This window comes from Homo sapiens, chromosome 21 (assembly GCF_000001405.40).
Source record: "Homo sapiens chromosome 21, GRCh38.p14 Primary Assembly".
In the NCBI taxonomy this organism is placed as follows: domain Eukaryota; kingdom Metazoa; phylum Chordata; class Mammalia; order Primates; family Hominidae; genus Homo; species Homo sapiens.
In genome coordinates, this window is record NC_000021.9 from 15,095,945 (window position 1) to 15,168,033 (window position 72,089).

Below are 72,089 nucleotides of genomic sequence, written 5' to 3' on the forward strand. Positions count from 1 at the left end.
GCATTTAGACTGAATATTTATCAGCCACGTTGTTAGTTATGTCAGTAAGAGAGTGGGTATGAAGCCCATCTTGAATGAAATGATGAGAATGAGGCATCTGACGGATAAATGAAAATTCAAGTGTGATTATAGGCACAGGAACAAGCAGTGGTTTTGCCCCAATCTTAACAATAAGAAAAGTAGTAACAAAGACAAAGAGAGAGAGATAAGAAGTGAGCTTCTTCCCCAGAAGAGGAGCTCAACTGTTTTGCTGTTGATAATGAAATTAAATGAAAATTCAAGTGTGATTATAGGCACAGATTGTCATTTATTTCACAGATAAACAAAAATTCAAGTATGATTATAGGCCCAGGTAAAGGCTGGCCACACATTGCTAGGAGCTGAGATAGCCAGATCTGTGATCTGAAGTTTGCCAGTACAAACAGAGCTAAATATACACATATTTCTCTTGCCCGTATAACCCTCAAGCCTTCACCTACTTTGCTGAGAAACTTAATACTTTCAAACAAAGCTATAGACCTGAAGCATAACCCATGTCTACACAAATACTAAACTTTCTACAGAACTAGAATTCATCTAGTTACCAATGACCTGGAATAAATGAAAAGAACTGGGTCATGCAATGTCTTCTACACAGTCTATTTGCAACAAACTGACAGTACCGAAGACCACCAGGCTGGGAATGGATCAAGGAAATATTCACCGCTTATTCTAGGACTTCGAGGAAAGAAATTATTTTTCTGTTGTACTACAAATACATAGTCAGATAAATAAGAAATATAATGTTAAAAACAGCAAATAATCCTTTACTTCCCAAAAGCGTTGTAATCTATTCATGACTACTGGTACAGAGCAAGTCTCCACAGCCAAGGGAAGCGAAAATCATTTTCACCCAAACAAGCTGTCCCAATAGGAGGGTTTGCAGGGCCCTCAGTGAACGAATAAACGTAGTTGAAAAGACAGCAATTGGCCAATGGTGCCATGTGTAAGGAGTGATGAGAACACAAGATAACATCAAGAAAGACAAACATAGGAATCACAGTATCCTTCAGGCTCATCAAATAACCATCACTGTGGGTCTTAATGGTAATGTAAAATTAAGGTGGCCCAGAGAAAACTATGTAAAGGAAATGAGTAGGCATTTTACAGATTAGAAAATCTAAATGACCAACAAATTTGGGAAAATATATTTCATGAACCAAATTAGTAGTAAGGGAGATAACATCATCAAATTATAAAAACAAATGGTTTACGGCCAGTTGCCAGTTGGGTTGTGGGAAAAAGGACACCCTTAGACATTGCTGTAGACATGTGAACTGCTTCGGTTATCTTGGGAAACACTTTGGCACTATCAATTCACATCAAACATATTTGTTTTTAGACCTACGTGTATGAACTTCTCACTCAGTAATCCTACTTTGAGACACTTTGCTGTATGAACTTCTTACTCAATAATCCTACTTTGAGACAGTTTGCTATAAAAATGAAAGCACTGGCCAGGAGTAGTGGCTGATGCCTGTAATCCCAGCACTTTGGGAGGCCGAGGCGAGATCGCTTGAGCCAGGAGTTCGAGACCAGCCTGGCCAATATGGCAAAACCCCGTCTATACTAATAATACAAAAATTAGCTGGGTGTGGTGCTGCCAGCCTGTAATCCCAGCTACTTGGGAGGCTGCAGGGGGACATCACTTGAACCAGGGAGGTAGAGGTTGCAGTGAGTCGAGATTGTGCCACTGCACTGCAGCCTGAGCGACAACGTGAAATTGTGTCTCAAAATAAATAAATAAATACAATAAAATAAAAATGAAATGAAAGCACCAACATATAAAGGTATTGATTGCATCATTGTTTTTGGTAGCAAGTGAGCATGTTTATATACTTGCAAGTATATACATTTGCAAATGTTTAATTAAGAGAAAGATGTGGAAAAAAGGAAGAAGGAAAAGGGAGGGGAGGTAAATAATATCTAAAAATAAAATTTTTCATGAAATTTAAAAAAATCATGTGACTATGATCATATTTAAATAATACCATATAGATAGGTCTATATAAACACAGAAATGTTAGGAGATGGTTACCGAAATGTTCATGGGTTTCCAAGAGGTGCAACCTTAGGTAAATTTTTTTCTTTTTCTCACGTTTTTGTTTTTTGTTTTTTTTTTTACAATCAGCACATTATTTTTACATCAGAAGAACAGAGAAAGGTATGTTTTTGATTAGCTAAAAATTTTAACATAAAATTCTAATATTGTGTCTATAACATGTTTTACATGGATTAGTATGAATTGTGCAAATTACCAATGAAGGCAGTGGAAGAGGGCCTGGGGAGAGGAGTGTTTTAGCCAGAGTTTGCATTCTTTTTATTTCCTGCACTCTGGATCTATTCAAATCTCGTCTCCTGCCGAGGGATTCAGTGCAGAACTAAAATATGATGACTTACTTGGCAACAGCAAAAAAAAGAGCATTTACTCAAATGCAATAAAGATAAGCAATAAGTTTCAGTGATGCATATAGTATGTTCTCTGCTCGCCTGCTTGTTCTTTCTTCTCTCAGCAGAAGTTCAACTGAAAATAAGCTCAAACAGCAATTTGCCAAATTAGCTAGTCACCTCACTTGTGACCAAATCACATCCTACAGAGATGCTGAACCCCAAGTTTTTGCTCTCTGGAATATACATAATTTGAAGAGTCTTTTCACTTAGTAAATGAAGGGGTAACCTGGTAAGTTCAAGTTACTTTGAAATGAGATGTACAAATAATACTTGGGTATAATATCCACAGATAATTCCCAAGTTATTGCTCCCCAATCTACCACCCTTCCAAAAACAGCCATGCAAAAAATATACATTTTTCCCTTTCTCTGTCCTTTCCCAACCTCACAAGGAAGTAAACTGATAAATGCTTATTGAAATCCTAAAAAGCAAATTGCAGGAAAAAAATTTAAAAAGAGAACATAACTTAGATAAAGCAGTGGATAGATAATTAAGAATTTGATATATGATGCCATCAACTTTTACCCAACAGAGACTAAGGATATTTCTCTTTTGTTTACGTGCTTCTTCTCTCTTTCTGATTAATCCCCTGGCTGACAGTGTTTTGCCACTCTAAATAGCTCTGAACCAATCTCCATGCACAGAAGTCACTCTCTGTAGAAGTCTGGGGCATTCTGATTGGCCAGCATGAACCCATGTGTCAACCCTTTGGCAGAAGAGACTGTGCCTGTAAGCTGTGCCATCAGGGAGATGGGCAGCTCCCAAAAAGAAAAAAAAAGCGCTATGCAAATCAAAAGTATTAGCTGTTCCCTGTGTCGAAGTATACTTGAGAAGTAATTTTCTAGGTGTTACCACAAGTGTAATAACTTTCTTATTCTATCTTTTAGCATATTTGACAAGTACAAACAATATATAAATGCAAAAGAATTGATTCTTTTCATAGGGATTCAGAGTGAAGTTTTATCCCATGCCCTTATTTTGAAAAGTGATTTCTAGTGGTAATCCCTATTGTTATTCTTGTTGGCCACTGATAGCACAGCCATCTATCTTCAGAAGGGTTGACACTTGATTTTTATAATAAATGGTCTTTGTATTATGCTGTTAGGAAAATCAAAATATTGCCCTTTAGTACTCCTATTTATGGATTAAAATTCTCCTATAAGATTTCTGTCCATGTGAACACAAAAATGTCCTTTCTTTTTGAAAATCCATCCCAGCAATTAGAACAGTCATCCTTTCCAGATATCAAGCCACCCATCAGACGGCCTGTATTAGTTACTACTGCTGTGTAACAAATTATCATAATCGTAACAGCTTAAAACAATTCCTATCTATTATCTCACATTTATAAAGCTCAGTAGTCCAGGTAGACTCTGTTAGGTTCTCTGTTTGGTTGGTTTCCAAAGCTGAAATCAAGGTGTTGACTGGCTTGGCTGTTACGTGGAGCTTTTGGGCAAGAATCCACTTCCAAGCTCATGCAGGTTGCTGACAAAATCTAGTTCTTGTGGTTGTGGGACTCAGGTCTCCATTTCTCCAGTTCTCTTTTCAGCTGGGAGCTACTCTAGTTCCTTGAGACTGTTCCAGATTTTTTCTCATGTGCTTCCCTCCATCACAGAGCCAGCAATGCTGCAATGAGTTAGTTCTCGTGTTTTGAATCTCTCTGACCTTTTTAAGTGCCACTTCTTGGAGAAAGTGCTTTAGTTTTAAGGGCTCATGTGGTTAGATCAAGCCTACCCAGATCATCTCCCTTCCTTGTCAACTGTGCCATATAATATAGCATAATCATGGGAGTGAATACTCATTGCCTTTCTAGAGATGAAGACAGGGTATCTTTGGGGACCATTTTAGATATTCTGCTTATCACCTGCCTACTACTACTACTACTACTACTACTACTACAAGCCAGCATTGATTCAGTGCTTGTTAAGTGCTTGCTAGGTGCTTTGTATGGATTATCTTATTTAACATCTATAGTATTTTTAAAGTGGGTGCTGTTGTGAGTTCCATGTTTGGATAAGGAATCAGGCTTAGGGCAATTAAGTCCTTGTCCAAGATGACAAGCCAGCAGGAAGTGGTACCAGGATATGAACCCAGGCCTGGCTCTCAGGATTTTACTCTTAATTGCCTCCCTTGTTGGTCATTGTATCTTTGATCTCCCAAGAGTAACCTTTAAAATTATCAAATTATAAACTTACATAAAAATGTCAATTACATTTTGTTAATATGTAATGTTATTATTATTAGTTATATTATCTCATATGGACAAATATAATAGATTTAAATAGTTGTAAACCCCAAAATTTATTTTGTCATTTTCAATAATAAGTAAAATTTGCCATATTTTCAATGCAAAGGAGAAGGTGTTGTTATCTTTATGACATGCATTTTTGAACTGTGTTTCTATTAGAAATGATTATTTGCATCCATCCAAGGCCATGATTGGCAAAATATCTTTGTGTATGCATTATTAAAGGCACCACATTTGACCTATGGACAGATCATTCAGAGCAAGAGGGCCTCTCTGGGTGGATGAATTAGAAAAAGGCAACTTGCCTTCTGGGCTGACACTTGGATAGTAAAATGTGGATGGCTTTCACCACCTGCTACATACCTTTGGTAGGCTGCCTCATGCATGCAAAGACACTCTGAGCTGTGCATATTCTCCAAACTTCACCTTGCAAACAACAGCACTCATTTACAAAACTTAGATACATGATGCAGTGTCTTGCCGTGAGCCTAAAAGTTTTGGTCATTGCAGGATCCAATGTCCACTTACTTCCATTAGATCAAATACTAAGAAGACTGGCCCAAGATACCAACGAAAATGTTTCACAAATTAAACTGTAGCTAATGAAATGAATTTTATGGCTATCAGTTTAGGAAGACTTTTGTGCTGTATCTTTGATTAGACTTCACATTAATATTTTCCATTTTATTATATAAATATAGAAAAACAGAGATGGGAAAAAACAAAACTACTCCTTTGAGGACTTCTAAATTGCCCAGTTTACATTTTCATAACCAAGACTAAGAATTAAAACCCAAAAGACAGGAATAAAAGATTTACTGTTATACAAGTCCAGTATTATAAACACTGTCATTCAAAAGTTGGGCTGCTTTTTTTGCATTTAATGAGGAATTTATGAATTCTCATACACCATTCATCTTTCACTAAGCACTCTTTTGAGTACTAAAACATTTGTTTGAATGTGGCGTATTGACATATGAGGCAGTAATAACAAAACAAACACATAAACAAATCCTCGAACTTGAAAAAGTCATTGCCTCCAAAAACACATCTCTTTTCTTCAACACCCTCAGTTTGTGACTTTCATTTATGGTGTTTTTCTTTTAATCTCAAACTTCACTATTAACAGTTATACATATGGTGTATGAGTCCTCTGGGGCCTAGGTCAACATCCAGGCCAACAGATTGGTCCACCTGTCCCGTGGGCCACAACAAAAACTCAGTGCTTTCTCACAACATTCAGTGCTTACACCTACTTTTAAATAGATGCTTTAATTTGAGTTCAAGCTCTTTCCACGCTAACCTTTTAGTGACATGAAAATTTCTGATTTGATTTTTAAATTTTGTTTATTTTATAGTTACTCTTTAGAGGCATGTGATTCATTATTTCTTATTGATTACATTTTAAAATACCATAACAGGCTGGGCGCGGTGGCTCATGCCTGTAATCCCAGCGCTTTGGGAGGCCGAGGTGGGCGGATCACGAGGTCAGGAGATCGAGACCATCCTGGCTAACACGGTGAAACCCCGTCTCTACTAAAAATACAAAAAATTAACCAGGCGTGGTGGTGGGCACCTGTAGTCCCAGCTACTTGGGAGGCTGAGGCAGGAGAATGGTGTGAACCCGGGAGGTGGAGCTTGCAGTGAGCTGAGATGGCACCACTGCACTCCAGCCTGGGCGACAGAGCGAGACTCCGCCTCAAAAACAAAAACAAAAACAAAAACAAAAAAAACCCACAGATGACACTATCAGCCAAAGCTATTTCACTGCTTACTCATTAAACAGACCCAACACTGAAACAATGCCAAGGATTCATCCATTCAAATAGAAGGCACCCAACATATCATTTTAGGGTTAAAAAGCACACAATTGATTAATTAGAAATCTTAGTTAGGAGGAGTTTGTATCCTAGACTTGACAGGTAAAACAAGCTGTTATCAACAATTTATTTTTTAAGCCCCTCCAGTGAGGCCATTTCAGTCATATACTGTGATCAGTCCATAGTTAGATTAATCTTCCGCACCTTCATTTGTTGCGGTAGGTGTTCAATACATATTGTTGCTCAGAATAGTGATGCAAAAGTGCTGCCAACTAAGCACAATCAAAGAAAGGCTCAAGGATCCATGAGTCCAGAGAGTAAACAAAGTGGAATAACCCATTATATGAGCATCTCACTTGATGAAGAGGTCAAATTCGTTGATTGTTTTCCTTTAGACCAGGTGAAGTGAAAATTTTGCAGATTTCCAAGCAATAAACATCTTAGCCAAGAGCCACTGGACTCATTTAGATTATGTATCTACGCTGATTTAATTCATCAACTAAATGCCAGTTATCCACATTGTACTATATGTGGTTGTGAGCTCGATCTTCAGTGTATAAGGTGCATTCCTTATGTCATTCATCGGCCTTTAAGAGACAGAAGGTAGTGGAAACAGGGTATAATACAATTTTCCTTTCTCCTTTTCTTAGCATGGGTTTTCCTGTCTTTTTTTTTATCCTAGAAAACACTTCAGGAAACTTTCTCCAGATTATACATTACATTTTCTAAGGCTGTAAAGGGGAAAACTGGTGAAAACGAAATCAATTTGTTATAGCTTTTGGTTTTCATACTAAACTGGCAAAAAGAGAAATGAGAGACATCACTGTACAACCTAAATTGAAGATCACACTAATATTTGGATAACTCAAGAGTGATTACTGGTAGGCCAATGTTTCTAAATCCAGTGAGAAATTATGCAATTTCTTGCTTTCTTATTTTAAAGCTCTGTGAACTCAGGTTTATGAAATTATGCTAGGTCATCATTGCGCTTATGAATACGTTGTTTTTGTTTATTGTTGCATTTAGGATTCTTTTTAAAAGTCCACAAGTTGATTTATTATATGTCATAAAAAATTAAACTCTAAAAAGAAAATCGGCAAACTGATATGAATCTCTCAGGATAGAAAAAGTGTGATGTGGAATTGAGCTGTGACTTGAAAAAGTATCAGGTAGGAAGCACTGAAGCTAATTATTAAGCCAACAGGTAAGACCAGGTTCCAAAATGAATAGACAGTGTTTTTTAAATAGCAAAAAAAAAAAAAAGTATGTTGAATATAATTGTTTGGGCTTGAGTGGATAGTTATTTTTCTTTCATACAGAGAGAAAGTAGAACACCAAAATTAAAAAAGGAAAAGATATACTGACAGTAAGAGGGTTACGGATGCTACCAAAAGATTATTGAAAAGTTGACTTAGATGGTATGTAGTGAGGTAAATAACATAAAGGAATTTGTTGCAGAAAAAATATATAGCATTTGTGGTTTCTGGGTTTTGTCACCAAATCATTTTATTTTCAAGAAAGATTCCACTAAACGATTATTCTATTTCATTATGTAGCCTGCAAGTGACCAGGGATTAAAACAAAAGAAAAAAAAATACGTGTTGAAAAATATGTAGTAATGTCAGGTGCAAGTTTAGATTTGGTTTTGACAGTCAAGTCCAAAGCTAATCAGTTATCTCAATATTAGACCAAGCATGCAGATATAACCGGTATGGAAAAAAATTAACTACAGTCATGATTCCAAGCAGCTTACTTTGATGACACATAAGTGGGCAATATTAAAAAAAAAATCACTTCAAAGGAAATTTTCCTATATTAATTATCAATTGTAAAGGTGAGAAAATTTTAATTCTGTCTGGTGTTTAGAAAAATGTTAAGAAATTTAAAAAGCATGACAGCAATCGTTTTTGCACACGACTCTACCACTTTCTTTTTTCTTATTGTTAGTTTATTTATTTATTTACTTCTCTTATTGTTTGGGGATTGTCAAAATTACAGTGGTTACACCACCGCCGCTTCTGACAGATGGAACACAGCTTGTTTGTCTGACATAATGGTCACTGGGAAAGGATCACCCTAAAGATAGCAGAGAAACCTGGAGCTCAGGCTTGAGTCTGACTGCTAGACATCATAGCTGTGTGAATTCTGGGAAAGTCTGAAAAATCTTCTGTGCCTCAGTTTGCTCATCTCTAAAATGGGAATAGTAATTGTACATACACTTAGGGTTAATGAGATGATTAAATAAATTAAGATATAAAAAGCACTTAAAGAGCTTGGTACCTAGAAAGTGATATATGTGTTGTTACCTATTATTACGGTTATTAATATGACAAAAGAATTTGAGAAAGCCACTAAATTTCCACTTTAAAATGTGGATAATATAATATTAATAGCTTTGTATACGAGCTCCCTACAATGCAACGAAAGCAAAATTAATTATGGATGAATTCCAATGAAGCTAAGAACTCCAAACCAATGCAAATGTAGGTTCCCCCTAATTTAGAAATTCCTCTTTCACATGGACTTACCAGCGATCTCTCACTCATTTACTCACTCAACAAATATCTATTGACCACCTAATATATGCCAGGGGATATAATAGTGAATAAACATTACCTGAAAGAACGGGTCTTTTAATCAATCGGTAGGTAATATTTTTCCATGGAGCATGTGGTTCTTGAGGACAAATCTGTCCAGCTTTCGTTAATGTGGGTCTCATGAAACTGCGAGGGTGCAAGTGCCTGAAAACCGAAAACTAAAGTTATCAATGTGCAGGCAAAGGCTGCCCCAAGGGCAGTGGGAGGAGGTCAAAGGTGAACTTGCTTAAAATGTGCTCAGGCCTGTAATATATTAATAGATGGGAATACACTTTTCCTTTTTCACCCCCTCTTCTTCCTCTTCCCTCTTCATCCCGGAACCCAAACCACATTTATGTAAAATGATTCCCGTGATTCTGTTCGAGGTGGACTAAATAGGCATCCACAGACTGCGTGAGGGCCCTAACGATGACATAGAACATTATCTCTATTATAAGTGTTAATACTCTAAACAAACCTACTGGCAAATAAAATTTTAGAGCACAATCCATTTGTTGGAGTCTGTATTTTTATTATTGCTGTGATAATTTTCTGGCTCTGATAATGAGTGCCATGAATGCAGTAGAGCAGATGTTGAAATTTCGTTTTCTTTTTGTATCCGACGCTTACTTTTTCCTGGGTAGTTATTACATAGGTTAAAGCTAGTAACTTTGTTTTCCATAGTAAGTTCCAAAACAACTTAAAGGAGAGCAAAAGGGACAGATGGGTGGTTTATATTTGAAAATAGATTAATTTGCTTGAATAGTATGTGCCTTCAAATTGGAGTGATGAGGTTTGCATATAATCGAAAGCAGAGAATAAAACAGAGGAATATAGTCTATTCCTTTCTCCTTAATTTGCTACCACAGTGGGTCAGTACATGGCAATACTTTCAAATGTAATCTTTGTCACATTCAGAAGAAAAATGCCAAGGAACAATGAAACATAAAGGGATATTTTTTATTCCAGGAGGAAAAAGAATTTTCTGGAAAATCTTAATTGGCAAATTTTTATTTTTATTATTATTTTTTGTTGATAGAGACGGGGTTTCACCATCTTGCGCAGGCTGGTCTTGAACTCCTGGTCTAAAGTAATCCACCCACCTTGGCCCTCCAAAGTGCTGGGATTATAGGCCTGAGCCACGGCGCCTGGCCAGCAAATTTGTTTTGATTCAACAATGTTGTAACTCTAACTTTAGCCTTTACCAGGTTCTACTACTGTCTGAAATGACTATGCAAGTAGTTGGAAATAAAAATATTGTACAATTCTCATAAACAAAACAAATATATATCACAAAATGCTCAGTTGATGATGTTAAAATAATGATATCTGAGAAAGCAGTAGTATGTAATGGCCATTGTTATCTAATTACTCTAAACCACCAATAAAGTAAAATAAAATCTTCCTATTTAAGAACTTACTTTAAAAATATTTTGATGCCCTCCTTGACTTCGGCTTCCTATAGAATTTCCCCAGGTCTGTTTGGCATTTGGTTTCTGCTACTAGCCTTATCCTCACTATGTATCTTTGAACTAATTTCGTGAAAGAGACTGAGATCACATACTGGTCTTTTTGTGTGCCTGCTTCCAGAACATGCACATTAGCATTGCAAAACTTTGCATGTCCAGATGTCTCCTAGACTTCTCATTTGATTTGTGGCTGAAGGGTCGGAAAAATTGCAGAAATGAGCTGCCATGTTCCCACGTTTCCTGTTCTTCTGGTGTCTGATGGGGGAGTGTGGACAGTGAGATGGATTAGATAACCACCACCTCTATTCAAAAATATCTTCTCTGCCCTGTTTTAGGGAATTATGCTTTTCACTACTTTAATCAGTGTAGTCAGATTCTTCCTGCTATAGGTTTACTTGAACACGGAGGAATTGGAGATGGGAGAAAAGGAAGGAGGGAGAAGTGTGTGTGTGTGTGTGTGTGTGTGTGTGTGTGTGTGTGTGTGAAGGGAGAGAGAACATGAATGCATGGCACAGTGAAGGTATTTAACAGCCAGAGGAAAGTATTAAAGAATAAAATATTTTGAGTTGATAGATGTAGGTTCCACAAGAAGATAGGAGAGAAGTTGAAAAGAAAAAGGAAACCATTAGACTATCAATGATCACTTGTTTCTTTGATGCTTTATCTAGGCCTCCGTGGCAGTAACAGCCACTGAAAACCAGACTCCCAAGTAGCTTTACATGAAATGTCCTCATGATCAAACTTGTTCTAATGTGTGTTATTGGGGAAATACCCCAGAGAACAGAGAAGATGGATGTAGACTGCATTTTACCAGTGCCAAATAAAGCAGTCAAAATGTTCTTGACAAGATGGAAATAATCAAATAACCACCTTTGATTGATTTTAAATGAACTGACTGTCTTGCATGGTGCGCATTAATATTTATACTCTGTGGTTCCAGACATCTGTATAAATGTGATGAACTACTTATTAGCTATGTGCTGACTTTCTCCATGATCTCATCTTCATATTCCAACTAAAATTTCTCCACCTATGACTTACAGAAATGCTTGCTCATGTGCTCTGTCATTCTTGGTCTTTATTTCAACAAAAATTGACTGGGCACCTACTGTGTTTTAGAGAATTCACCAGGCGCTAATGACACAGTGGTGAACACAAAGGTGTGCCTTTTAAAATTTAGTCTGGGGAGGGCAGGTTAAATCTTATGTTACACCAGTGGAATTATGTAATAGCCATTGTGATGGACCAGAAGAAGAAATGTGAAGTACCTTGAGAACATACAGCAGTGGCAAACAAAGTTAATTTGGGGAGACAAGGAATACTTTTCTGGCAAGGGTCAAAGGGTGAGGCAAGGGACTGATGGTCCGAGCAGAGGGGAAAACATGGGTGAAGACCCTGATGCATTAAGATAAAAACAGTTAATTTTGAAATAAGTATCAACTTATAGGGAATGACAAAAATAGCACATAGAGTGCTGTAAACTCTTCACCAGTTTCTCCAAATGGTGGCATCTTCTATGACTATGGTATAATATCAAAACCAGAAAGTTGACATTGATACAATACTAGTAACTAGACCACAGTCTTACACAGTTTTGATCAGCTTTTACATGCAATGTGCTTGTGTGTGTGTGTGTGTGTGTGTGTGTGTGTGTGCATGTGCGTGTGTTTTTATAGTTCTATACAGTTTGACCTCTTGTAGAGGTTCATATAACCACCACTACAATCAGGGTACAGAACTGTTTCATCACTACAAAAGATCTCCCTTGTGCTTTTTTTTTTTTTGGAGAAGCACCAACCCCTCATTCTTGTCCCTATCCCCCAGTAACCACGAATCTGTTCTCTATCATAGAGATGGATTCTTGTCATTTGGAGAATGTTATATCAATGGAATCACACAGTATGCCACCTTTTGAGACTGGCTTTTTTCACTAAGCATAATGTCCTTGAGACCCATCCAAGTTGTTGTGTATTATCAATAGTTTGTTCCTTTTTTATTGCTGAGTGGTATTCCATTGCATGGGTGCCTTCGTGTTTAACTCATTTCTGGACACTTGGGCTACTTTTGGTTTAGGGCTATTACAGTTAAAGCTGACATTAACACTTTTGTACCCTAATGCATTTTAAGGAATGGGAAAAAAGACACACAAAATGAGGCTTGCTGGGGGCCAAATTATGCAAAGCCACAAATCCTTTCTGGGTGTACACTATAAAAGTACAAAAATGAATGAATAAATAAGAGGAAACTGAATGTAAACACGGAGTGTTTTAAGGACTCTGACTTTTGGTGTTATATCAGTATCCAGATGGCTGCCTTTTATTTTCCATTTTTTAATCTAACTGTTTGCACATAATGAGGTGGTCAGATTTGAATACTAGTTTGCAGATGGATTGGGGGTACTCTATACTTGAGACAGCTAATTAAAACATAATTCTAAAAACAGGCTTGTAAAAACTTTCTTCCCTCTGTTCACTCAGAAAAGACTTATATTTAGCATAAGAATGTTATTGGAAGCACCAAATTGAAAACTGTCAGCTCAGATTCTGCAATCTAAGGAAGATTCTGCCTACTGGTGTGTTGATGAAGAACGTAGAAAAACAAATCAAGAAAAACAGCATGAGTGTACTGGGTTTTCTTTAAATCAGCAGACATATAGCATAACGGGCTGTGAGAATTCTGATCCAAGTCACAGGTCTGCCACCCAATGCAAGGTGTGAGTTCCACGTTACGTGAAGTGAAAGGGGGAAACCACCAAGGCGATTTTAGAATAAAATCAGCCCTATCCGATTTAACCCAGCTTATCAATACAGTTTTTCCTACAGGATATTATACTCATTTGAACCTCTGGGCCTCTGCCTATGTTTTCCTGTTCCTAGTTTGCTGTCTCAGTTCCTTTTTGCCAATCAGAATCCTATAAATCCTTCAAGGTATAATCTAGAGCTTATTCTTCTTTGAAACTTGCCCTCACGCTGATACATTTCTTGACTGATTTCCTGTCATAGAGCTAGGGTAGTACAGCTAAGGGTACCCTAGGTAGTACAGTACCCTTAATACTTATTGGCTGTGCAATTATTGCATTCCTTAATCATAGATGTCCAAGCAAATTTCTTCCACTTAAATGTAAAAGTAAAATAACAAAATATAAAGCTTGAAAAGTGGGGGGTGGTGGTGGGGTGGAAAAACACATAATATCATTACCCATATATTTTCTTCCAAAAACTCTTCAATGTAATAAATATGCTCAATCCTTAGAGGGTTCAGGTGAAATAAACATGGCAATACAGTCTTGATAGGTATTTTAATTGAGACTAATCTTTGAAGAAAGCCATTCGGACTCTTAAAAGAAAGATTTTTTTTTTTTTTTTTTTTTTTTTGAGATGGTGTGTTACTGTGTCACCCAGGCTGGAGTGCAGTGGCGCAATCTCTGCTCACTGGAGCCCCCATCTCCTGGGCTCAAATGATTCTCCTGCCTCAGCCTCCTGAGTAGCTGGGACCACAGGTGTGTGCCACCACACCTGGCTAATTTTTGAATTTTCAGTAGAGATGGGGTTTTACCATATTGGCCAGGCTGGTCTCGAACTCCTGACCTTGAGCGATCTGCCTGCCTTGGTCATCCAAAGTGCTGGGCTTACAGGTGTGAGCCACCGCACCCAGCCTCTTAAAAGTTTTATATATCCTTGGAACCAATAAGCCCACTTCTAGGGATCTCTGCTAAAATATTCACTAGAGATGTAGACAAAAAGTTACATACAGGATTATTCTTTGCTGCATTATTTATGAGATAGAAAAATGGAAATGATCTGAAGAGGAATTTAATAAATTAATAAATTTCTTTGCAGGCATTAAAATTAAATATTGAGGGAATATTTAACAACATCAGAAAATACTCATGTTGTAATAAAAAATGGGAATGCAGAAGACCCGCAACAGTTCTTACCCTGTTTAAATCAGACTGTCGAATCCTGGCTTTTTTCTGTTCCTTCTCCCTTCCTGCATCTGTTAGTATTTTTGCAATAAACTGTTTGCATGTGGGAAAATGGGGGATTGTTTTGGAAATTTACATCCTGGGCTCCAAATCTAATGGAGACTTATGATTAATTTCTAATAATTAGAACAAAATACATTGAATACCAAATACCTGTAAATCTAAAAACTAGAAAGAACAGCAGTTAATGTTTTATCAGCTATATAACCCAATTATTACTGTGCTAGTTAGAAGAGATTTCCACTGGTAAAGTAATAAATTAGCCAGTTTTATTGTACTAGGGTCAACATCATATTGTATATAAAGCTGCATTATTCCTGCATTTCCTGCATGTTGCCTTGAAAATCATGGTGTATCTGTAATTGTTATAGCTCACGTACTTCCTGGACACAGTTTTCTCACATTAGAAAGTCTTTTTAGCTTTCTGGATCTCTGTCTTCTTAACTGTGAAATGAACATAAGTGGCTTGTCATCCTCCAATGGCTATTTATGTGTTTGTTGAGTTCATAAGATGTAAGTTTTTAATAATATATTAAAAATTTGAAGCATATGACCTCTAAGGACCTTTCAAGATATATTTTTTGACTGTGAGACTTCATGGCATATAATTTGTCTCCTGCTGTATTGCATATCCTTTTGTAATTGGTGACATGTCTTCTGCTGAACTCCCTCCAGGTTGTTTTAGTGAGCAAAAATGCTTGTGGATAAAATGAGATCCTATCAGGCTGGCAAAGTTTTAAGAGTTTGAGAGCGTTCAGTGTTGCAAAGCATGTGAGGAAACAGGCATTGTCAAATACTGTTGGTGGGAATGGAAATTGGTTCAACTCTTTTGGAAGGCAATTAGGTAATAATATACCGAAATTTAAAATGCATATAGCCTCTCTTTAGCCATTCTACTGCTGAAAATATCCCACAATTATACTTGTAATGTGAACAGATTTATGTATAAGGATGTTCTTTGTAACATTCTTTATAATAGAGAAAAATAATTGCAACTTAAAATGGATACTAGATGCATAAACTGTGGTGTGGCCATGTAATGGAAAACTATTTAGTCATTCAAAAGAAATAATTAGGTCTGTATGTACTGAAATGGAAAGATGTCTAAGATATTATGGTAAGTGAAAATAACAAATTGAAGAACAATTTGTACGGAGTGAGCTTGAGTGAAAAGCAATGCGTGTTCACCTAGATCCGAATAGAAAAAGATGGACTCCTTTTACATCTTTCTTACACTGTTTTCTCAGTCTATGTCTGAGAGAATCATGGAGCCTCAGATGATAATTCTACACACTGCTATGATGAAATACAATACAAAACAAAAACGTTTCTCCAGAGACCATTAAAAAATGTAAGGTAGAGTCTACATTGCTCTAGAAAACCGTGAAGGTATGAATAAGTTTTCGTTGACAGTTGGGAAGCAAAGCAGTGATATGAATACCTACTATATAGGTATTTCTGTATAGTATACCTATATTTCTACCTACATTTCTATATAGGTATACCTACTATATAGGTATTTCTATATAACATAGAAAGAATTGGAGGTATAGCCCATCTGAATATATACAGATTCCATTTGTTAGGAAGTCGATATAGAAAAATCCAGAATTTCTTACTATAATTTAAGAGATGATTGACCTCCAAAAAGCTTCACCACAGTATCAACTCTATGCTTCATATATTTTCTTTAATTCATAAGCAGTACATTTTATTCGTGGCATAATCACTTCTTCCTATATTCCAAATGCTTTCTTTTCTTTGTTTCCTATCATTTTACATATAATATGCAAATACTCTAAAATTGAAATATAGCTTGGCAGTTTGTAATACTGTAAAACCATAAAGTGTAATATATGACTACAAAATATTTTGGTTTAATGGGCCTGGTGTTCTACTATATATTTATTTTAAGTCACTCTTAAAATGTCAAATAAAACTCAAAAATCTGTTTTAGTTCCAAATGTAGAGCTATTAATTTTATGGCTTAATATCTGATTAAATTTAACTATGCTTCTAAGAGCATATAGGTTCCACTCATTAGATGGGCTGACTGTTTAATCCCATCATTTTAAGTGGAATTGAACCCCATCTTGCCAAATATGCTAATATCCTGAGGGAGGGAGAGAGGGAAGAATGGAACAACAGAAGATGTTTGAAGGCACTGTGAATTTATGTTCTTCACTTGGGAGGCTAACCAAAACATTTCAATACCTCCAGTATTCACATTCTGGAGTAGAGAATATAAAAGTCAAAAGAGAAATGTTTTCAGTGATTTCTGTGGTATCAATAAACCTATATAAATGTGAATAGACTTAAATAAATAGTTAAAACAGAATGTCTGGGTACCCAGGTATATAGGCTGCCAGCTGGGCCCTGAGGCTGTATCACTTCTATTTCCCAATTGCTAGCTTTTGAGGTAACAGCACTCTTCATCTGAGAAGAAGGGCACTGACAACCGTACTCTCATGATTCTCAAGAATCCTGCTGACTTGTTCATTAAACAGAACTGGCAACTGACTCCTAAGATAAAAATTCTTGACAGCTTTCCAAGCAGAAGGAAGGATGCTGAGTGACACATATAAATATATAAGTGAGAAGGAAGGGTGAGCTCCAATGGCAGTGACGTTTTCCGGAGCAGTTTATGGAAGAGGTAATCGTTGTAAGACACTACATTGCATTCTGGAGAATTTGTTCACCACTGAGCAACAGGTGAGACCTCCCTACCAGAATATCCAAAATGAATTTTAGATATCATTTAAAACTTTTGAAAATAGTGTGGTCTTAGAAATGGCTCACTCTACTGGACTACTTGCATATGTTCTTTTTTTTAGTTCAACTACTAGCTTCATCTGTACTACAGAGACTTTGGGAAAATTTCTTGAAGACCCTTTTTTAATGGGAATAACCACTTCCATTATTTTATCTCTGGGTATTCTGTGAGTATCTGTTGTCTCAATAAGTATTTCTATATCGTGTATGTTATGTATATTAAAAAAAACCCTTGAGTTCTTCAGATGAAATCTATAATGCAAATAAATGACATTCAAAATTTAGCTATTCTAAAGATATTAACTTCTAAGGTAATGGTAACTTTAACTAAGGTTAAACGTAACTTCTAAGCAGTGACTACCATTTTTCTATTTTTTTCAGAATAAATTCATCTCAAAATCTACATTACAATAAATTATCTCAATAATCCATTTTCCTATTTTTGATTCAATTACATAATTAAAAAACATTTTAGTTAGACATTTGAAGAGAGAAAAAATATTGTAATAAACCCTATGTCTTCTCAGGTTTTAAAAAATCAATATGAATTGTTAGTATTAAAAATGTTTGGAATGCGTACTTTGAAATAAAATTTTTGAAAAAAGTATTGACATGTAATGTTTAAAAGTCAAACTTTCTGTGGAAGTAACATTAACATCCATAATCAATCATTAATACTATGATAGTGAGCCTTATTTTTATTTAACAACATTTAATCGTTGTTGTCTGCCACCAAATTCTGCATTTTAGCTCTTTTCACTAAACATTACTATGTTTTTAATAAAAGCATTATAGTTTGGTTACTAGTAATTGTCATAATTTTATTATCTTTCCAATAGGTATATATCATATGTAAAAAAAAACATGTCTTTGAAATAATCTCATTTCTGAAAGATAATTTAAAATGATTTCTAATTGCTTTTGCAAATTCAAATGTTTTCAATAAAAGTTTTCATTAAAATACGTTAATAAAAGATTTTTCTTGTATAACTTAAAAAAGGAGCAATAATTATGTTGTATGTTTCAACTCCTTTTGACAATGGTTCTCATAAACTCTTCCATGTTTCTCTAAGTATAGAAAATAACTGGCTTAATAAATTAAATTTTAAATGATCCTAATGGAGCATTTACATAACCTTAAAATGACTATAACAGAGCCAAAAAGTAATTAAAACTTCATAAATGCAGAGTGACATCATCCAATCGGCAATTTACATTTGTGTAGTTCAAAGTAAGAGGACCTGGGAAAGCCCTAATTCACATGGGGAGAGCAAATAGAATAGAAAAAAAAGAAGACAGCTTTAGGGAAAAAAATAACATCAGTGGATAAGGTTAGAGGAATAGCTTTAAGAATAATTTCTCCTTAAGACAGAAAGAATATGAGAAATATGATGTTTATAAAATATTTATGACAGAAGTAATTTTCTTTTAATATTAACAATAAAAATTATAAACTGAGACAGATATCACCATATCAAAACTGTAACAACTCATTTAATATACATGAGAGCAAATTGTTTTCATCAAGTCTCACATTAAGGTGTAAAATATTTTTCTAAAAATATATTTTACTCTTTGGGTGGCCAAGATTGGTGGCACTTGATGTCAGGAGTTCAAAACCAGCCTGGCCAACAAGGTGAAACCCTGTCTCTATTAAAAACACAAAAATTAGCTGGGCATGGTGGTGCACACCTGTAATCCTAGCTACTTGGGAGGCTGAGGTGGGAGAATCACTGGAACCCAGGAGGTAGAAGTTGCAGTGAGCCGAGATGATGCCACTACACTCTAGCCTGGGCGACAGAGTGAGTGAGACTCCATCTCAAATATATATATATATTTATGTGTGTGTGTGTGTGTGTGTACGAAATAATAAAATATATATTTTAGAAAAAGTTGCAAACAGTGGAACATTTTTACTTTCTTTAATAACTGATTGCCAAAAAAGAAGGGATAGAAAGGGAAGTAGGAAAAAGATCAAGGGAGGAAGGGAGGGAGGAAGGAAGCGGGGAAGCAGGAAGAAAGGGAGGGAGGAAAGGTGGAAGGAGAGTGGAAGAGAACCACATAACTCAATAAAAGGCAATATGTGTACTGTCTATGTTTTTGTCTTACTAAATCTCATACTGTTGATGACAAACCATCTTTAGCCATATACACAATCTCCTAGCGGGCTCCAGCTCAATGACTTCAAAGTCAGCATACTCCTAAACCAGCTCCTCACCCCTCCTGCTCCCTCCTTGCCCTTCTCTATTGTCTATTGCAAGCATCATTTTCCAGATCTAGTAACCCAAATACGTAGGTGCACTTCCTGACACCCATCTTCGCTTCAAACAATACTTTCTATAGGTTCAAAGTGATGATGGCCTCATCACCCCCCAGTGTCAAATGTCATGCTGCTAAGTTCTCTGTCGAAAAGTAATTTGGTCATGCCAATGTCTGATTTAGAAAACTTACTATAAGCAGAGATTAGGTGTCTCCTTTCACACACTTGACTTGGAGAAATTGGCAAAAACTCTTCCTCTCCCTCAATTCCATGGCTTGCTCATGACCAAAACCTTCCCCCAGGCTTTTAAATATACCTGTAGGAGCAGAGAGATAATTACTCTTAAAATAGCCTTGCTTTTCCCTTACACCGTGGACATTCACTATTCTTGTTTATGAACCTACTTCTTGCTTCTCTTTATCTTGTTGGGTCTTCCCTGTGTTTCATTTCTCTGTTTCTGATCTCCTTCCTAAATAAGAACTCCCAATTCTTCTCCTATATTTCAGAGTAATTCAGCTAAACCTCTCTCCTGTCTCTTGTACAACAAAGCCCATGCAATGTGTGCAATAAAGCCCATCAAGGCACAAAGTGGCTCTCCATTTGATTTGCTCCTCTGTCTATAGAAAGCAGATGTAGTCATAAAGAAGAGAACATTCATGAACTTAAAAATAAATACTATAAAAATAAACAATGGCAATGATTCCTATCAGATAAAACCCAGACTCCTTAGTTTGTTCTGTAAAAATATACTTTTTGGCCGGGCACAGTGGCTCATGCCTGTAATCCTAGCACTTTGAGAGGCCAAGACGGGCGGATCACCTGAGGTCGGGAGTTCGAGACCAGCCTGACCAACATGGTAAAACTCTGTCTCTACTAAAAATACAAAATTAGCTGGGCATGGTGGCACATGCCTGTAATCTCAGCTACTTGGGAGGCTGAGGCAGGAGAATCGTTTGAAGCTGGGAGGTGAAGATTGCGGTAAGCCGAGATCGTGACACTGCACTCCAGCCTGGGCAACAAGAGCGAAACTCTGTCTAAAAAAAAAAAAAAGACTCCTCACCACTTTTGCCATGTGTGGTTACAGCAAAAAGATGGTTGTTTCACCAGACACGGAATCTGCTGGTGTCTTGAGCTTGGACTCTCCAGTCTCCTGAATTGTGATCAATGAATTTCTGTTGTTTGTAAGCTGTCCAGTGTATTGTATTTTGCTATAGCAGTGTAAACAGGCTTACAGACCAAGATATGTGACATAACCCCAGATTTAGTTTCTAGAATCTCAGTCTCTTGAAAAAAAACATTCAATTTTTTATTCAAATGTTTTATTCTTTCTGTGGAAGAATTATATGCTATCTTGGAGGTCATCTTCTTCAGAGCTTCTCAACCTCTTTATATCTTGTAACACACCTGAAGGTTGACACGTTTGTGCCACATACGTTCTCTGGCTGTTGCAGCTCATGATAAAAGATATAACCTAGGGGTCTGGCGATGCACTTTGTGCCAGAATTGGAATGCCATACTCTGCCCTGAGTCATGCCAGATGGAACTGACGGTTGCTGCTCTGGTCTAATCCCCCAATTTTACTGAAAGAGAACTGAGACAAAAGAGGTTAGCTGACTTGGCTTCTGTCATCCAGCTCATTAGAAAGTAGCAAAACTTGATATAGAACTGAAGTGTTTTGAGATGTAAGCTTCTAGATAAGGCAGTGAGACCTGTGATGGGTGTCAAGAAAACCCTTGCCTCCACTGTTTTAGGTGATTGCACTTAGTCACTTACACGTTCTGAATTAAAACCTCTCTACTTCTGTGGTGCTGTCTTCACATGAAAACTGTCTTGGGTGAATTTAGCCTATAAAAAGTAGAATTCATGAAAACATATTTTTCCCAGACATGATGTGAAATTAAGGCTTTGATACTTTTTTTATTTTTACTTTGTAATTAGTTGTTTCAGATTTACATAGACTTAAGGCAAGACGCTGTGAACCAGAAACTTCAAAGAACATAGGAGAATATTAGCTATCTTTGGTGTTAAGGCAGCTGTGTTTGTGGCAGTGACTTTCAGCTGAGAGGATAGATACTAGGCTAGTGCCCTGAAATAAACACGGAAAATAGGCTGGGCACAGTGGCTCACACCTGTAATCCCAGCACTTTGGGAGGCTGAGGCAGGAGGACCACTTGAGGCCTAGACTTTGAGACCATCCTGGACAACATAGAGAGACCCTGTCTCTACACAGGGTCTAATTTAAAAATTAGCCAGGTTTGGTGTTACGCACCTGTGGTCCTAGGTATTTGGGAGGCTGAGGCGGGAAGATCGCTTAATCCTGGGAGGTTGAGGCTACAATGAGCCATGATTGCACTATTGTGCTCCAGCCTGGGCAACAGACTGAGATCCTGTCTCTAAAATAATAATAATAATAATATACAAACAAAAAACAAAAACTAACAAACTGCATAGAAAGTAGTTGGGGCTCCAGCTATAAAGGCAAACTTGTGGATCACAAATAATTATTTAAAGGAGATCTGTTTGTTCACAAAAGAAGTATAGTAATGCTATAATAGCTCAGGAACAGTTGAGTGTCTCTGCACTACTCCCTGTAGACAGTGGGGATGTTGTACAAAACAAAGGTTTATAATCAGACTTTTTGCAGATCAATCAACCTAGCACTAGGGTATCTTCTCCTAGCTAGAAGATGAAAGCAGGAACAAGCCATAAGCATGGTGAAAATTTACTCATTTATTTCAACAAAACACTGTAATATTTTAATGAGACATTGAAAATAAGACATACAACCTTAAAAATAAAGGCAGAAAAATATTTTTAGTTGATGCTCATGGGTTGAATTTTTAGGTCACAATAGACGAGCTGGTAGAAAGAATTGCTTGCTTTAAACGGAATAGTTTAACAAAAAATGGCTAGGCACAGTGGCTCATGCCTATAATTCCAGCACTTTGGGAGGCCAAGGTGGGCAAATCCATTGAGCCCAGGAGTTTAACCCCATCTCTACAAAAAATATGAAAATTAGCCAGCATGGTGGCGTGTGCCTATAGCCCCAGTTACTCGGGAGGCTAAGATGGGAGGATTACTTGAGCCTGGGAAGTAAAGCCTGGAGCGAGCCATGATTGCGCCACTGCACTCCAGCCTGGGTGAAAGAGCAAGACCCTGTCTAAAAAAAAAATGAATGCTTGGGAGGCCGACGTGGGTGGATCATGGGGTCAGGAGTTTGAGACCAGCCTGAGCAACATGGTGAAATCCTGTCTCTACTAAAAATACAAAAATCAGCTGGGCATGGTGGTGCGCACCTGTAATCCCAGCTACTCAGGAGGCTGAGGCAGGAGAATCACTTGAACTCAGGAGGCGGAGGTTGAAGTTAGCCGAGATTGCACCACTGCACTCCAGCCTGGGCAACAGAGCGAGACTCCGTCTCAAAAAAAAAAAAAAAAAAAAATGGATGCACACCTTTGTATCAGCACCAACTTGCAAATATGATTAAAACAAAACAAAACACTGTTAGAAATCACTGGCTCGGTTGAGAAATAGATTTCTGAGTTGTCATAGGCATGAAACCAATACTGTGCCAGTGAATAGATCTACCCCCAAACAACCTTGGTGAACTGAGCAAGATCAAGGCCAGACTGTAGTCTCTTGAAGCATTGATGATAAGCACACTACGGTTAAAGGGCACGATTACCCTCGGAATCATAATGCAGGTACATACACTGAATGTAAGAATAATGTGATTGAAACTAATTTAGGACTGTGCCAAGCAGGAAGAGAAAGTCCTTTGGGCATTCAAAAAGAACATTTAGACAAAGCAAAACAAGAAGGAGAATTTGTGGTTTGCAGGAAGCTGTTGCTCATTTATATTTTATCAAAGATTTAAAATGTTGGGCAAAAGAGTGTGGCTGTAGCAAGCAGAAAGAAATTTGGAATGTATGTGGTTTATAACTGAAATAATCAACTAGAAGAAACAATAAGCATCAGGAGGATTTTTTTTTAAAGTGTTCTCTTTCGTTTCCTAAAATTATGTATTTTGGAAACTCAGATGGGTTAGAAATATCAACAGAGATTTCTCGGGTATCTCATTATGATGTCTCACATGACTTACACTCTTCTATGTTAATCAAGTGAATCTCTTCCAATTATACAGATTGCTATGAAAAATCATGAGACATCACATTTTACTAAGTGGGAAATACTATTGATCTAACAAGATCCGTTGAATAATGAAAGGGGTCCATTTTTATATGTTACTCCCTCTAGCAAGGTTGAATAAATATGCCAGTGAAACATGGAAGAATGGATTTTTATAGTTTCAGATACTTACATAGTTTTAGATATATACATAGTTTTAGACAATTTGTTAGTAGGCTCAGAAATAATGTTTTAATTGCCTATATCCCCATAGTACAGTGCTAGACAATGTTTAGGATATGTTTAACAAATTATTAATTCTTTTTAGGAGCTTAAAATAAGGGGCTAATGACAATGATACAGACAAATGCATGAAAATGTTGTAAACCACAAATAAAATAATGTTCAAATATAAGTACTTTTGGTCCATTACAAATGTGGAAGATATATACTTATAATGAGAGGATAGAAAGAAAATACCTTAACTCTTATTATGAAGTAAGTTCTCGATGCTAACATAATATATTGAAAAATTCTTAAATATATATGACAAGTGAATCTATCTATCTATCTGTCTATCTATCTATCTATCTATCTATCTATCATCTATCTATCTATCCATCCATCCAATGGGAGAAGATGTAAAGTGAAATAGCCATAGGAAGAGGGGAGTAAGCATAAATGGAATTGTTGTACATCAGCAGACATGACTGTGATTCATTCAGAGGGTATTCAAGAAGAAGGGAGAAAATGGTTATAGTATGGCATTAAAAATATTATAATGGAATACTTTGCAATTGAGTGAGAGAATCTAACATATGAATTATAGGGCAAATTAAAAAAATTATATGGCCTCAAAAAAATCTGGCATACACAAAATGACAGGTGAAAAAGATAACTTTGGCAGAAGAACTGAACACTTACAGGAAATAAATGCTGTAACTTGGGATTCTAGGGAGATTCATATCCAAACAGGGAATGAGGATTACACATAAACCATCATAAGACAAAATTCACAGTTTAACAAGTCAAATTGTAATGTTACATTGAAATAATACATTGCAATAATACATTGCCTTACTTCCAATTATATCCTCCAAGTTAGTATGATTTGGTCATGAAAATGACAAAAAATAAACAGACAATGAAACAACAAATTCACTTGTTGGACCACCTTAATGATCAAATTAAGCAATAATACACAAATTCTTTTGTACAGCTATCACTCAACAAATATTAATTGGCTACTCTTTGCTATACATCAGAACAAATAGTTACCATACAAAATACCAGTTGAACACAGAGTACTTTAAAAAATTATTCTGCACAAATATTGCAAAAATCCATCGAAGTGTTGAAAGGAAGGCAAGTCAGATTCAAAAAATGTCATGAGTGAAAAAAACAGATTTAATTGGGAACTGTAAATAGAAATTGAAAAACAACCAAGCGTCATGAGGAGTTTTATTTGGGAGCTTCATTATTTATGTGTTCTTTGCCGACATGTAGAATTTGGAGGTGGTAAAAGTTAAAGACAGAGGAAAAATTTCTGTGTAATAGGAGTTGGTCATGCAACTTGTCTCACAGCCAGATGCAAGTGCAGGTCTGAGGTGAATAGAGAAATTGACCTATGGGATATGTGCATTCATTCAACTTTTTTTTTGAGTCCATGCTATTTTGCAAACACTCTCTAGGCAATGGGGTTCTAACATGAGTGAAGCATGGCCTCTGCAGTCAGTGAGGCAGCCATGCAGTAAACAGCTAAGTGGCAAGGCAATGGGGGTAGCCCCATGGAAAGCGGAAGCCCAATGGAATGAGGGGTGGAAGGGCCTCGAAAGCACATGAGATGAGAGGCAGAGACTAAATGAGGAAAGAGGCTCAGAAGCCAAGAAGAGAGAGTTGTATAATTGGTTATCAGCCGTGTCAAATTCTGTACATAGGTCAAGGAGCATCAAGATGGAGAAGTGCCATTGCGTTTTGGCAGTGAGTATGTTACTGGAGACCTTGGCAAGGCTGGCTTCTGGGAAGTGGCGTGGGTTAGAGCAGGACTGGATCAGGTTCAGGAGCGTTTTCACTGAGGAACTGAATGCATCTGGTGCACTCTAGGAGTTGGGAGAGGAATGGTGGGGAAACAGTTGTTAGAGGGTGTAGGGATTTCTTGAGACCCAGGGATATCTGAGACTCAGCAGGATCCAAATACAGACTTTTTAGCTCTATTTTGTGAAAAACAGAGCTTTTCCCAGCAGCAAGGAAACAGCATTTACATCTTGAAGCAGGCTTTGTTGAGCTTGTTTGTTCTATCTGGCAATGAGTCACTGTAACACTGACCCTGCCATTGAAGTCAGCAGATTCTATTTGGAGAGCTTTGTGATTGTGGGGGGAAGTTGTTTAAAAAGTTAACAAAAACATCTACTCTCCCTGATCTGCTAAACACCTGTGTGCATTAGTTTTGATGACTATTAGCTCAAGAGCATGGGAATGCTATTTTTGAGTAAAAAAAGGGAAGCCTCATCAGAAGAAGTTAAATGTACATGACACAGGAAAAAGTTATAATATTTTCTATTTTGGTTTCTACTCATTTGAAAAGAGTTTTAAAGAGAAAAGTGTAATAGTTCTGCCGACCGCCAACCTCAATTAAAATGCTAAGTACAAGTTGCAGTTTCCCTACCTCTGCCAGAGGGAATATGTCCAAAGTGACCAGCCACCTGTTTCCTTTTGTAAGAGCTCAAGACTGCGGCCCCGTCCAGCATACTCCTCACTGACACTAAATATCAGTGTGATGATGAATCAAAAGTCAACAGCAGCAGAGCTTTATTTACCAAGAAATGACACTTAGTAAGGTCATCTCTTTTGGAGAGGACATTGCAATCATTTAAGTTGATAAAGATATTGGTGATTTATCAACCTCAAATAAGGCATGAGGAACATGCCTGTTAAGGGGTACCCAACTTGGCTGTTTCCAACTTGCTTAAATATATATGCCCACAGGCTGGCTGATGTTTGAGATGTTTGAGGGATAGTAATAGCACATGGTCTGTGATGGCTTAGCTAGGCACAGTGAAGGTCATAGAACTAGAAACTTAAGAATCAATTATGAAACAGGTTAAAGTTGCAGTCTATAAGAGAGTGGCTTTGGAGGCAGTAAGACTTGGGTTTTAATGATAGCTGTGCCATTTACTAGCTGTGGGACATCAGTCAAATAACTTAAATTTCAAAGGCTCTGTTTTCTCATCTATAATATAAAATAGAAATAATAGTAGTGCCTCAGGGCTGTTTTAAGGATTAAATGATAGCACGTGGAGCATAACCCAGGACCAGGCATACAGTAAACGCTTCATAAAATGATAGCTATTATATATCTTAAATCAAGCATCCTCAATTCCTTGTTGATAAGAAAAATAACAAACCACTAGCATTTGGTTAAAACCATGAGAGCTAATGTGAAAATGGATGTATTAAACAGCTTGCCATAAAAATGCTACATTTTTTCAAACAATTGAGATATGTCTAAAAGAAAAGAAGTGAGCACCATAAAATTGAACCTAATCTAAAGGGATTGAAGCAACAGCATTTTAAACAGCAAATAGAACCCACAAAGAAAATCCAAAAGTTATAAAAGTTTTATTCACTTTTACAATTTAATAAGATTCTGATTTTACTAACATTAAAAAATAAAATCATCTCTATTAAATGTAAAATTAGCTTTATTATACATATAAAGAGTCTCACTGCTGTTGTTCAAATTAATAGTAAAAAATTATTCCAAATAAGTTCTATGGGACATATTAGCAATAGTCAGATAATAATCAGTGCCCTTCTCTCCACATATAAAATGCCCTACTTCATTTTTAGAATAACTTGATGGCTGAAGCTCTTCACCACATTATCTCTTTTATAGTTCCTAGTTCACCATTTAGTATGGAGGCCCTAGAGCCCTCTCTTCCATCAGTTCCAGGCTTTCTGCCAGTTCTCAGATTCCATGTTTAATCAGAATCCCGGGCTCTCCAACCCCAGTCCGTATTATCCATTTTTCCAATTCTTAGGGGAAATTTGCCACTTTGAAACATGTTATCTGCAAATAGAACCCAGAAACAAAGACCTTAAAGTTATAAAGAAAACATTGGTAATGTTTCAAGGAATGAATGACAAATAACGAAAGCCCTTTGAATCTCAGCAAACACTGGGCTTCAGTTACACCCTTAAGGAGAACCCATAAATTCATCCTGCTGTCCCCCAAATGGACTTGCTGAGGAAAAAATGGACTTTTTTTTTTTTTTAACCACATATAAGCTCTATTTTTCTAGATAAGAAAGAAAACTGCAAAGGCAAGGTAGCGTGGTGAACTTCCCACTCACTGGCGCAGCTTGATGGAAATTCAATTTGACAAAGCCTTTCTTAGCCAAACCACCCCAAAGTGGCCTCTCCCTCCACTCGTTTGTTACTTACCATTGTTTTGCCATTTGTGTTCATGCATCCTCAGATGCATGAACGGAGGGTAAGCTGGGTAAACAGAGGTAAGACGGTAACAGAGGGTAAGCCTCCACTAGAGCTACATCTTATGAAGACTTTCTCTCCCTTTCTCCCTTACCTCAGAGTCTAAGCCAGATCTCACTCTTCCTAAAAGTCCAGAAGTTCAGGAGACAGGGAAGAAGGAGGGGGAAGGGAATTTGGGGTTCTTCTTCTTGCCTTTGTCAACCTCCTGTAAGTCACTCAGCCTCACTTGCAGTTATTCTTTTGTATAATGGAGATAATTATAGATACCGGTTTGAGAAGTACTTTGATATCCTCAGATAAAAGAGGCTCTAAAAGGGCAGAGGATAATTATTATTAGCAGCTCAATGGTTCATAGGTTTTTCCATATGCAGCTTTCTCCAGGGAAGCTAAATCCGTCAAAATAAAACCAGTTTGAGAGAAAAGGTACAATAGAAACTATTTAAACAAGGAAAATGACTTCAAAAAGATGAGCCAGATGAAACATAAAAGTGAAATAAAAAATTAAAGTGATGACATGCTTCTAAAAAAATCTCTGCAGTCTTGTCATGAATGAACCTAACATCACACAAAAGTGGTGCTGGTAATAACGGCATCTTGCATTTGTATAATGTCTTTCCCAATAACTTTACAACTCTTTTGTGACATAAAGTGATACTTAGTAAATCTTCAAATTGCTATCACGCTCGTTTTTAGGTGAGATCATTGAAGGCTGAGCCACCCCACTCTTCTGCAATGAACAGTGAGAATTGGAATCCAGTTTTCCCAGTTCTTCAACACAGAAGAAAGACATTGGAGTATCTTCCACCTCATGGAAACTATAGAGAATTTCCTTGTTGGAATCTGGTCAGCTAAAGCATGCAGCTGGGGTTTTCAGCATTTGTTCTGATTTTTGTCTTACTAAGTAAGATACTTGTCTTTAGCAAGTATTGAAAAAACAATTATGTATGAAGGGCCTCCCAGGCAGCTAATCCTTGCTAAGAGAATAAAAGATAGGGAATAGAAACACAAGTATTATATCAGTCTCCAACCACAAGAAGATTATGGTGTAGTTGAGAAGATAAGACATACACACAAAATAATTAGTGGTCAAAATATTATTTTATGCTTTAGTATTAAATGCTATCTTCTCTGAAGAGCTTTCCATAATTATGCTAATGAAAAGTAATCTTTCTTTTTTTTTTTTAATTCCTGTAGTACTACTAGAACTATGTTTCTTATAGAATTTATAAGAGGCATATATCATGTCACATCTTCTCTTTGGTATCAGAGTTTGAGCTCATCAAAAGTAGAAATCATGTTTTATTTTATCTTGGATTTCATTCGGTGCTTTACATTGTTTTGGACATAAAGGAAGGGCTCAGCAATATTTGTTGAAATGACATAGTGATATAATAATTTCAAAATACAGGCAATTAACATATAAGGACAATATGTGCAATAACATTATTGAGCATGTTTTCACTGATAATTCAAACCCATTAGGCTCTAAACAATTAGGAAATAATCACTCCAATCCTGATATTCTTTTAGTGCCCTGGTAGCGTTTACAAATTAGATTATAGTTGAAAAGTTCTTTACAATTATTTTTTGCTATTCTTCAAAACCATTTGAGTGGCTGGGCACAGTGGCTCACGCCTGTAATCCCAGCACTTTGGGAGGCAGAGGTGGGCGGATCACCCGAGGTCTGGAGTTCGAGACCAGCCTGGGCAACATGGTGAACTCCATCTCTACTAAACATGTGAATATTAACAGGGCGTGGTATCTCATGGCTGTAGTCCCAGCTACTCGGGAGGCTGAGGCAGGAGAATTGCTTGAACCTAGGAGGCGGAAGTTGTAGCGAGCTGAGATCGTACCACTGCACTCTCGCCTGGGTGATAGAGAGAGACTCTGTCTCAAACAATAATAACAACCACCACCCACAATTTTGTTTTCCTTCCTCAAGAAACATAAAAAATAAAGTAAGAAACTTGCATGACCATCCTACCCTCAGGAATTTCTTGTCATCTTTGCAGCCCCTAACTTCTTACTTTAGGTTTTCTTTGGGGCTCCAGGTAAAGAAAACAGTTAATCTAGAAGTGCTGAGACCTGGATAATGGAGCCAGCTGCCACAGAGGTAAGGGGAGAGAGAGGAGACGCTAGGAGAGGGGATTTAGGAATTCCAGAATGTACTTGGGAAGGACAGCCTTGTATCCCACTTAATTTCTTCTGCAGACACAAATGGAAAGGCTGGCTGTCTATGTGCCCCTGAAATAAGGCCAGGGTCAAAAGTGGGGCTGTGGCCTGGAGCAGAATTGCAGGACGGCTTTTCCTCCCCACCAAAAGAAAGAAAAGGAAATAATTGGGTGATAGCTTACTGCTCCCTTTCATCATTTCTTTCCTCTAATAGTCTGTCCTTCATGGAAAAATAGCACATACTTTCCATTCATGGAAATATCACATGTTTATATAAAATGATTCAAAATTAAATTTAATTTTCTTTTTACTCATTGGGTACAAAATAATTTATATTCACATACTGAATACTGACCTAGTTAGAGAGGTATCCATACACAGTTAGGTATATAATTCTCTTCTTTTAAGATGCTCTCCATCTCAGAAAGATTATTTAACAGGGACACCCGGGCCTTTCCCAGAGAACTACACCAGTAATTAAACTGATTTTTAAAAGGATCAGGATGTTTTCTTCACATTATGCATCAGCTTAGGAGCAACTTTGCCACCTCACTTATCTCACCAACCTCTTTCACTTTTGAGAAAGGGAGAAAAAAAGAAAAAAAGAAGTAAAGAGTTTTCGTCCTAACAGGATATGAAGATACTTTTCTTGAGAGGTTCCAGATGTATTTTGGCTATCCAATGCCATGCCCTTTGCAGGCAACACTCCACGTTGTTTTTTGATAACTTCCTAAGAGAAGTCACCATGCCCAGGCTACCAGGGGTCAGACAAGGTCAGCTCCTGTTCCCACTGTAGGGAGGGAGACACAGGAGTTGGCTTTGCCCAAAAATAGCCTGTGTCCATGCTGCGGAATTAGCTTAGTATCACCAAGTCCAAAACTTGGAGCCAGAAGTCCTGCTTTCAGAAAGGACTTCCAGCCCTTGAACATTGCTGCTACTCAAGTTTTTAATTAGTTGTGAGGTCACTGGTAGCCAGCACACTGGGACAGTACCATGATGAACAGGGTGGGTGCCTCAGGAGGAAGCCAAAAGGATGAAGACACTACCTTTATGAGAATATTTTCTTTCTACCAGTCCTGAAGGGAGTCTAAGTAACAAGATCTTGGATTTCTACTGGTAAAGGGTCATTTGCCCTAAATCCCTATAGTTTACCATAATTTGTTCTGTCATTTCCACCTTCCTTATTTTACAAAAAGCTGATCATTTCAACAACTTAATCCAAGTCATGACAAATTTGATTGATAGACAAAACCTCCATTAGGCAGATGGACTTTATACTTTGAGCCTTTTCTGGCACTGAGTACATGGATCAAAATTGAGTAGATGAAATTTTATCTGTAGGAGAAGAGATAAAATTCAGTCTACTATGGACAGAATGCTTATTATTCTCCTGAATTTGTATTCAGTAAATATCTTATTTTTAAAAAATACATTTGCTAAACTATTAGTGTGCCATAAATAATGATTTATAAATGTTGTCTAATAAATCACTTCCCTGGCTCACAGCTAAATATTCGTATCTCTTTTGTTTTTACAGATGGACAAAATGAAAGTCATAGATTAAATTAATGGAAGGAAAGTGAACTACAAACCATGCTTACTTCTACTTTGGCAAAGTGAATTATTCATGAAAACGCTGTTGCAAGCATACAGTGCCAAAGGTAGCCCTCAGGATGATTTTTCTCAGCCTCTGGGCTCAGAGAGTAATTGCAAAGTGGGTAGCAATTACTTTTGGCATCTTTCCACTTCATGTCCAGTGTTCTTCTCCCACCTACTTTTCTGGAACCAAGTATGTGGTAACCCTATCAAAGGCTTATGGCTTTCCAAACTCTTCTCAGAGTAATCCTACTCATCTCTCTGCACTGAATGACCTGGGGTTGTTATAATTGGTATATAGGTCTATAGTTGTTATATTCAGCTGCATAAATACATACACACACACACACACACATACACACAAACACACACAATGGAAGGAAAGCTTTCTTATTATAGGCCCAAGATCATTTATGCTAAAATTTCTGGATGTTAAGAGAAGTTTGTTCATTAAAATGAACTTTAAATGGGTGTGACATGTGGAGGAGACAGTTTCACTTCCTTGTCCCCTTGTTTGTGCCCTACTGTCCCCATGTCTAACTCACCTTCCAAACAATACTAAGAAGAATTAGTTGGCAATGGGTATTCTACTTCTGAATGCTTTCTTTATCCCTATTCATGAGAATATAGACCTTAACAAGACTCTGCCGACCTCAGACATTCTTAAAACAATCTCCTAAAATATGGTGTGAAGAAGTGCTAAGAATTTAACTCCCTGCTCCCTGACTCTTGGTAGGCAATAAAGTATAGGAATTTAGAACAAAGACCTTTGGGTCCAACTTCTGGAGTATGAATTCTGGTTCTGCTACTTGCCAGCTGTATGACCCTAGACAATTTCCTTAACCTCTTTGTAAAATGGGGATATGGTTTAATAGATTCACAGTTCCTCATGTCTGGGGAGGTCTCACAATCATGGCAGAAGGTGAAAGACATGTCACAAGGTGGCAGACAAGATAGAATGAGAGCCAAGTGAAAGGGGTTTTCCCTTATAAAACCCTCAGATCTTGTGAGACTTCTTCACTACCACAAGAATAGTATGGGGGAAACCACTCCCATGATTCAATTATCTCCCACTGGGTCCCTCCCACAACACATGGGAATTATGAGAGCTATAATTCAAGATAAGATTTGGGTGGGGACACAGCCAAACCATATCAGGACCCTCATGCTATTACCTCATCACATGGTTTTAAGGATTCATTGACCTAATAAGTATACAGTGCAGGACCTGGCATAAATTATTTGTTATTACTGCAGGTGTAGCCATTACTGTGCACTATATCAACATCCAATGGAGAATCCCCATGTGGGTAGCTTCAGTGCTTACCCGTGGTCACATCTCTCTCTGAGTATCCTGGCTTTAGTACGTCATCTCATTTTTCTGTCTGTAGTTACTTATGTGGAAATATTGTGCATCAGGCACTATGCTAGGAGCTAGAAACTGCCGCAAGCTACACAAATAAGACTCCTATCCTGAAAAAGCTTTCTGTGCAGAAGGGATAACAGACAGAACTAATTACAAAAGAAATTTCAATGATGATAAATGATGATAAGTTCTGTAGAAAAACAGGTGTTATGGAAGCATGCATGGTTTAGGGGGAGGAAGACTACAAGAATTAGGAAAAAAATTCACCTTGAAAGATGAGTAGGAATGAGATAGTGCGGGGTTGGGGATGTGGAGTAGAAGACAAGTAGATGTAAAAATGGTAGAAGAATCCATGTGAATAGATGGAAGGAAGCCAGTGTGGTTGAAGAACAAGAGAGCAGTGGATGTGATTGGGGCATATTGGGGGAGTGGTGCAGAATTCGGCTGGAGGCAGGGCAGGGTCCAGTTAGATCAATTATTCTCAACCAGGGCAGACATTTGGCAATGCTTGGTTGAGATTTTTGGTTGTCACAACTGGGAGTGGAGGGTTCTACTAGCATCTAGTGGGTCAAGACCAGGAATGCTGCTAAGCATCCTGCAATGGAGAGGACAGCCCCCACAACAAAGAATTATCACACTAAAAATGCCAATAGAGCTGAGGTTGAGAAGCCCTGGGATGGATAGATCATGCAGGATCTTGAAGGGCTGATTAAACGTGTTTTGCTTTACTATAAGAACAAGGGCAATCCAGGGGATGGTTGTAAGAACAGCTGTGATGTGATTACATTTGCAGCTGGTAGATCTTTGCAAAAGTCAGGTGAGAGACGAGGTTGGCTTGGACCAGGCTTGCATTAAAATGTATACCCCAACAATTCCTAAACTTTGAGCTGAGAAGGGAATTAAATAGATGTGGAGAGGAAGCAGAAAAAATAATTGAACTCCAGAGAAAGACAGTTGTGTTTTTTCAGGATTCTCTGGCTCTTGTAAATGCACCTCCTTTCTTTCCTGGTATGCAGGAGTCACCGCTGACTCTGTGTTGGTTGGTAGTTACCAGACAGGCCTCAACACCTCTTCCACCTTCTCCACCCACCTTTCTACCTCCATTCTGCACTTGGTATTGAGAATCGGCCCTTGTGGGCTCCTCCGCTCAGTGACACTCACGTTGGAAACATGTGCTAATCACTGCTCAATGGATCCGCAGAGCCCTTCCCCCACCCAGAGTGAAATCTTACGTCTGTCAATTGTGTCAAATGCTTTGAAAATGGAACATCTGTTTCCTCCTTCAAAACTGGATGTCTAACAAATTCCACAAAACAGCAGTCCCCTGTGCCTGACTTCTGCCATGCACCTGGTACCAATATGGCCAGGATTTTTTGAAGATGATCCAGATTTATATATCATTTGATGGTTTTAAATGAAACTAATTCATCATCAATTTTATAACTTCATCTAATAGCCATCTTCAATCCTTTCTGGAAAAAAAAAAAAAGACAAGGTGGAAGTACATCTAATTGTGATTTGAATTTTAAATTTGTAAAGTTTTCTTCCAGTACATAAATATATAAATCAGAAGTACTGATTGGGGAGTGAGAAACAGGGTAGCTGCACTGGTGAGTCATATTCTTCCTCCAGGGGAACAACAGAACAAACAGTGTGGCATCCATATATGGAGACTTCTAGAGTTGGATGTACCAAGTTGCCCATATCAACCAGGTATAAATCAGACCAGAGTCTATCACATTCAGGGCCAAAAAGAATGGAAAAAGTAAACGTGTAAAGCAGCCAGATTAAGAGAATAGAAAGTGCTGGAATCTACTGGGAAACAGATATGTCCACCTAAAAGTGTTCCAGTTAAAAACATTTTTTTAAAGCAATGAGCAGCCAAACAAAACAGGTCTACAAGCGTCAGTTGGCCAATAGCTGCCAGTTTGCAAGTTCTAGTTAAGGAAAAAATAAAATCAAAGGCCTAAAGAGCTCCACTGGAAAATTTAAATGCAGTTAAAGAGAAAAATTGCTAAAATATTAAAAGATGAAACTAATGAATGTATGGTTCAGACCATAGCAGACAAATTTTAAAACTCTTTCTTCTTTTTCCCCTTTCGATGTTGTATTATTTATAGGGATCATATAAGTACAAAATAATTTATCTTGCCCTCTTTCCCTCACCATCTCTTTACCATCTCTCTCTTTATACCTCATACACAACACATCACCACAACAGCAGGGGTGTGAGGGTCAAATCAACGCAAGCAAGGGAATTCACAACCCTTGCCGAACTGCTGTCCTTAATTGTGTGCAGCAGCATCTATAAGCTCTGCAAAGCAGGTCATCAGAATCTGAAGGGACATATTATCTGTAATTCCTGGTGCATAATAGGGCACATTAAAGACAAACTTTCAGCCTTAATTCTTAATCTCTTTTCCAGCTTTGGTAGATTTAAAAATCTGATATTCTGAGCACAGCATTATTCTTCCCAGGGCTACAGCTGTGCATTGCTTTCTATCTTGGGAGGAGATGTTTTTGCACAGGTCTAAGGAAATGCAACACAAGGGAAATGCCATTTTAACAAATTTCAAGGGAGGGGAAAGATTGCTCTTCTTTTTGCTGCAACAGAATTTTGCTGGTGGAAACGTTGTAAAGGTGGAATCTTCAATATGAGGAAACTTGTAGTTTAACATTTATAAAGTGCCATTTATTCCTGAAGAACTCAAAGACCTTTACATATGTTAGGCACTGTCCTGATCCCATAGTTCACATTTTGGGGATGTCCAGACCACATTCTCTTACATTTTCTCAGCCTTGCTCTGTGAGTTAGGTAAAGACAGTGAAAGAGGGTCAAAATGGAGGGAACAGACTTTTATTGTTTTTGTTTGTTCATTTGTTTGGTGGTGATATTGTTTGGATATTTGTCCCCTTCCAATCTCACGTTGAAATTTGATCCCCAATGTTAGAGGTGGGGCCTATTGGAAGGTGTTTTGTTCATGGGGGCATATTTCTCATGAATGTCTTAGTTCCCTCCCAGCAGTAATGCGTGAGTTCTCACTCTATTAGTTTATGTGAGAACTGATTGTTATCACATCAAGAGAGAGGGGAGAAGCTGGCACTTCCTCCCCTCTCTCTTGCTCTCTCTTTTTCACCATGTGACATGCAAGTTTTCCTTGTCTTTTGCCGTGAGTAAAAGCTCCCTGAGCCCCTCACCAGAAGCCGATGCTGGTGCCATGCTTCTTGTACAACCTGCAGAACTGTGAACTAAATAAACCTCTTTTCTTGATAAATCACCCAATCTCAGGTAATCCTTTATAGCAATACAAAACTGACTAATACAGGTGGCAACAAATGACTTTTGCAATGACTAAAAGATGATGTAAGTGTATATAGTGTATATATGTTGCGGCCCCTTTCTATAAGATTCAGATCCACTGAATGTTTCTTGGGTTCCCTAAATCCTCTATTCAATACCTGTTGGTTAGGCCAGGCACTATTCTAACTACTGAAAGTGGAGTAGTGGTTATGAAAGACAAGGTTCTTGTTCTCATGAAGCTGACCTGATAGAGAAGAAGACAGTCAAGAAGCAAATAAACTGGAAATATGACACGTACGCTATGCAGAGAATTAGCTGAAAGTCTAGATGGCTCTGTAGATTACATGGTCAGAGAAGATGACATCTAGAGACAAGAATGACAAAGAGGAGCTAAAGATTCCAGGGAAAGGGCATTCTAGGTACTAGAAACAGCTAGTGGAAAGGCCCTAAGGTGAAAAAAGACCCTGTTCGCTAACTACGGCTGCTGTAACAAATTCCTACAAACTTGACGGCTTAAAACGACACAACTTTATTATATTGGAATCGTGAAGACCAGCAGTACAAAATCAAGTTTCACTGGGCTAAGATTAAAGCGTTGGCAGGGCTACCTTCCTTTCAGATGCTATAGGGCAGAGTCTGTTTCCTTGCTTTTCCAGGTTCTAGAGGCCACCTGCAACCTGCATTCCTTTGGCTCATGGCCCCTTCCTGAATCTTCAAAGCTACAGTAAAGCATTTTCAGTTCTCTCTCTGAACCTGACACTCCCGTTTCTCTCTCTAACCTATAAGAACCCTTATGATTACACATTTGCCCCACCCGGATAATCCAGAATAATCTCCCTGTTTAATAACCTTAACTTAATTATACCTGCAAAGACTCTTTTGCCATGGAAGATAACATATTCACAGGTTCTGAGGATGAGGGAGTGAACAGCTAAGGAGCTATTGTTTTGTCTACCGTGGTGGAAATGAGGTTTTCTATTTGAGGGACAGAAAGAGCCAGTGTGGTAGCAATGTAGTAGTGAAATAGAGTATGTTGGGATAAGTTCTGACTTTCCAGTGGCAGTAGTAAATGCTATCGCCATCATCACGCCATTCACTGTTCAGTTGGACTTCCCCAAACTTCTGATACTGGCACAGGATGGGTGAGGACATTCAACCTTTGGGGTTTCTGAGCTCCTTTGATTAATAGTAAATCGGTGTTGCCATTCCTTAGTCTAATTTTCTAGTTTTAAGTACAGCAAAGTTTTAGCATTTATTATAAACACTTTTATATTCTGATTCACCAAATCATAGAAATTCAAACCTCAAGAAAATGTACAAAATTACCTATTTGGGCTTTTAGTTTTTACAAAAAACAAAACAAACAAACAGACAAAAACAAAAAACAACAACAAAAAAACGGACATTGAGACAAGAGAAGTTACATGTCTTTCTTAGGAAGATGAACTTAAGGCCAAAACCTCACCGTGCAGTGTCCCCATCCATTTCTCTTGTGCATTACTACATTTTAGGTGTGTGTTATTTTTCCTAATTGCAGCTGCCTCGTGTGGGCATAGGGTGTTACAATGGTCTGGATGTTCCCCAGGCCAAGCGTGCGTTGTTTTGCTTGCACAGAAGAGTATATGGTAAATAATACATGTTGATTGATGGGCTGATTCAGTCCATTGCCCTTTCCTGCCCCCCTCCCCCAGAACAGATATGGTAAAATAGAAACTTCTGATTTACAGGATGTCCGAAAGGTATGCAATATTTTTTATCAATTGCAAAATACTCTAAAGGCTATCCTGTCATTTGATAAGTCCATCATTTGTGGACGTACTTGGGACTTTGCCAAGAACAATCAGGTGAGGGTACTAACCATAACTTGCTACCAAAACATTATCCATCTGGAATCTATGAGCCATTCAGATTAATTTATTTTGGGGTTTTTCTTACCTCTGTAATAGATTTTTGATGTAAATATTTTTGTATTTCAGAGAAGTTTCAGACTTTCTAATCCTATCAATCATCTCCACCACCCTCTAAATTTGCCCAATAGCAGAGGATATGTAGATAAAAACAGCAAAAGAAACTCAAAACACTGTGAAATAAAGGAAATTGCCTCGATGACTAATAGAAATTTGGTTATATAGATTAGAAAGATTGACACTAGCGGGTAAATTTTACACTTTACTTTTTGGCTCTGGGCTCTGTAGATAACTACCAGCTACTTCCAACTTGTTCCTAAAAATAATCTATTGAAATAACTTCTGAAAAATACAGGAAGTGGCGAGACAAATTAATCCTTATAAAGAGGAACAAAAGAGTTTCCTACAGCCTGTCCTGGGTGAGAAAGCTGGTTGGGGCAGGTCCCAGAGGCAGAGCTGGGTGTGTCTCTTGGGTGCAGAACAAGTCTATAAAGTTCAGGCAGGAAAGTTTGCTAATCTCTAAGCAGGTGGGTCAAGACTCATCTACATTCTGGACTTTCCATGCCACTGCCCTGCGCTTTTCCCAAGATTCCCACAGCAGAAATAAAAATATTTCTAGATACTTCTTTAAAGGGTGTAAGATAGCCCACACTTTAAATCGTTAATGTATATCTCACCAAATGTAATTTATTATCTTGCGTGTGCTGTGTAAATCACTATATTGGACCAAAAGCAAACCACAAGTTGTTTATATACGAGACCAGCTCCCAGAACATTCAGTTAGTTCATTTCACTTCAGTGACAGGAGGGAAACATGCATGGGGAGCATTTTTTATGATAATCATAGGGCTTTTTGCATTGGTCAAAGGAATGGAAAAGTGTGTTTCCAGTGTTTTTTAATTCTAGGCTTAGAAAGTTTTTATAAGATATAAATTCATATTTTTGGCATTTAAAAAACAGTTTATTAGAGTTGCCATATTACAATGTTCTATTTTCTGTGGTAACTGCACTACACACAATTTTAGCTTCTTTAAAATTAAGAGCTTGTAGCAAGTTGAATGTGGCTTAACTTTAGAAAATAAGGTCCCAGAGTCCAGGAAGTTCAATAAGCGCAAATGCTCTGGACAGGTTAAAATCCTACAGCGATTTACTGTTCATTACACATGATCGTAGCCAAAAGGCTGAGAAATGATTATTTTAGTGCTCATTTATTGTAGCCTGAGAGCTGTGTTTTAGCAGAGACCTATGCATTCAAATAACTTAAGATCAGGTTTGTGGTACACGAACTAGTATACGATCAAGTATGAAATCATATGAAGAAAATAAATCTGTAGTTTTGAACTAGGAGTGCAAAGATAGTTTTAAAGAGAACTTAGATATTAAACTGTTGGTTGATGAGTGACATTGAGGAGAGGGTGGATGTGGAGGAAATATTCAATGCTGATCATAATGACATAATAATAGTTCACTGCATGCCTTCTGCGTGCCAGCTACGAGGCTATGTCCTTCATGGGTATTATATCTAAGACACATTTATTCTGCATTCCCATTTTAAAGATGAAGCAACTGAGGCTTAAAATGTCACAGTTAACTAATGACAAAGCTGAAATTCAAACACAGACCACAGCCAGCTCCAAAGACTACATTTTTCCACCATAAAATAGCAATAAGCACAGGAATAAAAATTTTCTGATGAGCTGGCTTCAGAAGAAGATACCTTAGGCATACTAATGGACAGTCAATTTGGATGGGTCATAGGGAGCTAAATTGTGGAGGCATTTGAATGCCAGGACAAAAAGCTTAGATAGCCTCCATGAAGAAGTAAGGAACCACAAGAGGTTGTTGGCTAAATCTATAATTCTGGTCGACATCATATGCTCTGTGCAGATTTCTGACTCAGCTTTCTGTCTCCAGGGCAAAAGAGAAATATAAACTCCTTTAGTCTAGCACAGGGCCTGGTATTTACAATGTGCTTATTAAATGCCACATTTCCTTTCATTCTGGGGACTGAATTCCTCCTTTTGTGCCTCCCTTTAGAGGCCTTTGCAGAGCAAGTTGGTCAATGGTCCATCTTTTCTCTTCACCAGACACAACAGCCTAAAACTCGGATTTTTTTTTTTCTCTGCATTCTTACTGGGAGCAACAGAGGAAGCCTGAGCCAAGGGACTTTTACTACTGCAACCTGGACCCATGAATCTCAGGTAAATCAATGTCTACCAGCATGGAGTGGAAGAGTTCAACCTACATTTGGAAGTAGGATAAAACTATTCCAAGAATTACATCAGCAAGTAAATGTTTTGAGGGCTTGAGGTGAGGAAAGGAGGCACTGAAGGGACCAGAGCTATGACCTACCTTTACAGAACTTAGAAATGGAAGAAACATCTGGGAAAGAGAATAGACAGCTCAAGAATGAGGATGGGGAAAACAACATAAATAGATAAGGTGTGAATAGTTAAAGAGATGACTACACATACATCAGTTCTGGACCTTTTAGATCAAATAGTTCTGGAGTGCTATTTTAGGAGTAGGATAAGAAATATAAAAGGTGATAACTGGCCAGGTGCCATGGCTCATGCCTGTAATCCCAACACTTTGGGAGGGCAAGGCAGAGGATGTCTTGAGTCCAGGAGTTAGAGAACAGCATAGGCAACATAGTGAGACCTCATCTCTACGGAAAATAAAAGAAATTAGCCAGGTATGGTCACACACACCTATAGTCCCAGCTACTCAGAAGGCTGAGGTGAGAGGATTGTTTGAGCCAGGGAAGTGTGAGGGTGCAGTGAGCCATGATTGTGCCACAGCACTCCAGCCTGTGCAACAGAGCGAGACCCTGTCTCAAAAAAAAAAAAAAAAAACCCCAAATGTGATAACCAGTAACTAGACATTCATGCAAGCATCAGTACTGTGAACCAGCAACTAGATGACATTAAAAGAGTCATGTTACTCTTTTCATCCAGAGCAATTCGTCTTAGATAATCAAAGGCAGTTAACCTTAATTTGTGCCAAAGATAAATGCAAAATTATCACCAAGAAGAAGTTGTGGGTGGAAATTAGAAGGTTTTGCAGTTGATTGATTATATCGAGCAATAATTCGTTGATCTGACACTGAACTCTATCTAAATATTTTAATATTAGGCCATATTTACCACTATTCTCCATTCCTGTTTTTTTTAAATAGTAATACTATAAATAAGAAATCAAAAGTGATTAGAGGAAAGGACTTTTGACCAGAAATTGCAGGAGAGATTGGTGTGATGGTCCAGAGAAAGCTAATCAACAGCAACTTTCTTAAAGAGTCTTTCTGCCCCTCTTTATCACCTCCCTACTTTCAGTGTGGCAATGCCTCTGTCCTTGCTATTTTCCTTTTCTTCACTTCTTTTCTTCAATTTTTCACTCTGGGAATTAATGACTATTTCTTCCAAAGCATAAAAGATAAAAATATTGGTCCCGGGAAGTCTAAGGGAAAGTCTCTGTCACTCAGGTTGTTGGTACATATCTTTCTGCAGACATTTGTGTTTGCTGATCCTGTCCTGTGCTCCTTCTATTCTACAGCAAGATTACTGTCTGGTTTCCCCATCTCTTCTCTCCTGTTCCTCTGTGTGTGTGTGTGTGTGTGTGTGTGTGTGTATACAGGGAGAAGAGACCAAAAAAATATGGAAAATTAGAAGGAATTGTTGTTAGGATGTCCATGAAACACTGAACTCATATTTATACATTTTCACTCATTGGTCAGGAATTAAGAATCAAATGGGGTAATCATGTTTGTTTCATCGAATTCATCTTATTCGAAAAAAGAAATTCAACAAACCCTGCATTTCTCATCTGTAAGCTTAGATTATTATAGTAGATATGACATAGTTTTATTCTTGTATCTTATAGCAATTAGCTATGTAAGCTACAGTCACCTTTGCTTGCACTTTGTTAAACCTACCTGGAGCAGGTGGCAAGATTCTGGGATCGAGAGGCAGGTGGAGGAGTTGGAAGGGTCAATTCCCGTGTTCTGCCTGGGGTAACTGAGACTGAATTTGGAGGCCATGTCTGCAGCCCTGGCTGTCCTGAGTGTGCTGCCAAAGCATCCGACTGCATTGCTTTCAGGGCAAAGGTAATTATGTGTTCTGGAGAAGCCCTACTACTTTTCAGATTGAGCAAATCCTGAACAGGTGCAGCCCTAATCCAAGGCTTTGGGAGGAGCTGCTGGAGACCCAGCTGCGGGTGCTGGCACGCTTCCAGAGGAAAGCAGGAAGCAAGAAGACTGTTGCGGGAAGAGCCAAAAGTGCAACGTTTCAGTACCAAAAAGATCGTTGGCACAGAAACAATGAAATGCATGGCCTGGCCTTTTTTGTCTCCCTGCCATCTTGCTGTAAAATGAGGTGGTCCCTGGAAAGCCCAGCACAGGAAAGCTAGATATATAGAGTCTGTGGATCATCCAGTGATGACGCTGAACATAAAAGCTGGAGATGTGATGTTTCCAAATAATTTATATTTGTTTTAAATTTCCCTCCTTTTCTTATAAATAACCCAAATCCAGATACTAGGATAAATGACTGGATCACATCCCCTTGTCACGGCAGGCTTGCAAAAATATATTAGGAACGAGGGAGGGCAATGTGCACAGAGAAGACAGACCTGCTCCTGTACCTTGTCATTTGTACTCCAGTGATGAATTTCTAAACTACGTATTTGAGCATGTTAATGAAAAAGAAAAGAGCAAAGGAAAGAAAAGAGAAGGGGAGAGAGAAAATGACAAAAGAACAGAGGAAAAAAAAACACTAGGCAAAAACCAGAGGAAAATGAGGCAGGAATATTAGGTTGGCTAACAAAGTACGTTTTGGTCAACCGGCTTTGGCATAAACGGACTTGGTGCCTGGGAAATAAAGCAGATAGGTGAGTGGGGGGCTGAACCACTCTGGAAGATCTAGATGTGGTTGGGGAATGAGGAATTGTCAGAGAGAATTAGGGGTATTTATTGCATGGTACCCTAGACTGGGCTCCAGGACTGACCCCTTGCTGAATGAGAAGCTAGACACACAGGCGTTTTTTAAGATTAAAAGAAAAATGAGAAGAGGGTGACTTGGTGTCTGAACTAAGCTCAACTACTAAAATAGACAAAATAGCCCAGTGGCGAAAGGTTAATTTGTTGGCCCCCAGACCCTGAAGCAAAGCTTCAGAGGGGGCCCCTTTGATCTTTGCTGGTTACTAAATGAATAGCCTGTAGTCACCACCTCCTGGGTCCCAGAAACCAAAGACTACTTATTGATCAGTATTGAACAAAATTTGGCAATTGAAATAGTAGCAATATATTATCTGGTTTTGGGGAGGGGGATGGAAGTCTGAGTATTTTCACTAGGACTAGTATGGATTTTGCAGGTGGTCCCTAATGCTTAGCTCACTAACAATCTCACTCTCCCTTTTCTAGAGCTCAGACCCTCTCTTTAAATAGCTAACCCTTCAGGCTTACTGAGTATCAGTTACTGATTTGTTGAAGTTAACTACAGTGTGTTTATTTGGGAAGGAGGTTACTTGAACGTGCCCTTAAATTGCTTTGACTTCCAACTGCAACAAAACACGTCTTGGCTTCTTTGGCTGAGGGGATGATGTGTGTGACAGGGGGCACCATCAGTTAACTCCAGTGCCACTGTGAGGCTGAACGTGCAGAAAAAAAATAAGGAGAGAAGGAAAAAAATGGTAAAGGAAAAGCAGTAAGTGAAAAGGAAGATAAAAAATAGAAGAGTTGACATGGTGGGGAGAGGTGAAGTGACACCAGTCGCTGCCTGGTGTGACATTTAATGGCATCAGGATCACGGTTACCTTCTCTGAGGGTAAACCAGAGAGCACTGTGCCACCTCTGGAGTCACAATTACAAAGTGACATCTCTGCAAGGGCCAATTTTGAACAGGAGAAAGCCCTCCCCCAGGGACGATGAGCCCATGGTAGCGGCAGATAGTGCAAACAAGCACAAATGCCCATCCCCATGGCAGGCATAAGGGGGAGAGGGATCATATTTTAAAGCTCCATTAACAAAGAACTTTACTCAAGGAGGAACTGTTAATAAGTAATGAAACAAAGTGCCTGTTATGGAGATTAAATGCTCCTGTGTCGAGGTACAAAGTTCAGGCTGCAAAGTGCAGCTGTCACCCTGTCTATAACCCCACGGCAGCCTTAGAACCCCTGGTTCAAAGTGTGTCTTGCTGCCTTCCTGTTACTAGGCTGCCTAGTGCAAGGTCCAGCCAGGGTTCACAGTTCAGCGTCTGAGGCTCTGCTGACTGCCTTCTTTGTTTAACTTGGGCAAGCTTTTGATAAGCCAGGGACTGCTTATTTAAGGCGATTATTACAAACAACTGACAGATTATTTTCCCAGATTCTTGCACTTATTCTTCATATGCAAGTTTAAACGAGTCCCAAACTATAATTTCTTGAGGATTTGTGTGTGTACAAAAGTAATCGAGATAAGGATGTGTGAAAGACTAGGTAAAAAAATCTATTTCTAAGGAATAACTATGCTCCAAGCAGACATAGAAAACCAAGGTCCTTTGAAGTAAGGACTCGTGAGGGCAATTTCAAGACAGGTCAAAGAATTCTCGTCTCTAATGATCAAAGATCAAATAAATACCAGATTTACCCTTTAAAATCAAGCGAACCCTTTCCTTGTTTAACAGTAGATCAGTGTTAATTCATTTCTGAATAGAGTCTCCCTCTGTAATTGTTCTTTTTATTTGTCTACTAAAAATTCAGAGGGAAACTCACTTTTTTCAAATAGTTTGCTTTGCTCGACCTAATCCTAGCAAAAGCCACAGGAAGGTGGAAAACCGATAATTAGTATTCCCATTATGCAGATGAGGAAACAGACTCAAAGAGAGTGGCAATTTGCCCAGGGTCTTCGAGTTAGTTAATCTTACAAAACCAAGACCACAATCCATCTCTTCAGCCTTTCCTCTCAGCACTTGTTTCAGAAGCCCACTGCTTCCTCTTAAGTCCTGACACCAATTCTATTTGAATGGCAGTAGTTCTTTTTCATTTCTCACTTTTATGGAAGTGAACGGAGTCTAAGTAAAACACTAGAGGCAGGCAGTTTGGGAAATGTGATATGAAAAAGCACTCCAGGTAAGGTTTAGGGAAACAGGGCTTGACTTTGTGATGGCCTCGTGCCAGGCACCTGTTATTCATGCTGCTTCTCCTGGCCACAAGTGCCAAGGGGGCAGGATTTTCAGCTAGTTGCCCAGTGGGTCGTTCAGGGTGCTGCTCCTTCTGGAGATAGCATAGATTAATATTTTACCTCAGAAAGGAGTATAGCTCATTGGTGATACATGAGTGCCCTACGGGCTTAGAATTTAGAATAATACTTGCTTATGACGCATAAAAGCAAACTAAGATTTCCTTGTCTCATATTTTCTCTACATTGGCATAGAGTTGAAAAATCATCAGCAGTTTTTTTTTTTTTTGTTGCTGTTGTTGTTTCGTTTTTGAGACAGGGTCACGCTATGTTGCCCAGGCTGGAATGTACTGGTGTGATGATGGTTCACTGCAACCAACCTCAACCTCCCAGGTTCAAGCTGGGCTCAATCGAGCCTCCCACCTCAGCCTTCTGAGTAGCTGGGACTATAGGCGCACACCACTGTGACTGGCTAATTTTTAATATTTTTTTGTAGAGTACGGGGTCTCACTATGTTGCCCAGCCTGGCCTTGAACTCCTGGACTCAGGTGATCCTCCCGCCTTGGCCCCCTAAAGTGCTGTGATTATAGGCATGAGCCACCACACCTGGCTGCAGGTTTGACTCCATTGGCAGATACATATTAAGGCCTACAATGTCCCAGATATTTACTATTAATTTGTAGATGTTTACATACGTAAATATTTTCATAGTTATTGAGCCCACACTGTATGCCATGAAGAAGGCATAGATAGAAATTCAGATACATCCTACTTCTGTCCTCAAAGAGCTTGAACTGTAGTAGGAAGGAAAATGCAAAAATGTACATAGCAGGTGACAACAAAGAGATACAAGCAAAACACTAAGAGATAGAAAAAAGCAGTGAGAGTAGGAAGTGAGTCTTTATTTACTGAGCACCTACTTAGGGCCAGTCTCAAGAATGAATGTTTGACCTATTTTAGGCTTTTAATCCACACAACCACAGCAGGGAGTAAATATTATCTCCATTTTACAGATAACTATATTGAAACTCAGAGGGGTTAAGACACTTGTCCAAAGCCATAGAACCTATAATGAACAAAAGTGGGTTTGAACCTATTTCTCCAACTGAGCTTCATGTAGACAAGCAGATGTTGGAAAAAGAGTCAGAAAAGAAGAGAAAACAAATTATTAGAAAGGAAGGAAGACAATAGAGATTTTATTGTATCCTGAATGGCAAGATAGAAGGGATTCTCTGGGTGATGGTAGGTGTGATAGAAGCATGGGGGCCAGAAACTAAAAAGTGAGGCCTAGACGGGTGGTGAAGTAGAGGAAGCATGGTGGAAGCTCTGAATGTGAACTCCTAATTCTTTTAATACATGGCAATAGGGAGAAGGGGTCGAACAAGATGCATTATTAAGGTCATCTTTTATGGGCTCCCTGTTCTTTGGACCCATCTACAAAAAAGACTGTACTTTTCTCATGCTATGTATATGTTCTTATATTCTTGGAGGATGGCAGCTATCACCTTACTTAAGACACACCCTAACCTAGATCTCTTGCTACAATCTCTCTCTTCAGATATTGATTTGTGTTTCCAGGTGCCCATGCAGTGTGTCCAACTGGTCAATTCAGAGACACCAATATCTGCTCCTGCAAACCTGTTCCTTCCCTACATCCCCTACCTCAGACCATGTCATCCTACCACTTTAGTCTCCCATGTTATCAACCCTGACATTATCTTTGATGCCTTTCTTACCCCCACTCTGTAAATTCAACACATCTCCAGTCTTCATAGTTTTAACCCTGAAATGTCTCCAAATACATCACCTCCTCTTAATGCCCCTGCTCATACTATGTATTTTTATACCATAGTCTTATGTCATCGCATATGTGTAAGAGACATACTTTCATATGAGACTTTGGGTCAAGTCTTCATTATCTCTTGTAGTGATAAAAGCATGGTTGATCTAATCTCTGTCCTTCACAGTTATACTCCGCTCTGTCTTTCCATTACTACTGTTACTAGAAATGATTTGTAAAGTGTAAAGCAAGTGGAGTCAAATCTGGCAATGCCTCTCTCTTGCTTTGAAAACATTAATAAAGGCAGAGGCCAGGTTCAGTGGCTCACTCCTATAATCCCAACATTTTGGGAGACGGAGGCAAGAGGACTGTCTAGTCTCTACAAAAAATTTAAAAATTAGCCAGGTGTGGTGGTGCACACCTGTAGTCCCAGCTATTCAGGAGGCTGAGGCAGGAGGACCTCTTGAGCCCAGTAGTTCAAGGCTGTAGTGCACTATGATTGCACTTGTGAATAGCCACGATGCTCCATCCTGCACAACTTAGCGAGACTCCATCTCTAAAAAGCAAAAAAACAAGCTCTAGTAATTCCTATATCTTTACAAAAAAAGTTAGCAAACTAGTGACCATAGACCAACATTGGCCCACAGATTTATTTTATTTGGCTGACACAAGTATGGAATCGTTGTGTTTTAAATTTGTGTTAGTTGTCAATATTTAAAAGTTGAATATTTCACATAAACATTGAGATTTCTGGCTCTGTTGAGAAATCAAGATCAGTCAGCACTGGGCAGGACTCCCGCAGAGCAGCCACCAGAATTCCATAGCAGCTGCCTGTTACAGAGGGGCATTCCCTCTCCGGTTTAACCCAGTCCTTACAATCATGTCATGCTATAATGGGATGTGAGTGGCACTTTACCTCCATAATGTTTCTCCCCAAAGCCATAAAACCCTCGTCTAATCATGAGAACAACATTAGAAAAACTCCAAGTAAGGGGCATTGTACAAAATTCTTACCAGCATCCCTCAAAATTGTCAATGTCCTCAAAAACAAAAAAAGTCTAAGAAACTGCCACAGCCAGGAGGAAACTTAGTCAATAAATGTAATGTGGTATCCTGGATGAGATCATGGAACAGAAAAAGGACTCTGGGTAAAAGCTAAGAAACTCCAAGTAAAGTATGGACTTTATTTAATAATAATGCATCATTAAGTGTTTATTTATTCATTTATTTTGAGTGAGAGTCTCACTCTGTCACCCAGGCTGGAATGTAGTGGCACAATCTCAGCTCACTGAAACCTCCACTTCCCAGGCTGAGCAATTCTCCGGTCTCAGCCTCCCGAGTAGCTGGAATTACAGGCACGTACCACCGCGCCTGGCTAATTTTTGTATTTTTAGCAGAGATGGAGTTTCACCATGTTGGCCAGGCTGGTCTCAAACTCCTGACCTCAAGTGATCTGCCTGCCTTGGTCTCCCAAAATGCTGGGATTGCAGATGTGAACTACCTACCATGCCTAGCCTATTTGTTTATTCATTGTAACAAATATACTATGCTACTATAAGACGTTAGGGGAAACTGGATATATAGAAATTCTCTGTACTATATTCACAACTTTTCTGTACGTCTAAATCATTAAAATGTTATTTTTCAAAATAAACTAATGGCAAAAGTAAAATGTAGGCAAGCTATTTGTTGACCTCTTTCCATTGTTCTAATGCCTTTGTTTCTCTAGTCTGTGTGTTTTAGTGACTCAGTGATACTACATAAAGTATTATCTTGCACATATATGCACACACACATATCATTTCATATATCAATTATCTTTCTTTCATGTGTATAAGTACATACATACATATATGAAAGATGACACTTTATGTGTTTTCACTGAGTCATCGTCTGTATAGGTATATATTTGGAGATTACTAAAGAGCCAAACGCTTCTGATACCTAAATGAATAAATTTCTACTGGTAAAAATTTAAGTCGTTGTCGTATCTGAATGTGGAAGATAACTATGGTTGGAGTAGAAACTTCCTAATCATAACAGCAGCCCTGACTTTTATTAAAACATTGAAAAAGGGAAAAGACACATGGAAACAGCTGGTTTTGTAGGATGTTGAAGATCCAAAGCAAGAGATACTGCAATTAATCTGTGAGGAAGGAAAAATATTTCTATGATTCTCACAAATGCTCACAAATCACTTTCACTTTATTAATTTTATTTTGTAAATCATTCCCTATGGTCACCTCAAGGGGTGCATTGTTCTTCTCTCATTTTTTTCAAGGTGAAGAAATTTTGGCTGAAAGAGACTCACTGACTTTCCAGAGGTTATCTAGGGATTCATTAACAGAATAAAAATTAGGCTCCAGCTAATGTCACTAAGCCATTGCTATCCTCTGCATCTTCTTGCTTCCCTCAATCCAAAGAGGTTCTAAATAAGGAGATAACATAATTACATAACTTTAGGGAAAATGCAAATGAACCAAATCTGGAGAAAAGATGAAGATAAATTAATCAGAACGAATGAGATAGCTTAGGATTGCATGGTGTTCAGGAGACAGCAAATTAAATTGCCATTTGTAAGGAATAAGATAGGGCAATAAGAAAGGCCAGAGATATTCTGTTCTGTACTCAAAGAGGGATAGCATAACCCGAAGACAAAGTAAGGGCACGGTGCTAGTATTAGGATGGTGCCATTACTTTTTTTTTCTTTTTGAGACGGAGTCTCGCTCTGTCGCCCAGGCTGGAGCGCAGTGGCTCGATCTCCGCTCACTAACCTCCGCCTTCCGGGTTCACGCCGTTCTCCTGCCTCAGCCTCCCGAGTAGCTGGGACTACTGGCGCCCGCCACCACGCCTGGCTAATTTTTGTATTTTTAGTAGAGACGGGGTTTCACCGTGTTAGCCAGGATGGTCTCGATCTCCTGACCTCATGATCTGCCCACCTCGGCCTCCCAAAGTGCTGGGATTACAGGCATGAGCGACTGTGCCCGGCCGGTGCCATTACTTTTAATGGCAAAAACAGCAACTGCTTTTGCAGCAACCTAATAGTAAACGTGCTGAGGCCGCATCTATTCTGGGGGACTCATTTTGGGGTCCATGAACACAAAACGTGCAGACTTTTTGGAAGAACGCCAAGAAATAACATATGCAGATAATATGTGAAGGACTCGGGCTGCTTTCCTCACTGTCCGTCAAGTTCTGAAGACAAAATTATGCCAGATGGAATTGGTTTAGCCAGCTGAATAACTCAGGTGGGAGGTCTGTGTAGACATGTTTTGTTCAGTTTTTGTTGCCTTCAATTTTTGATATGGAAGGTTCTGTTTGGATGGGGATAACCATACATGTGTGTGAAATAAGTGACTTACTGTCTACAAGGTATAGCCCCAAAATTTCTATCTTGGACCCACAGTGATATCATTTTCTCTGTGGCCTGATAGTCCCAGCATGAGAGAAGGAACGACTTGGGAATTAAAAAAAAAAAAAAACAAAAATCACTGCAGAAAGTGTGATTTCCGAAAAGGCATAGGTAAAACTCTCTTTACATTATTGGAGCAAGACCTTCTGGTGCTCTTCCTCAGAGCATCTTCACAAGGTTGTTTATGAACGGATCCCACTGACATCCTGGGATTCACAGAAGAGTGCTTGGTGTAAAGAGATGCCATTTGCATTATGCTCGGGTGATCTTTAATCAATGTTTTTTTCTATCTGACAGAAGGGGCAATATCCATCTACCTCTAAAGGCAGGCAGAGCTGAGTGATGTCATCATGAACTGATGGCAGTAGGTAGGAGAAATCTCTCCCAGGCACAGGTGATACCTAAGAAAGTGAGTAAATTCTACTTTTGTAGACAATGGCTGCTGAGTGGAGACAAGGGAAGTTTGTATTGAGCAGGGTAGGAGAACTGAGAAGAATCTAACTTTACCTACTTTACTCTGCCTTCACCCTGATGACCAGGGAGGTGAGAGCCATGTTTTGCCCTTCTTATCTCCCCTTCCACCTTTTAGTATCAACATGATCTCCCCTCAAAGCCAATGCCCTCTGAGGGGAATGACTCAGCCCCTACTCTGCTATAACAATATGAACATTTGTCAATACAATTAATATTCTAAATGGATGGATCCATGCTTTTTCTCTTCCCCTAGCACTGTTGGAATAACAGTATCTGGAAAAAGTAATGTAAACACTCAAAAGAATGATTTCAAAAAAGAAATACAGAAATTGCCACAATCTAAGACACTTTCATTTCAACCAGAAAGGAGACCAAGGACATTAAAAAAAAATTTGAGGCTGAATTGAATGATTAAGTCTTGGCAAATGTCTTTTGACACCAAGAAGGATGTGGGGAAAGGGAGTTTTAAAGAAAACTTGCAGTTAGAGAGTCTAGAGTGAGAATTAGAGGTTCTGGGATGAAAAAGGGCATGAAGGATTTGTCAAAGCCAAAGGATAAATGAGCTGATTTGGGAAGGGAGAGGAAACTCTCTATTTCTTTCTTTGTTCTTTGCTTTGGGCCTGGAAAGAGGCAGAAACCCATTCTCAAAGAATGTGAATGTAGTTCTTTCATGTTTCTATCACATTTTTTGTCCTTTTTTTGGATGAACCATTTGAATGCTTACAAAAATCTACTTCTGCATTGCATAACTCAAGACTTGAAACCAAAGATGTCTGGAAGCCAAGAACTCATTTTCTTATTTAGGACATGAAAGCCCCAGGTACACAAGATCTTACATTTATGATATGGAGAAAAATCTATAATGCTTATGTTTATTATTTGATTTCTACCATTTCCTAATTTTTCAATTTTAATTGACATTGGTATGACTTGACATGGCAAGAACAAGGGACTAAGTATACCAAACTAGCACTTCGTTTAGTATTGGTATGTATAACCACAGCGGCTGTAATAGCACATTGCCTCAGATTTAGTTGAGAGCTGAAGAAATTCTCTGCAGCCTCAGAACAAGAATTTATTAAATCTTTTTTAGAGGGGTATTACCAGACACAAATGTCAAGTCAAGGAACAAAGGGACTAATCCAAATTCACAAAGAATTTGACTGGCTGTGTCTCCTGAACCCGTGACTTCCTCCAGCACTTCAGATGTGGCATAAAGCAGGAGGGATTTCCTAACGATGCAGATGCACTAGAAGCCAGAGGGTCAGGGAGACCTCTTCTCTCACTGGTGCTTGGAAGATTTCCATAAGTAACTCCCAGTGCTACTCATGAGAACTACATAAATTAAGCCTTCAGTTCAGGATAGAACCCAGACTTGTAGCTGAGGGCATACTCAGGACAAAGTGGCCTCTGAGTATGCTTAGAACTCAGAATTCAAGGGCAGTCAGAAGAAGGCTAGACACATCTTCAAAATGTGTTGGAATCCATTTGTGATAGCTGTCAATAGCTTTATGTAACTAATTTACACAGCTCATGATTAACTAGTAGCTAAAATGTTACAGAAATGCCCTCATAAATATATTTCCAAAATCAATTTGGGAGCATTGATTATGTCTCGTTTATTGAAAGAATGTAGTGAGTTGTAAGGGTCAAAGGCAAGATGACATTAGTGAGAAAGTGAGTAAGCATTCAAAAAGGAGGGCAGATATCTAGAACTGGACTGTCCAATAGAGTAGCCACAAGCCACATGTAATAATGTAAATGTAAATGTAAATTAATTAAAATTAAATGACATGTAAAGTCCGGTCTTTAGTCACACTAGCACATGTCAAGTGTTCAATAGCCACATTTGCAGAGTGCAGAGAAGAACATGTCCATTGTTCCTTTCCTTTTGAAAGTTCTACCACACTATGCAGATCCAGACCCTTCTGCCTCTGTCCCCCAACCCTACAGCTTATGTAATTTCCAAATCCCCATCAGTGCAATTTTAAGATTCAGAATGACTCTAGAAGAAACCAAAAAATAAAAGTCAAAAAACTAGAACAAGGCTGTTGCCACTATCAGCTGACTACGTAGCTAATGAGCTCATGGCCATGGGGGTAGGAACTACTTTGGAGCCTAATTTTTTCCGTACATGTGAGAAGCTCTGAATTGACCCCAAGGCGTTCTAGCTAAAGTCATCTTCCTTTAGGTTGTGGTCATGTGTTTATAGGGTCTGTCTACATTTGATATCTGCTCCTGGCTGTTCCTCTAACTACACAGCCTCCCAACACAATCAGATGATGGTTTAAGAGAAACAGTCTTTGACGGACTAAGCCCATGCCTTGCCCAAGTCCACCCATATCACTGTGGTTTCCTCATTCATGTGAATATTATAGGTTAAAGTCAGGGTTCAGGGTCTAGAAGCAGGACATGAAGTATAAAAAGAGACATCAGAATTACTGGAACACTAACATATGAATGAGTATGCGCAAATGCTATTACATGGTGAGCAAACATAAGATAATTCATTTCATGAAATAAGCTTAGTTGCCAAAACCATGTTTAGTCGGAATCTTTTTTTTTTTTTGCAGCCATGTGATTTTTCAAATTATCTTCTGTGTGAGTATCAATAATTGTAAAAACCAGTCAAACATTCCTTCCTTTGGACTTTACCCTCCTGTAACTGAAGTGCTTGATCTAACCTTTGACATAAAATCAGGCTAGTGTCACAGAGTGGGGCTGCACCTACTGTTCTCAAAAACATCTATGGAGAAGAGTGGCAGAGTGCTGTTATTTCTAAAAAGGAGAGACTAAATAAATGGTTTTAAAATAAGCACAAGTTACTACTACTTTGCTTATTTTTGTTACAATTGCTCAATAATAGATGTGATTGATAATATGATAATATAGATAAATCAGGAGCATTCTACTTAAATGGGTCTCTTCCCCAGGAATAATTATTTTCTAGAAGGTTGTGCCTGAAAAGGTTGGTGTAGTTGGGTGCTGTATTTCTTTCTTTCTTTTTTGGAGATGGAGTCTCGCTCTGTCAACCATGCTGGAGTTCAGTGGTGCGATCTTGGTTCACTGCAGCCTCCCACTCCCGGGTTCTAGCAATTCTCCTGCCTCAGCCTCCTGGGTAGCTAGGTTTACAGGCATATGCCACCACGCCTGGCTAATTTCTGTATTTTTAGTACAGACGGGGTTTCACCATGTTGACCAGGTTGGTCTCGAACTCCTGACCTCAGGTGATCCACTTTGGTCTCCCAAAGTGTTAGGATTACAGGCGTGAGCCATAGGTGCTGTATTTCATCTTAACTTCTGTTTCTGATGACCAGGTAAAGACGACATAATAAAAGAACTAGGGACTACATTGACAATAGGGCATGAAGAAAATTCTTATACTCTAGCCTTGCTCATTTTGTTGCAATAAAAACAAACAAACTGAACAATGTGATATGTTTCTGGAATAGGTGGAGGAAAGACAATGGCTTTTTTCAGAGAGAGGTGTTGCATTTATTTGAGTTAATCCTGAAGTTCTCTGAAATTTGGCAATGGTAGTTTTATGTTTCAATTCAGTGACTGCTGTTTAAACTGCAGGATTGATGCACAAATGATCCATAACACATTTTGGCATATTAAATCATCTTCACAGTTCTAATACATCATGAAACCCAATTTACATATAACGTAGGCACAGAAGATGAAAAGCTGAGAACAGACCCCTGTTTCAAAAGGCATCAGGCACACTACTTTATTTTCTTGAAGCTCCAGTAACTTCTATAAATCCATCGCTGGAAAAGGTTATTAAACTGCCAGGCCCTTCTTCTTTCTTCTCAATCTTTAATTCCCCTCCTCTTCTCACATGCCATATGGAAACTCTTCTCTCCCCCTCCCATTTTTTTTTCATTTTTATTCCACAGCTCCTTTCCCTTGAGCTGAATCTCTCAAAGTCATGGACCATGATAAACATAATTTTTCTCTTTCTGTTTAAACTTGTAATGTATTTGGATTTTACAATTTTATTTATTTATTTTTGTCTATGGTAGCTGTGACATAGCAATAGATGTAGTGGACAAGAAGGCAGCTTCATCAGATTCTGGATCTGATCTTAGAAATGTAGCACCTGGATAATAACACAAGGTCAAAGTGTGACCAGTAGGCACGATGTGCCATTATGTCATAATATCAATTTCTACTGTCATTATAGACAATAGACTTTCAGCCTACCATCCAGGTATTATGAGCTATATGGTATACAGCCAAAGACATCACAGGATGGACAGAGTGCAAAAACTGGCTTCCACCACATCTCAGAATAAATAATTCCTTTGAATTAGATCAGTAAATATTAAAATATTACTTAATCATGTCTCTTAGAAAAAATAATGAGAATGTTTTATGTTCTATTAGAATTAAAATCAATGTCCTCTACCATCATTGTCAGTTGCTTGGCACTAGATAAAAAAGGCATTGTGTCTGCCAAAATTTTCCTTTCCTCCAGGGTCCTTAGATCAGGGTTTCTCAACTTTGGCACTATGTGCGTTTTGGGGTAGATCATTATTTGTTTTGGAGGTTTGTTTGGAGGTTGCAAAATAGTTAGCATTATGCTTGGCCTATGCTCCCTATGTGCCAGGAGCATCCACTGTAGTTGTGACACCACAAAAGTCTCTAGACATTGTCAAATATCTCCTGAGGCGCAAAATCTCTCCCAGTTGAGCACCACCGTCCTAGATCTATAAGGCATGGATCTTTCATCTCCTATTTCTTTTTCTCCTCTTGTTTTATGCTCCAGGCTAATCCCTGCCCCAAGCGATATCTACCTGTCCCCACCTCCCCACATCCTCTTGGTTTTCTGAAATAGATTAATAACAGACCCTCTCCACATCCTCTTGGTTCTCTGAAATAGATTATTGGTTACCTGAAACTATCTTTGAAATGCCTGTGTAAACCACAACAGATTCCCTTGGGCCTCAAGGGAGTCACAGAAAAGTCTGAAGCAATGTAGAAAAAAATAAAGTAGCTAGAAAGTGTGAGGAATGTCTGTCTAGCTCTCTAGGTTGCTGTATTGGGGAATCAAGTTTACATTGGCTGCTAAGGTTTGACTATCTGGGACAATTTGAAAGTAATATTATGGGGTTAGCTTGAAACTCCCCTGAAGAATAAAGGACCCAAGTTTATATCCCACAAAACTTTTCTTCTTGTGGAAGCTTAAAACTCTTATTGATTTCCTATGAAAATTATTCACCTTGGATATTCCATAACCTTTAAAAATTATCTAAACCTTCTAAGTCCCACCCTGCTTGGCCTACTTACTTTCAGCAGGTGACCACATCTTTGATTTTAAACTATGGAAATTGAGGAGAAGATCCGACTCACCCTGACATCAGCTTTCTTTTTAAAACTTCTTCCTTTGTTCCTTAAAATATCTCTTTTTCCTACCTCTCAGCTACACTTGTCATTTCCCCATTCCTTCCCTTTACTTCTTATGGTTGTCTCCGGTTTCATTGGCTGAGATTGTTCTCCTTTTTAAAACTAGCCCCTCGAACTGTATCTATGACCTTCAGCCTCTTATTATCTGCTTTCTTTACATCTTCCAAAGATGGTACCATCTTATTGGTACCTTTTACTTTTATTGGTACCTTCCACTGAGTCTACAAATATCACTGCCCGGCTTACCAGTTTGCCTATCCATTACCACAAGCTTTTCTCTCGTAGTCTCTCCATCTCCTTTCTGTCTTTTCTCTTTCCTTTCCTTTTCTCCCAACAGATGTCTCAAAAAAATAACCTATGCTCCTCACTTTAACTCTATGCCTCCCACACCTTGAATCTCTTGCATGGTTGTTTCTATCTTCACAAATATGCTGAAATTGTTCTTGCTGTTTAACAGTGACAATTTAACCATTGAACCTATGGAATTTTTAAGCCTTAATATTTGGAGATTTGACACTATGGTCACTTTCTTGGTTTTTCAAACGTTCTTACATCCTCCTGATTTTTTATCTGTTACCTTTACTGTTTCTTTTCCCTGCTCTTGTCGCCTAGTACTCTAGGCAAATTAACTCAAGCTTCAGATGTCTGCTTTTCTGTCTAATGTATCCAGTCCTGAACACCACTTCCATTCAGAGATGCCAATGTTGTTATAAAAATAAATTTAGTGACTTCCTCTTAACTTAGAAGTGGCATCCATTCTCCTCTTTATATGATTCTTTTTTCAGAGTGGGACAATGTCTTTAATCACCTAGAGTGGAACCTTTGGAACTTAGAGACCTATTTGGCCCAAGCAACAGGGCTATAATTTCATGATCCTACCAGACCCTTTATTATAAATACTGATGCTAAGCTGAAAGGAAGTAGAAGTTTTGGAAGGGGGGCATATATTAGAGCAGGAATTTTTGCCAGCAGGAGTCTATTATATAGATATAACAGTGTGCATGTGCAAGGGTGGGTGATGGGGAAGAAATTGGCAAATCATGAGTAATATTTAAAAACGTAAGTCAAAAGTAACTATATATAATATCTAGAAATTTATAGATCAGTGCAAAAATCATCCAGGAGATTGAAATTAGCTCTGGAAAAAGAAAAATTGAAGGATCTGATGAAGCCTGATTTAATTGTAGTAAGTATTTAGAATTCATCGACCCTTTAAATTACGTACGTGTAAATAAAATCCGCATACCTAACTAATAAGCAATATCATCAGCATTAATAGTTAACTATGAGAAATAGAGAAGAATGCAGGATGTAACATAAAGAAAACTTCTTGCTGTGTAGAAGCTTTCTGGGCTAGATGGAAGAGTCTGAAAAATGAGGAAGGGAAGAACAAATGAGATGAGATGCCAGCTAGGTGCTGATTCTCTTGATCAGTCTATATATTTGAAAGCCATGGGGGTGGGTGGAGACCATGAGATGGCTTGGGAATCTTGGCACTAAGATTATTAAGTCATTAAGAAAGAATATGTTCCATTTTCCACTGGGAGCGTTGGTTGCCTCCCTTCCACCTTGGCAGCCACAGCAAAGTAGAAATGGTATGTTAGGCAAAGAACAGGGCCTTAAGATATTCCCTCCACCTCAGTTGGCATGGTATTTTGTAGAAGGAAGGAGAAAAGTTCTTACCCTGAGATCTTTTCTGGGCCTCACTGGGCCTCATATTTTAAGGGGGTATATATTGGTCTTTTTCTGATCAAGTCCTGCCCTACCGGACCAGAAGTCCATTGGAACAAAGGGACTTGCCCATACAGAACTTAACTCCCTCCCACCATTCTAGGCCATGCTCTGGACACTTGAGATCCTAGAAACTCTGCCAAGACTGCCCTCAGCCTGTATCTGGACTTTGTGTGTCTCTTCCTGGGTCTATTGCTGGAGGGTAAGTCATAGCACCAGTGTGTAAACTCCTAGATCTGAGGGGTGGCCAAGAAGTGGTTATTTGTGTGTGTGTTGGGGGAGGGGAGGTGGTTGCCATGGGGTAAACATGGGAGCTTAAATATGTGTGTGTGGGGGGGATTTCCACACAAGTGTGCTTAGGGTCATGGGGAGAAAAACTAGAGATGGGAAATGTATTAATCCGTTCTCATGCTGCTATGAAGAAATATCTAATGGGTAATTTATAAAGAAGAGAGGTTTAATTGACTCACAGTTCAGCATGGCTGGGGAGGCCTCAGGAAACTTAAAATCATGGTGGAGGGCACCTTTTCACAGGGGGGCAGGAGAGAGAATGAGAGCCAGCAGTGGAAATGCCAGACACTTATAAACCATCAGATCTCATGAGAACTCACTCACTCTCATGAGAACAGCATGTGGGAAACCACCCCCATGATTCAATTACCTCCCACTGCGTCCCTCCCATGACTCATGGGGATTATGGGAACTACAATTCAAGATGAGATTTGAGTGGGGACACAGCCAAACCATATCAGAAAGACAATGCAAAATGGGTCATAAACTGGGGTTTGCTTTCCCCCTGCCAAGACATTTCAGCATAGAACGACAAGTAATCTAATAATTCTAAATTAAGATGACCTAAGTCATTATAAAAGTATACTTGTCAAGGTAAAAGTATAGAATGTATTTTATTTCACAATTTGTTTGCTCAATTAATAATATGCAAATATTTAGAATTACCATATGTAGACCTCCATTTGTGCTTTTGCCCTGAGCCCTGCAAGTGTTATATGGCTGGCCTGGAGGAGAGATTCAGAAGCTGCTCCAGCAGTCAGTGGCGAGTGCTAGCATGCTGGGAAGGTCTGTGGACTGCAAGATGTTGGGATCAAGATAAAGGAGGAACAATGTTCAGACCTTGTGACTGGAGGCCAAAGCTGAGAGCAGCTTGTGGGTGTGAAGGTCAAGCAGGACTAGTTACAGCAACTGCAGCAAATGTAGCAAGGGCAGAGGCCAATAACCAACACACAGAGGCCATGCAGCAGGAGACAGTTTGGGCTTCTAACAAGAATCTGGAGGAAGAAATGAAGGTCAGACCCGTCACACACACACACACACACACACACACACACACACACACACTCCCCACGTGGCACTGTGGAATTAGATGAGATCCTTTTGTACCCTGTAGGTAGGAGAAAGGAGAAATAAATCTTTTGAGAGGTTAGAGCAGCCACACTAAACAGATTAAACTATGAATTGAATAACTTTAAAACTTAAATGTGAATTAACCTTTAACCCAAAGAGAATATTTTAAACAGGTTGTAATTGGATAAACTACCTTAAAGATACATAATATTATTATTATTATTTTGCTAGTGATTAAAGAGTGATTCAAAGGTCTGCTATGGAAACATAGCACTGTTACATTTCTGTGCATTGGATTAATTAATGTAAACTAACTATTAATACCCTGCAATATAGACTCATGGATAACTTCCTGGAGAAACTGCACTGGGTCCTTGTCAGGGTACAGTATGAGATTAATCCCATGACTATATACCTTGGTAGCAAATAGCTCATTATATCCAAGCTGTAGATGAATTCTAACTTCAAAGGATAACATAAAGGACACAAAGACATTTTAAGGTTCACAGTTTGGAGTTCCTTGCCTTAGAAAGTAAGATAGAAAGTTAAGGCTGCTTTCTGAGAGCGTTTTTCTAGGGACTACTAACTCCTAGGCCTTGACCAGTCCTTGTGAGCCCCAGACACACTGTGAGCCAAGAGATGTGACAAGAGGAAAGATCCAAAGTTGTTAGGCAAAGAGAGCAATGCCTGCTGGAGGCAGTTCTATTGCATTATTTGAATTGAATCTGATCAACAGAGAACTATTCTGTGCACTCAACTACACAGTATTAAGACATTATAAATATATGGGCTTTTTGTCAAAATTTCAGATCTACCTATCTGATTGTTCTGATTTCTTGACTTGATGGTGTGGATGACAGAGAAAGTGAAATTAACCTACAACATGATTACTTACTTCATTTTTATTATTTTTCCTCTTGAGAAGGCTAAGGATGTCAAGAATGTTACTTGCTCTTACAGTGTTTCATAAAAGACCCTGAAAATTAAAGTAGTTTTAGAAACTATACATAGCTCCAACCCACAGCACTGGAAATATATTACCCTCTAGCAGTAATAGCATATAAGTGTTTAATAAGTGTTAGTTGAATGAATTTGTTGAATACGTAGGTAATAAACACACATATAGACATATACTGCATAAAAGTCAAACATCAAAAACTCGTGGGATATATTTGGTAAAATAGATAAACTCAGGATTTGGGATCTGGTAACTCCCATAATTTCTTAGACACTGTGTAGAAAATGCCTTTTTTACTATGTGTGTTTCTTGCATGAATTCATCTTGATCAGGGAAGGTACTGTAATACATTGTGGGAAGAGTTTTAGTTGGCCAGTATACAAGAGGCCAGAAGATCAATTCATTGCAACCCCACCATATGAAAGCCTTTTCCTGAAAATCGTGGAGATACCACAACCATTTTGTCTTCAATTGAGGGGGAAAGTATGAAAATATAAAAAGCACGAACATCAAACCTGGGGGAGATTTAATAAGGCATGAAGTGGTTTTGGTGGAGCATTGCATCAGTTGCTGGTAAGGTCCCATGAAAGGACTGTCAAGCAGCATGGAGGGCCCAATGAGGACAGAGACTACAAATCCTTGGTGGCACCATTTCACATAGTGGTGAGATTTTCTCCAGCAGCACTCAGCAACTGGTGTTTAGGGCATTGGAGATAAATTAATGACTGGAGTTGTTGGGGCTTCACTGGGTGGATATACTGCATTGAACATTTTAGGGAGTGACAAGTTGTGGCTAGCTTGGCAGGAGAGTGCTGGCTGATTGAGAGAAAATGGAACAGTGGTACAGGCCTGCATTTGGTCAAAAGTAGGCATGGGGTGAGTAAGGGATGGAGAGAGCTGAAATGGTGAGAGGTTATGGTCCATGAATGGATACTGGCATTTAACAGGCATAGAGCATTTCATAATGATGTCAAGGTCTATTACACAGCCATGTATGAGCCAAGCAATTGGAAATGGAAGATCTGAAGTTAAAGATATCATGGAACTATGAGGAAAATACATCAAATATGTCACCTAGATGTCTAATTAAATTACCTGGGATGAGCAGAAATTGGGAAGCTGACAAGTTGAAAGGACATATGTGACTCAGGTGCCCAAACTGGAGGTTAGTAAAAGGTACCAACAAGATGTACAGCTAGTTGACATCAGCCCCAAAGGGCAAATTTTTGACTTGCAGAGGAACAATAGGGTAGTGTAAAAGCTTCATTGGTGGGCACAGGAGATACTAGTACTCCTCTCTTCATTAGAAAGGTCTGCATGGGAAATCAGCTTTCAGCTGAAGCAAGAAGGTGGCAGAAGCATGCTGTAAAGAGATTTGCAATGGAGGGTTTTGTGCCATAGAATGCAGGTTGCAGAAGCCCCAACTGGAAATGGCAGGAAGAAATGGACAGGCAGAAAAGTGAGGTTTTGGACTGAGAGTAGGGGAGAGGGTAGATGGTCAAAGGGACTTGAATATTGGGCAGGGACTGAGAATCAACAGGAATGTGAGGTCTGGTAGGATTAGCTGCTTTCTGGGATCTAAGTGGAGCAAAGGTACAAATTAGCTTCTGTGCCAGTGTTGGCTCAGTCCATAGAGGGTGTTGTCAGAGGCTTCATGATATTAGCAAATTGTGTTTTTTTCTCAGTTACCCAAACAGAATCTTGGTGGGAAGCTTTTGTGGTGCCTCTGAAGAGATCATTGTTCAGCCATACACAGATAAAGAGTGAGTGTCCTCTGGGGGCAGGATGGCTCTGAATCCTCTCAAAAGGCAACTATGGCCTGACTCAGTAGTCCTTTTGAAGAAATCCTAGCCAAGGATGAAGGGACAAGTCTAGTTTCGCAGCTGAGAGAAACAAGCTTAGTTCTTAAGTGCAAGTGCAGCTATAGAAAAGAAACTATATCATTGATGTGAAGCTAACTCCTTGATATGGTTTGGCTGTGTCCCCACCCAAATCTCATCTTAAATTGTAGCTCCCGTAATTCCCATATGTTATGGGAGGAACCTCGTGGGAGATAATTGAATCATGGGAGCACTTTCCCCCATACTGTTCTTGTGGTAGTGAATAAGTCTCATGAGATCTGATGTTTTTATAAGGGGTTTCCCCTTTCGCTTGGCTCTCATTCTCTCTTGTCTGCCACCATGTAAGACGTGTCTTTCACCTTCTTCCATGATTGTTAGGCCTCCCCAGCCACATTGAACTGTGAGTCCACTAAATCTCTTTTTCTTTATAAGATACCCAGTCTTGGGTATGTATTTATCAGCAGTATGAAAATGGACTAATACACTCCTGGAAAAGACTTTTCAACCCTACTACCCCCACAATGCCATGAGTGTTCTGGATGAAATAGTACTTCTTTGTTGTGTAGTATAAATGAATTTGGAATAAATATACATGGATTTAAAATAATACATTAATTTAAATTCTCCAGGTAGAACTACTTTGATGGAAATTTCCCTAAAAAAGCAACAAATGATTTGCCTCTGCATCTAATCAGCCAATCAGACACTCCCATGCTGATTACTTAATGAACTGGAATTTTAATGCAAAACTTTGTGATTATCAACAATTTTTCTGTTCCCCCTACCCCCAAAAACCCAAACACTTTCTACTTATAATTCTTAACAAATTAGTCTTTTCTTTAACCATATAAGAGCATTTGTTAATCAAAACTGAATTCCTAGCCAAATATCTCAGAGCAGCTTGCAAAGCATGTACTCAAGCAGATAAGAAGGTGATGACTCACCAAGTGGTTCTGTATTTACTATCAAGAAGAAAATAATGCAGGTAGATGTATCAAGAGAAAATAAAAGGCCAAGGACTATTTGAGAAGTCTCGTGGCAGACTAAAGAGAGAATACAATCACATCCATCTATGGAAAAGGTTTATTCTATTTCAACTTGCTATTTTGCTTAAATTCCAAAGGATTATCTTCACAGTGAGAACAGAGATCTAATTTTGGCTGGGGAAGTGAAACAAGGTGGTGGTTCTAGGCAGAACTTAGTGGTTTGTCATTGTACGTTTTGAAATAAATAAGAGTTCAAACTACCTTGATAGACTGTGGTACTCTAGGATACTGTCAGAGCTCTTTGCTCTGACTTTTATCTCTTAGGTAGAATTCAAATGTGGAATAAAACTGAGGAAATGTGGGATCAATGGAAGACAAAATAGTCTGTGGGCCTTAAGTTCTAAATGAAATTATTCATGGAAGGGGTCTATGTTTGTTATACAGATAGAATTTGTTTTCTAATGAAGAGACTTGTTATCTATATAATTACTTATAGAATCACATAGCAAGTTTCATGAAGTAAATAAATCCTGTCTATGCCTCATTTTAAAAATAATAAGCATGATTCTTTTATAATCCATGTATTTTGGTTAGAATGATTTTACCCTACAGAATAATAACACCTATTTCATGGGCAGAGTGTGAGAAATCTTTCAGCTGATAGATATGAAGCATGTGAAACGGCACCTAGTTCCCAGAAGTGTACAATAAACAGTAGCTATTATCACTAACACTCTAGATGGTAAATAATCCCCTTCTTACAAAAGAGGAGCTTGGATTTGAGAGCATTTTAGTGACTTCCACAAGGTACAAATTAAATCACCAGATTGAGAGTGCTGCCAGGTCATACTGAAATTATCTGAACTGTTTGCCTACTCCTAAATCTATTTCCAGACTCATAAATTCAAAGCCATAATTGAAATAGACTCACATGCGGGTAGTCAGAAAAGACATTGAGCAAAATGTTATTAAATCACATTTTATAATAAATACAGCTGCAGCAGGAACAAAATTTGAGATGGAAGCCACTCATCCCATCCTGATGACTTAGATCTTTTGCTGATGTCTGGAGACTTTGCAAGAAGAAACTGTCAAGGGTCTGTTTGTAAGAACAACCAAAGACCAGCAAGGAGAGGAATTTGCTGTGAGAAAACACAGCTCTAAGGAACACAAAACTGGTTCTATAATCAGTTGTTGTCAAAGGAGAGAATTTTTGAGTAGCCTGGTGAATAGCAGTGAGTCTGCCCTACAGATCCAAACTCCCTGAGCAATCCTGTGCCTAAGGGAAGAAAAGGAAGCAACAGAAAAACTCCAGGATCAGAAAAATCTCTATGAGATCTTGAGAGTGAAGACTAGCCCTGCACACTCAGGAATAGAATATGACATTTGTAGTGTGTAACCTAAGTAGAATGGAAGATGGTTTTTCTCAGTGGAAGAGGTAGCTGTTAGAAAAATTGGAAATTCAGAAAACAAGAAGTAAGAGAAGCCTAAACACATTGGAAGTGGCATCAAGAGAGGTCCTGAGAGCCCTGAGCAGGAAGTCACAACTCTCTTCATCACCAGGATAGCAAAGGGGGAGCCCACATTCCATGAAGTCTATGTTCCAAGGTAGAAGGGGGAAGTAGTAGATGCCCCGTGATAGGCAGGAGAGCTGCATTGGGTGCACACATAAAATGAGAACTTCCCCCCAAAAATTAGAGGAATTTGAGGGGGAGTCGAGTTTTTAGAATTCAGCAGGTGAGGGATGAACCAAACTCTGTTTAAACATTATTATATGGTTTAGATTTTCCTACAAACTGTGAATACACAATTAATTATTATTTTAGCTTTGTGAACAGAACTATGCTAGCACTGTGGCTATGACAGGGAGTGAAATATGGTTTTTGCTTTAAAAGACTTACAGATTTTGGGAGAAATGTAAGCTCCATGAGGGCAGGTGCTTTATCTATTTTGTTCATTTGTGTACCCTAGGACACAGAGAAGTACCTGGATGGAAGAGATGGAAGAGACAGTTATCAAATATTTACTGAAATAATTTTTAAGTGATCTAAGTTAAAGAAGAATTTTAAAGAGTGAGTTCTATTACATTCTTTTTGTTTGTTTGTTTGTTTTTGTTTGAGGGAGAGTTTCACTCTTGTTGCCCAGGCTGGAGTGCAATGGCATGATCTCAGCTCACTGCAACCTCCGCCTCCTGGGTTCAAGCAATTCTCCTATTTCAGCCTCGCAGCTAGCTGGGATTACAGGTGTCCACCACCATGCCCAGCTAATTTTTTGTATTTTTAGTAGAGATGGGGTTTCAATATGTTGGCCAGGCTGGTCTTGAACTCCTGACCTCGGGTGATCCACCCACCTCAGCCTCCCAAAATGCTGGGATTACAGGCATGAGCCACTGTGCCAGGCCCTCCATTTTTTAATGTATACCCAAGAAGACTGAAAACATATGTCCACAAAAAGATATTGTACACGAATGTTCAGAGCAGCTTCATTTATAATAGCCCCAAAGTAGAAATAACCCAAATGGATACAGGTGAAGAATGGATAAATAAAATGTGATATATCTATACAATGGGATATTATTCAGACATCAAAAGCAATGAAGTGCTGATTCATGCTACAACATGGGTGAACCTTGGAAACATTATGTTTAGTGAAGAGGCCAGTCACAAAAGTCCACATATTATATAATTCCATTTATATAAAATGTCAAGAATAGGCAACTCCACAGAGACAGAAACATAAGTTGTCAGAAGGTAGGAGAAGGGCCTTGGAAAAGGGAGGGACAGCTGATGGGTGTGAAATTTCTTTTTGGGGTAATTGAAATATTCTAAAATTGATCATGATAACAATTGTGCAACTTTGTGAATATACTAAAAACCTTTGAAGTGCACATTTTAAATGAATGAATTGTGTGGTATGTGAAATATTAAATAAAGCAAAAGAGAGAGAAATAAAAATTAAAGCAAAAGAGAGAAAGTGATATCTTCAGGATACTGTGGAAACACATAGAATATACTACTAGAAGCCAATGCAAAAGTAAGTTATTCCTACTTTAACCTTAATTTATCCTCCTACCTAGAGAATGTTGAAATGCTGCTCTTACAGAGATTTGCTACAGATGCTAAGTGAAAGAAAAATCTCATTCAAAATGAGATTGTTTTCTCAAATCTTCCTCCTTCACATTGGGGGTCATATGGCTTCTGTCTGCAGACTCTGTCCTACCCCAGGAATTAGACCAATCTTGACCTTGATCAGGGGATATTTATTGAACTCTAGTTCAATATTGCATGGACTTAGTATGGTTTCTACCCTCCTGTTAGTTTGGTCTTGATCTAAGCATTTGAATATAAGTCCTATTCCTGCATCTAAATCTCCAAGCTGTCCTTGCAGATCTGGATCTGTGCCTTTTTCTCTCATGCCTAAGCACTTAGCCTAAGACTTAGTGTGTTCAGACTGAAGCTTTGCCTGGCTTTTCAGGGCTTTTTCCAGGGATGAGGATTTTGTCCTTGATTGTGATTGGGTCTTGGTCAGACTTCTCAGATGCTAAACTCCATCCAGCACTCCCCTGTGCCATGCCTGTAACATAATTGGCCTTTGGCGATGCCGTATACTTAGCTGAATGCTACTGCTGCCTGTCCCCACCCTCCTCCCTGCCTATCTGTGTCTGTGAAGATACAGCATTCCAGGGGTCTGGTTGGACTTCCTCCTGCCACCGTTGTGCTGCTTTCTTCCTCCCAACTTCCTCACTCCCACATCACAGAGGTTCCAGATCATCCCAGTGACACCAATCCTGGTACAACTAACATTTTTTTATATCTAGATGGTTTTCATAAAAATAAAAATAATTTTGGTTTTGATAAAATGTATGCTTTTTCATTCAATTTATCCTGTTTAGAGATTCAGCAGATGTGTATTTATTAACTCAACATTGAATGCTTACTATATGAGGAGTATTGTCACAAACGTGGGAATACACACAGCTGAAATAAAATGATGATGAGGATGATGACAACTAATATAGGTGAATATTCAGGAAGTGCCCTCCCTAGACCAAATGAGGTAGATTATTTCATTTATTTTTCACAACAACCCTATATTTTACATTGTAACATGATCTGCGTTTTAAAGATGATAAAACAGACACAGGGAGCAGCATGCCCAGGATTCAAATGTAAGATGACCTGATTCTTTATACTAAGCTGTTTATTAAAAAAAAATAAATTTTATTGTGTATATTTGAGGTTTACAAGATGATGTTATGGGGTACATATAGATAGTAAAGTGGTTGCTATAGTGAAGAAAATTAACATATCTATCATCTCACATAGTTTCTTTTTTATGACAGGAGCAGCTAAAACTTACTTACTTAACGCAAATCCCTGATACATTTTTATTTATTCATTTTTTTTTAGACGGAGCCTCTCTCTGTTGCCCAGATTGGAGTGCAGTAGCGCGATCTCGGCTCACTGCAAGCTCCGCCCCCCGGGTTCACGCCATTCTCCTGCCTCAGCCTCCCGAATAGCTGGGACTACAGGCGCCCACCACCAACCTGGCTAATTTTTTGCATTTTTCATAGAGACGGGGTTTCACCGTGTCAGCCAGGATGGTCTCGATCTCCTGACCTGGTGATCTGCCCGCCTGGGCTTCCCAAAGTGCTGGGATTATAGGCGTGAGCCACCGCGCCCGGCCCCTAATACATTTTTATGAACTATAGTCCGCGTGTTGTACATTAGATCTCTAGAATTGTCATTCTACATATCTGCCTCTTTGTGTCCTCTGATCTACAACCCCCCATTTCCTCCCCTTCTTCCCTGCCCCGGCAACCACTGTTTTATTCGCTGTGTATGTGACCTCTTTTCTTCCTTAGATACCACATGTAAATGATATCATGCAATATTTTTATTTTTGTGTCTGCCTTATTTCACTTAGCATAATGTCCTCCAGGTCAATCTGTGTTGTAGGAAATGGCAGGATCCCATTCTTTTTAAAACCTGAATAATATTCCAGTGTTGATACTAAGCTCTTAATCGGCATGTTATACTCTCCAGAGAACTTAGGTTCTAATGACATTCAAAAATAGTGTGCTTAGTTATCACGAAGCAAACTTAGAGTAAGATAATATTCAGTCTTAAAAAGTCTGTTGAAAGGACTATGAATAGGTTTCCTACTCTCATTCCTACGATGACTCATCCAGGGTCAAGAACTAGAGTTTCACAAGACAGGGACAGAGACCAGAGGTCAAGTCCAAGGATGTTGTAAAGGCAGGGAGGAGCAGGTGAGTCCTACATGTCCAAACAGGCCCACAGGTGCACAGTCCAGGGAGTTTAATTTCAAAAATATGGGTGAGGACTTACAGGAGAAATCACAAGCCAGTCTGAGCTACAATATTTATGCATCTAGGCAGAGTCCCTGAGCAACAAATGTGGGGTATCAAGGTTAATAATGAGCATGATGGTGAGCCAGAGCTCTGCAATGTGATATGAGCCCTCAGAATTCCTTCCCAAATCCTGTGATGACACTAAGACAAGTCACATTTAAAGGGAGCAGACTACCTGATTGCAGTGGGGAAGTGAAGGGAGCAAGTATTTCTACCAAGATGTGTATCTGCTACCATTTAATAATATAGCCTCCAATGAAGAATAACCTATATCTAAAATCAGTGAATTAGATTCCTCTAAATGCCCCCTTTGACTTAACCACAAACAGAAGAAAAAAACATCAAAAGAACTAGAAGAATCAGTCAAATGAGCTAAGGCAACCTTGGGAACATCACAGAATATTCAAGGGCAGAAATAGACGAATAGCTCCTTTTGCAGCTGTGAGGATAGCTGCTGACTGCTGAGCAGGATAAGAGGGACACCAGTGTGGGGAGAAAGCACTTGAGCCTGACTGAAGCTTAGGTTAGGGTCACCAGTCAGTTAGTCTGCCCATAAAAGTCCATTCACTATTCATGCCATGAATTAAACTTTGTGGGATCTCTAAAATAGTGGATTTAAAAAAATTGTTTCTCAAGCTCAATTTTTCACCTAAACAAGTATTCCCTCCCTGACTTCAGTTCTGGGAGGTAAATAAACCTCCAAGATAGTAGCATGGAATTTGCATAGTGATAATGATCAGTAAGTCAGGTGGGATATGTGTAGTTGTGCATTTATTCCTAACTACATAGCTGTATGTTAATACAGACTGCAAGAATGAATGGTAAAAAGAGGCCCTCTATTTCTTCTTCTTTGGTTGTGAGGCCACTGATGATAAAAGGACATATTTAGATAACTTGCTTTTAAGCAGTAAACGTTTATTCAGCAAACTATAAATCAGGATTCTTGAGTTCTATTACCTCTTCCGTTTCACCTATTCTCATGATTAGAATTTTGCAAATGATGCACCTTCTCCCTGCCTCAACTTCTTTTCCAACTAAAGACTCCCACAAAACATGCCATCTACCAAATTCTCAGGAGGAAAGAGAAGAGCGATTGCAGCCATAACCTCCTAACTTATTCAGCACAACCTCCGCCAGCAACCTCATTCTCCCTCTGGCATTCAGAGGACTCTGATGTACCCCTTGCCCTCAAAAATGCTATCAACATAATGAAAGTTGAGATGAAAAGTAACCATTTAGTGAGCTTTCTCTTGCATATGTTTTAAAATCTTCTGGGAGTCAGAAGAATCTGCAGAACCTTGAGTCTGTGCTGGGATTCACTGTGGCTGTACCATATGGGGAAACCTGAGAAAATCTATGAGAACTATTTATTAGGGAGAAATGGGATGATGCCATTCCTCAACATTTAAGATCAAGAACCTCAAACTGAGATAGGCTTTCTGCCTCTAATTTCCCATAACTCTCTGTTTATACCATTCTCTTCCCACTATTGTCTCATATTTTCTGGTTCGGCTCTTTCCCCTACTAGACTATAAGCTTCTTCTATGTTTTTGTATCCTTAGTGCCTAGAACTGGGACAGGATATAATAAGAACCTAATGGAGTTTTGGTGAATTAATGCTACTTTAAGAAGAAAGAAAAGGGGTCCTGAATCTAATAGTGTTTGGGAAGTATACACTAGGGATCCTTAGGGAGGCCCAGTGATCTTTACATCAAGGTTTGCTCTCAGCCCTTTGTGATAAAATCAATTCAGACATGTCTTCAAATCTACTCACAGACAAGAGATGGAATAATAATAAGGGTAGCTGATATTTTTATAGTTCTTTTGTTTATCATGTTTATTTTTATGGCAATTTTTTAGAAACAATTTGGCAAAACTAATGATTATCATTTTAAAGTAGGCAAGAAGAAACCTAGTTATAGAGGACAGAAATCTAGAGTCAAGGATTCCTGACTCCTAATCCAGTGCTCTTTCCACTATAGCCCACTGTGAAATTTTGGAAAGAGTGGAAATAACTGTTTACACTAAAAGAAAATGAATTTTGGATCCCGATCAAAATGTGATATTGTGGGTCTCTGCAAACCACCTTAGTTGAGAGGTAGTCATTTTTCATTTAGGGGCCAGCACTTCTGTAGCTAAAAAAAGTCAGTGTATTCATGTGAAATGAAGAATGGGAAGTTCCCTGAAAAGGTTTGAAGGCTTAATTCAATTGATGTTGGCACAATAAACTCTAGGACTCATCCAAATCCATTATGAAGGGCTTCTCATGCCAGCAGATTTGCAAAAGTAGATGTGGAATTGCAACAAGTTCTTTCTGCTGTGTGTTTTAAGGTAGAGTGACACGAATCTCCTATTTTCACATGAGAGCTAAAGAGTATGTTTCTTTAATACTCATCTTCCTGTGTGAGTGATATTCTAAGGAAAAACAAAATTAAAATCTCTGACTCTTGGCTTACCCTTTCAGTGTATATAGCACTGAAAGGCTTTCTGATTCTCCACATTACGATGGGATGCACACATGTGGTTTTGGTAATGTGGAATAGAGACTGGAGGATTCCATCATCCCATATCCCCATGGTCTTTGACCAGGAATTACAGATATCAGGGAAAAAATGGAATTACTTGGTGCTACTTTCTAAAGCCAATCTTTTAGAATTAGGTGGACTTTTTAAGCTAAATATTTTGGTCCTTTTTTTCTGCTACACTTATGATAATATAGCTTAGTTCTGACTTTTTCATTACTTTTCCTCATTAACTTTCTACAAGACCTAATAGTGCAAGAAAGGGCTGAATTCACTGTTCACAGTCTTGTTTTTAGACATTCCAAAAATAAAAAGAAATACGGAATAATTTTCTGTTAGGTTGATGAGAGCTACAAGTAACAGAAAACCCTAAAAATTGACAAATGGGATCTCATTAAAGTAAGATCTTCTGCACCAGACACACACACACACACATGCAAACTATAATCGGAGTGAACAGACAACCTACAGAATGGGAGAAAAAATTTGCAATCTATCCATCTGAC

General features: G+C 38.7%; 1 long non-coding RNA gene across 1 annotated transcript, besides 4 other annotated features; it reads right to left on the reverse strand.

Moving 5' to 3' along the window:
* Positions 1–9,174: 9,174 nt before the first annotated feature.
* Positions 9,175–42,663, reverse strand: LOC107985483 (uncharacterized). The gene is made up of 4 exons (XR_001755094.2): positions 42,513–42,663; positions 26,414–27,817; positions 19,812–19,936; positions 9,175–9,299 (listed from the first exon to the last, which is right to left on the reverse strand). It is a non-coding gene; the product is annotated as an uncharacterized LOC107985483 (long non-coding RNA).
* Positions 25,271–25,787: an enhancer, noted in NCBI's record as "H3K27ac hESC enhancer chr21:16493536-16494052 (GRCh37/hg19 assembly coordinates)". NCBI's record gives its function as "activates a minimal SCP1, AML or CMV promoter by ChIP-STARR-seq in naive H9 embryonic stem cells {active_cell/tissue: H9 hESC(naive)}" and the evidence as "EXISTENCE:reporter gene assay evidence [ECO:0000049][PMID:30033119]".
* Positions 26,364–26,658: a silencer, noted in NCBI's record as "tiled region #10595; K562 Repressive non-DNase unmatched - State 24:Quies". NCBI's record gives its function as "represses a minimal TATA promoter and a strong SV40 promoter by Sharpr-MPRA in K562 cells {active_cell/tissue: K562}" and the evidence as "EXISTENCE:reporter gene assay evidence [ECO:0000049][PMID:27701403]".
* Positions 44,444–44,738: a silencer, noted in NCBI's record as "tiled region #10306; K562 Repressive non-DNase unmatched - State 22:ReprW". NCBI's record gives its function as "represses a minimal TATA promoter and a strong SV40 promoter by Sharpr-MPRA in K562 cells {active_cell/tissue: K562}" and the evidence as "EXISTENCE:reporter gene assay evidence [ECO:0000049][PMID:27701403]".
* Positions 44,444–44,738: an enhancer, noted in NCBI's record as "tiled region #10306; HepG2 Activating DNase matched - State 5:Enh". NCBI's record gives its function as "activates a minimal TATA promoter and a strong SV40 promoter by Sharpr-MPRA in HepG2 cells {active_cell/tissue: HepG2}" and the evidence as "EXISTENCE:reporter gene assay evidence [ECO:0000049][PMID:27701403]".